Source organism: Mirounga leonina, unplaced genomic scaffold (assembly GCF_011800145.1).
Source record: "Mirounga leonina isolate KUSES-001 unplaced genomic scaffold, KU_Mleo_1.0 Mir_128, whole genome shotgun sequence".
Classification (NCBI taxonomy): Eukaryota; Metazoa; Chordata; class Mammalia; order Carnivora; family Phocidae; genus Mirounga; species Mirounga leonina.
This window is the reverse complement of record NW_023270320.1, coordinates 15842039-15914127: the sequence shown is the minus strand read 5'-3', so window position 1 is coordinate 15914127 and position 72089 is coordinate 15842039. Positions and strand designations below refer to the sequence as shown.

General features: G+C 39.8%; 2 protein-coding genes across 2 annotated transcripts; both read left to right on the top strand.

Moving 5' to 3' along the window:
• The first annotated feature begins 18518 nt into the window (after nucleotides 1-18518).
• On the top strand, nucleotides 18519-57435 carry LONRF1 (LON peptidase N-terminal domain and ring finger 1). Its single transcript, XM_035004117.1, has 12 exons — nucleotides 18519-19304; nucleotides 31686-31804; nucleotides 32779-32901; nucleotides 42458-42607; nucleotides 43474-43714; nucleotides 43812-43908; nucleotides 45160-45274; nucleotides 48152-48273; nucleotides 50485-50643; nucleotides 50746-50908; nucleotides 53651-53803; nucleotides 56114-57435. The coding sequence occupies exons 1-12, from the start codon at nucleotides 18590-18592 to the stop codon at nucleotides 56270-56272; spliced, it is 2316 nt and encodes a 771-aa protein (XP_034860008.1). The 5' UTR covers nucleotides 18519-18589; the 3' UTR covers nucleotides 56273-57435.
• A 12908-nt stretch (nucleotides 57436-70343) lies between these two features.
• LOC118009856 (dihydrofolate reductase-like) lies at nucleotides 70344-71959 on the top strand. Its single transcript, XM_035003865.1, has one exon. It carries the CDS (start codon nucleotides 70635-70637, stop codon nucleotides 71208-71210), a length of 576 nt encoding a protein of 191 aa, XP_034859756.1. The 5' UTR covers nucleotides 70344-70634; the 3' UTR covers nucleotides 71211-71959.
• The last annotated feature ends 130 nt before the right edge of the window (nucleotides 71960-72089 follow it).

Genomic DNA, 72089 nt, shown 5'->3' with positions numbered 1-72089 from the left:
AAATATATAGGTCTTGTATAACTGTTACCTTTATACCCTTTGAACAACTTCCCATTTCCCCCCACCTCCCTCTCCAAGAAGCCACATGTTTAAGAGGGCAGAACTTGTGGCAACTTGGATCCTTGAGTCACTGTGTGGAGCAGACCTTGCCCCACCTCCTCATCACCATCCTGCAACTCAATTTGGACTACTGTGTGAGGGAGGAAAATACTTCTACTGCATTCACTGAAATGTTAGGGTTTATTTGTTTCAGCAGTGAGTGTACTTAAACCAATATACACTGTCTTTCTTCTACCCCTTCCCATCACAGTTATTTTCGGAAAGTGGCTGGATCTGGATAGACATAGAGAGACATAGAGAAGAGGGTGGGAATTTTGTAGGGAGGATGACGGTGCGTAGGCTACCTCTCAAACCCTAAACCCGAGAAGAGGGACACAAAATCCTGTTTTCTAGTGTGTACAGCCCGAGCATTTCGAGTTATGCACCATGATGAGGTATTTTCTTATACTGTACATGGTTTTTGCTCTTTGAAAGAAAGATTGAAGATGCAGAGAGGCAAAGCGTGCCTTGGTACATCTTCTCAACACAACTTTATTTTCACTATTGGTCATGGGAATTCTGTCCTCATTCCATGTGTGTTTTCTGCAAGTCCTTGGTTTTGACAATTCAAGTATTAAAAAAAATTGTTTTGCTGTTGAAACAGATACCTCTTGGAGTATGTGGCCTATTCCAGAGATGTGCCCTTTCTTCAGGAACCTCCTACTTGATCTCCAGAGGTCATGCTCATCAGCCAGGGAAGAATTAGATGTTTCAAATAAGATGAAAGGAAGGACAATATTGACCTTTGATGGGAAGACAATAATCAATAATTTAGGAACATGTTTTGAATCAGTGAAATATTGTTTAGAGTGCTTTTATCATCTGATATTTAAATAACAGCAATAGTAACACATTATATATGATGAATGTTAGATTATAGGTCATAGCTTTATCATAAATGATCTCTTTGGTCAAAAAACACCCCCTAAAAATTAGGAAAAAATACAAGGGAAAGCAAATTAAGGAGTAGCAGAGTAGAAAAAAAAATCAAAGAAAAAAATAGATGCATATAATGAAACAAACAATTACCAGTGGATATACTTTGCATCTTATTTTACCTGAAATGTACCCCTGAAAAATATAATCTCCTTTGTGTTTTAAAGGCAAATTATATTTTTAGATACATTAGGAGAAAGTACTCAAATAGTTCCCCATTTATTCTGTTTCTACTTTCCCCCTTCAACCCATCATCTATACCACAATCAGGGTCAATCCCCAGTTCAAAACCTTTCCATGACTTTCCTTTCAGTTGGAATAAAATCCAAATCCTTTTTACCTGAGTGATCTGGATTCTGACTCCTCTCCAACTTCTTCTCGTTCCACATTTTTCTCCACCCCTAAATTTCTTCGGCCACACTGGCCTTTCTTTAGTTGCTCAAATACATTGAATTCTTTCCCACTTTAGATCCTTTGCCCATGCTGATCCCTCAACCATGCACAGGTCTGAAAGCTAAACATATCTCATGTTAACATACCTCCTGATGTTAGGCCTTCTCTGAGCCCCTGTATGGAAATGAGGTTCTCACTGCTAGATAGTCAGGTCTAGCAACATATCTTTCAGAGCACCGTGCCACACTCGCTTGGTCAGTGTGCTAGACTGTCCTGCTAGAGGAGAAGTACCATGTGGGCAATGAAGGGAACTGAGGGCCATGGCCAGTGGCAGTCAGTACTTTCACACTGTTGTATTGTCATCCAGAGAACTCTTTTTCTTAATCTCACAGATGTGCTCAATAATATTTACGGAAAGAAGAGATGAGAGGTCCCTGGTCCCTTTTGTTAAGTGAAGGATCCTTCGCAATGTAAAAAAAAAAAAAACAACAACCTCCGAATTTAACTACTAGAGAAGTTCAGGCTTTAATATGCCGATTTTCATAAAAAAACACCTATCAGGTAACCGAAGCATACAGAAGAGCTCTAGAAATACTTGTAGGCATGAGCTGCAAGAATCAAGGGTTGCTCGTAGCGCTGAGTGAAAAGGCTGAGAAAAAAACATGTGACTAGGAAATTAGGTAAATTAGTAGATAAATAATGTAGAAATAGCATGTACATCTAAACTCTCTTTGGTCTCTAGATACAGGGAGATCGTTTACAAACGGATGCTTCTTTAGAGGCTGACTCTCCTTCTAACGTGGGCTCTCAGAGGAGTGCGTGGCCATTTGATTACATAAACAAATAATTGGAAGTGTTTTTACTCTAAGACAAAAAACAACCCAAGAGATGACTTGTCTCTGGGAAGAGTCATTTAGGTTTGATTCCTATGAGAGGCTTGCAGAGCTGCGAGATCGTTAATTGACTTGAAACTCTTGCTGCCAGATGAAATCCTGGTGTGTGTTCACAGCGCTCAGAGAATTCAGCTAGGAGTTTTGGAACTGGGAAAGGAGGGAGACATACATGCATCTGAAAGAAATTCTTTTTTGAGGTAACAAAGAGGAGTCAAAGCTAATTAGAGACCACAGAGTAGACGTGTACAAATAATTACATATTTATAAGGTGTACATAAATACTAATAATTAAAGTAAGTGCTGAAGTGGTGAGGGGGCCTAACCTCTTCTGGTTGGAGGATGGTGTCTCCAAAACAGTGATTTCATGTCCCTGTAAACACTCTTCTGAGGGAACACAATTAGCATAGCTGTTGCTCAAATTACATAAGTTCCAAGTGAATCCTTCAGACCTAACATTAAGCTCCATAAATGCCATTATAAACCATTATGTCGAAAACACGTCATAACAATGAATTTTTAACAAGAGACCCTCACGAAGGTCACTACCCATTCAGCCAGGTCAGGTTTTTTTTTTTTTTTTGGAAGCCTCAATGGATTTTATAATTGCTTAAGTCAAGCCCTAACTAATCAATGGAAATTAAAGACAGGCTACCACCCACCCAAGAGAAGCAGTCAAAGGAAATTAACTGAGTCCACATCTCCAGGAGGTGTGTTCTCCAGGTGGAGAGTTTCTCATTACTAGATACCGTCAGAAGGCAGCTCTGTCCTGAAGTGCTGAGCTCCGCAGAACTCTTCTGTTCCCATCACTTAGCATAACATCATCTGGCTCCTGCTCTGGGTATTGATGTTATGTAAACATGCTTACGTAAGGGAAGGAGAAATAAACATGCAACCAGTATGCAGTGCTGGCTGCCGATCAATGCCAGAGCGTGCCTTTTTTGAATCGTGCTTTATGTAACACACAAAACACGACTTCGACAAATCTGTACAGTAAGGTGCAAGCTGTGGAGCAAATGACATCAAAATACACAGTGTGGTTATGTGGATTTGTGTCTATTTCATCTTAACTGGATTGTCGACCCTGACATAGATGCTTATGGGACACCTGGTTGATTTCTTGCTCTGACACAAAACTGTATTTGTAGTAAAGCCATGACCTATCTCTTTATTAGCATTGTACGTGGAGTTGATTGTCCTAGATAGCCCCCCTGCTTCTAGTTCCTTCTCCCCAGAAGTGCCCAGACACATCCTGGTTGCCGTGAAGAACCTTGGCTCTGGGTTTGAATCTAGACTCCGCCTCTTATTAGCTGTGCAACTCTGAATAAATGACTCAATGCAGTTTCCTCCTTGGTAAAATGTGGATAGTAGTTCCTATCTCAAAAAATGGGTAAGCGGATTAAAGGAGATAATGTAGCCGTGGGTGGCACATAGGAGCTAATAAATGGTAGCTACTTTGAGTGTAGAACACCCAGGGGCATTTGATGATGTGCAAACCAGCGTTTATGGTCCACTTCAGGGGAGCGCTGTGAGGGAACTCTCACAAACATGAGCGGAGGCAGCCCCTCAACCCCAGTGCTGCCTATGGTAAGTCAAAGGCCGCTTCTGTTACTTGCTGGCCTCACCTCAGTTTATGCAACATCTTTATGCAGCCTGAGGGGGCCTTCACTGCCTGGCCACCAGAACTCCCGGGTGGAAACCATCCCTGGGCAGAAATCGCGAAGGGTCCCCGTGCCCCTGCTGGGCACGTGCAGTTGGGGCAGAACCTGGACTTGATGACACACACCCGCTCCTCCCTTCTTTCCCCCTCACACCACCTTCTGGAGCCCTGATGGCCGCTGTGCTGGCGGCCCTTGGGAGCCTAGCTCTTATTTGTGGTTAACGAAGCAACAGGTGTTAATCATATTCCTAACCGACACGTAAATTGGAGGGAGGCCCTGTTTCTTGTACGGGCTTTAGTTTGCTTCCTGAGAAATGATGACTCCCTGCTTTACCCCACATTGACTCATTTCTGGGCTCAGTGTGGCCATGATAAGTGGTGGCCCTTGCAGACACGGTGTAACTGGCCAAGCATTTCGATCGTTACCACCAGTCTATCACAAGCACAGGCTAGAAGGGAAACAAAGTATCCGAGGAGATCACTTTTTCTGACCATCTTGTTATTGGTTAAAAAAAAAAAAAAAAAGCCTTCTAAAATTACGCACAGGCCTGTTTTATTTAAACATACAGAAATTTATTTTATTTTAACAAAGATCCTATTCAGTGGATAAAACTTGTTTTAATCACCTCCAATCTTCCTGTTGGTGAGGGAGGGATTCCTGCCCTAAGGTTATAGGGATGGCCAAATCGATGACACCTACGCTAGAAGAGGAGACCCACAGAAGCTCATGAGTCACATAGACCTCCAGGCCAGAGGAGGACACTGATGTCACGCAGGGCCACACAAGAACAGAATGAACAACTAAGGGCTGGGGCAAACTGCCTTTGTAGTGTCAAGATAGGGAGGTGGCATCTGGCGCCCTCGGTGGCTTGTTTAAGGAATTCTGCTAGCTACCAGGGGACTGAAACCCATTCCTCCAGGATAAGTAGGAACAACCTCTGGTTTCCTTGATAAGGAGGGTTATCTGGCGAGGGACCTCATCCATGAGGTCCACTAGGATATTCAAGGCCCCCTGCAGTTTCCCCAGATGTCGAGGTGGTCCATAATACAGGGCCTTACTTTTAGGCCTTATACCAGGCATGTCAACACTGTGAACCTCTCATTCTGTTGTTGTAGAAACCAGAGCAAATGGATTTCCCAACGGTGACTATCATTTGCTAAAGGACCCTATTTTTTCCTACATATGACACAAGACTGTGACAAGGTAATATTGTAAGAAAGAAGCAATCACTTGGTATCTTGGGCAATAAGACATTTTATTTCCTTTCCTTAAATGTGTATGTCGTTTCTCCTTCGATCTAGTCCCCAGTCATTAAGAGGGGAGACAGAAGTTTATGTTTCCCAATTTGGGTACCTTCTCGAAAGCAGAAGGATGTGTCATTTTCTTTTGTACTCTATAGCCACTGCTTCATGACCTCCCCGCCCCAACCCACTGTTGAAAAACAGGTGTCTTTTCCTACATATTTCATGGCACATTTGTATTTATATTTTTGGCAACATTATAAAGCCTTGGAAGCTCAGTGCATGCCCTCTACTTTGCAAAGGTAATTATCAGAAGGATAAGAACAAAGAGGGCTATTGTCTGTCTTCTCCACCCCATCCTCTGTCTCTTAGATTATGCAGCACTCATCCATACAATACAGCCGCTTTGGGGCGCCTGGGTGGCTCAGTTGGTTAAGTGACTGCCTTCCGCTCAGGTCATGATCCTGGAGTCCCGGGATCGAGTCCCGCATCGAGCTCCCTGCTCGGCGGGGAGTCTGCTTCTCCCTCTGACCCTCCCCACTCTCATGTGCTCTCTCTCATTCTCTCTCTCTCAAATAAATAAATAAAATCTTAAAAAAAAAAAAAATTAGGTAGACTGTGTATAGCATTATAAAAAACAGATCTTTTAAAAATCCAAAGGTTTAACCGATAGACACCTAAAACAGTGCCTGGCATACAGTAAGCTCTTATTCTAACATTTGTTAATAAGGTGAATGTCTACAGTAGGTATGATTAAAATGAACCAGCACAGAGTTCAAAAAGATGAACACACCTACATGAAAAACCTACAGGGCCTACTTGCTCTCAAGGTCAATTCTTTTTTTTTTTTTTTTTTAAATTTTTATTTATTTATTTGACAGAGAGAGACACAGCGAGAGAGGGAACACAAGCAGGGGGAGTGGGAGAGGGAGAAGCAGGCTTCCCGCGGAGCAGAGAGCCCGATGCGGGGCTCGATCCCAGGACCCTGGGACCATGACCTGAGCCGAAGGCAGACGCTTAATGACTGAGCCACCCAGGCGCCCCTCAAGGTCAATTCTTAAATTGGACTATGTACCAGGGTTTTTCAAAGTGAAGATCCTGGGTCACCTCCATCAGAACCACTTAAGATGGTCCTATCCCAGTTTGTCTAAGGCCAAGAATCAGCATTTTGGAGAGTACCCTTGCTGATGCTTCAGTCCACTGCAGTTTGAGAATCACTGGGCTACATAATTAAATAGGTGCATTTTATTTATTTTATTTTTTTTAAAGATTATTTATTCATTTGTCAGAGAGAGAGAGAGAGAGAGAGCACAGCAGAGGGAGAAGCAGGCTCCCTGCTGATCATGGAGCCCTATGAGGGACTCGATCCCAGAACCCTGGGATCATGACCTGAGCCGAAGGCAGACGCTTAACCGACTGAGCCACCCAGGTGTCCCTAATAGGTGCATTTTAGAGAAAAGGAAGGCCCTATAGGTTTTTTTTCTGTTTGTGTTCCTTGAATATTCATATGTTGAAATCCTGCCCCACAAAGTGATGGTATTAGGAGGTGGGGTCTTTGGGAGGTGATTAGGCCCTAAAGGTGGTTTCCTCATGAGTGTAATTAGTGCCCTTATAAGAGGCCCCAGAGCAAACGCTTGTCCCTTCTGCCATGGGAGATTCTAGTCAGAACACAGCCATAAGTGAGGAAGTGGGCTTTCATCAGTCAGTGAATCTGCTGGCACCATAATCTTGGCTTTCCAAGCCCCCAGAACTGTGAGAAACAAATGTTTATTTATAATGCACCCAGTGTATGAATTTTTGTTACAGCAGTAACAAGAAGGTAAGAGACTCCTCTTCTGACCAGCATAGGCCCACTGAGTCACAGTTTCGCTCTCAGTGTGAATACAGGTGTTTTCGGATTCTTCCATCACCTACCAGACTTTTCTACCAACACACGTATGTGAATTTCATGATGAAAAGAGATGTGCCTTTGAATTGTGCTTTATGGTGTTTTGTTTTTCTTAATTCCTAGAATGTATTTTATTCATTTTTTAAAGTTATTTACTTAAATCTAAGGCAAGCTAAACTGGAAATACCTAGATCTCCATGCTCTTAACTCCTTTTCTGATAGGCTTCAAAATTACTCTGTCCTTGGTCTCAGATATGGTCCCAGTGATCCCTAGCCCCAGTCACACTGAGATGACTGCATGGTGGCCCCCATGCCAACTCCTCCACCATCTTGGATTTGATGTTCGCCTCTCTACTCTGTGCAGTTAGACAGGCTTTGAAGTTTGTGAAGACCACTTTCCGCTTAAAGACCCTGAACTAGTGGTAGTTCAGCTCCTCTCAATTTTGGGATAACCTAGACTCCTTTGTGGTAGGGCTGAGACTGTTGTTTTCATGGGGGAGGAGTTGTGTCCTCAGCCTCCTGGGCAGCTGGGGCTTTTTCCTTTTCTTCACCCCTATGTTAGGGAGTTAAGGAGCAGAAGGAGGATGATATTAGGGTTGTCTGTCTTCCCCAGTCCTATGGTGTTGGAATGGACTTCTGGTGGAATTCTGGCCTTTTGCTTTCACTCCCTCTGGGCTTCAGCCTTGGGCTGGGGGGCTCTCGGGCTTCCATCTGTGTAGCCTACACAGTCCACTGTGTAGCCTTCCCTCTGCAAGACTGAGGCAAGAGGTCTGCTGTGAGGCCTTTAGCTGCTTCTGCAACAGGCTTGCTGGTCGTCTCTGCCCTGCAGTCAGCACACACGTGCTACCCACAGGGGAGGGACCAGCAGCTCTTGCTGACATGCTGCAAGTACGCTCTAGAAGCAAGCACTTCCTCCCACTATGTGAAGACCTCTGAGGCCACAGCATAAGCACCTGTCATGGACATGGGGGCTCTACTTCCCGCTGGATCCATGAAGGCTATTCCCTGCTGGTACTGTATTAATGTGCCAAGTCTGTACTCCGTTGCCTCCCTGTCCACAGGCCCTGCTGTGGTGTCTATCATGACCACTGCTGCCCCTCTGTCAGGCACTGTAGGCACTGTGATTAGGAAAGGGTGTACTTCCATGAGCACAGTTCATAATGAGAGGAGGTGGCCCAAACACCTCACGGACGATGCGGAGGCTCCTGATGTTGACCTGATGGTGATCCCCTTGTCCATGGGGCTCCATAACCACTGAGCTCTGCCTCAAACACAGGCACGTCCCCTGTGGCCTTCGCTGGGATGACCTAGGTACAGCTGTAAGCCTCCATGGTGGTCTTGGGGGTAAAAAAGGTTTTCCTAGTGAAAAAAAAAAAAAAAAGATCTCTTGTACCTGAAGGGGACACAGCTGAAGGTTAAAAATGTGGCCAGTGGCAAGCTTCAGGTGGGGCTGTTGTTTCTCATGACTTGGATGGCTATCTTTACAAACTTCAAGGGAAGCTGCCTGGTTGGCTCCAAGGTCTTAGTAGGCCCGAGGCCTCTTCCCTGGGTATCGTCCACACCTGACATGCTTCTCCTAGCATGCGGCTGGCTGGGCCAGCATCACAGTTCTATCAGGTGTTGCTGGGCTGGTGGATGTGAGGCTCAAGGTCACCACCAGCACATGGTGTACATCAATCACTTTTCTCTTTTGCTGATCTGGATAAAGTCTCTCTCAAAGATCGGTGGGTACTTGAATATAGCACACTCTCCCTTGTACAGATGTCGCTGCAGTGTCCCCGCGGAGGTAATACAAATGCTCACTGCACACTAGTTTCCGCGGTGTAATATGGGAACACAGATTCGCGGCATGGCTATCTTTTACCGAGACAGCTCTCTGGGGCTCCTCCACACCTCCCTCACCACACCTCACAGGCAGGCTCACCAGCGCTCCCCGGGCCTCGGTGACAGGTGGCTGAGCCTGGTCTGCGCTCCGGAGCACTCCGAGGGGAGCAACCAGGAAGGTGCGGGGGCGCTGAGTACCCACCACTCAGCCTTTTGCAGCCTGCCGGGGACAAGCCTGACATACTCTCAGAGGGCAGGAGCCGCGGGTCGCGCTAGGGAGGGGCCTCCCCCAGCCGCCCCCTCGGTCCCCACCGCTACTGCTTTTCATCCCTCAACCTGAGCCAATCGCAAACGCCCGCCAGCCTCCTGAGCCTTCCATGCGACCAACCCCGGGGCCACCTTTAACCCTCTCTTGCCCATTGTGACCTACCGACAACGTCACACCACCCTTTGTCCTCGTTCTGCAACGGCAGGCCCCTCGGGCTAGGGACTCCACCCCTCAAACTCAGAGACCCCGCCCAGGCCCGGGCGGAAGCACAGCGCGCATGCGTAGACACCGCCTCCACGGGGACTGCAAAACCTCGGCGGGAGGGGGATGGGGGGCTTCTAATGACAAAATTAAAGATTTTACACGTGGGCCTGCATCGTTTTCCACTGGAAAATTATCAAAAGGCAGGGGATGTATTTGTTCAAAAATTACAGTCTCTCTGAGCTGGAAGGAACTTTAGAAATTGTGTGTTACAACCTCCTCATTATACACAGAGTTGGAGAAACTTTTCCCATAGGTACCCAGAATCCAGGAGGCTTACCCTCTGGGTGAGATGCTTTTTGGCATAACTGCGTGCAACACAGTGTCCTTCAACTGACACCATCTCTGCATTTGCACACTTTTCTTACACATATAAGTAGCTCTTTTTGTTTCCAGATAAACACAAAACAAGTTTGATTTATCATATAAAAAAATCCAAAATATTCTTTGAAGCAAGCTGTTTTAACAGAGACACAGTTGACCCTTGAACACCATGAGAGGGGTAGGGGTGGGTAGGAGCGCTGACCCCTGCCTGGTCAAAAATCTGAGTATAACTTTTGACTGCCCCAAAACTTAACTATTGAGAGCCTACTAATAACATAAACATTCTATTAACACATGTGTTATATGTTATTTGTATTATATACTGTATTCTTACAATAAAGCAAGTAGAGAAAAGAAAATGTTAAGAAAATTATAAGGAAGGGCGCCTGGGTGGCTCAGTTGGTTAAGCAACTGCCTTCGGCTCAGGTCATGATCCTGGAGTCCTGGGATCGAGTCCCACATCGGGCTCCCTGCTCAGCTGGGGGTCTGCTTCTCCCTCTGACCCTCTTCCCTCTCATGCTCTCTGTCTCTCATTCTCTCTCTCAAATAAATAAATAAAATCTTTTTAAAAAAAAGAAAATTATAAGGAAGAGAAAATATATTTATAAGACTGTACTGTTGCTATGGAAAAAGAACCTTCCTGTATGTGGACCTTCACAGTCCAAACCTGTGTTGTTTAAGGGTCAAATGTAGATGAAAGCTTAGTATTCGCAGCTAATGCGAGCTGTATTTGAGCTATCTAGCTATATTTGGAGTCAAATAACTTGGCTACATCAAATTTAGGAGAAACAAAAATGGAGCTGTTCTATTACTCAAAATGCCCCTTCTGCTCAGAAAGGTTTGATCTAAATCTGGAGAAGCACTGGCTATGGGATAGGCCTTAATTCTTTCAGGCCTGAGTTGATGTAATAGGGGAGAATGATACAGTGATACTGGGATAAATAAATCCTCTAAAGTCAAAGGCACCCATAGCGAAGTCACCCTGGTAATAAATGGGTTTGCAGGAATGTTTGGTTCCCTCCACACTGGATGAGAAGTGTCGTCACTTAACAAATGACTCAGAGTCAGAGATGTCAAGTCCTGAATTCTTACAAAGATCGGGGTCAGAATCAGATTAAATTAGTGGCCAGGATTCTGGGAGTTCATATGAACCAGCCTGTTTGTTAAGGGGGAGAAGGGGTCATCATAAACCGATACACATACCAGAACATATTCCTATGCTTCACATTTTACTTACAGCTCCGATCGAGACATTTTTGATGGCAAGGCATTTTATTCGAAGTTATTATGTGTTTGTGATTTGGTTTCATAAGGGAGCTAATGGGATGAATTAAGACATGACATAAGAATGTAGGAACTATCTTATAGGGTGAGATCCCTGGACCATCCAGCTCAGTGTTCTGTTATTGACAGAAACACCAAAGGATGGATCACGGGAAAGCATCACTGTCTTTCTTGACTAACCTAAAACTGCGGTTGGGCCTGACTTCCCTTAGTAGTATTTTGATGTATCCATCATTTTTAAACTTGTTCAAAACGGTTTATTTTTATGATAATTAGTTTTCCGTCCTGGATGACAGAGTCTGTGTTGTTTACTTAATTTATTTTGCTAAATCTGAAAGAATGTCCCTTCATCTAGCTATTTCAGAATCGGAAAAGGGATAGAAAAAGATCCTTCTCTCCTGTCCAAGGCCCTAAGCCAGCCTGGCTTATAGCACGCACTGGACACTGAATAAAGATGGCCTGTAGCACATATCCACCTGATACATTCTATATCTTCCTCTTCCTCTGGTTTTCTCTTAACTTTCAACCTCTAACCTGGTTGCTCATTCCACCATTATCTCCTTGCCCTGACTCTCGCATCTGTACATTTTCATCTCCTGGTTGTGAACTCTTCCATTACCTGTAGTCAACATCTCTCCTTTTTTGAGAACTTGTGGACCATCTTGGGACACAGGTCATCTGGCCTAATCTACTCACAGCCTACTTAACATGCTGGATCTCCTTCACCAACTCAAATGCCTATCCCATCCAAATAACTTACTCTAGTCTTTCAGAGGAAACTATACACATGTTCACTTTATACACATCACTCATTCTTCCGTGAGTTGCAGTCTTAAATTTTTACAATTCAGTAACTCTGATTCTAAAAAAGTCACACAGCAGCTGAAAATGAGCCAGGCAAAGGTGCATCGGATGCCTTTATCCTCAGAGCCAGGTGATAGCCTGATCAAGTTGTATAACCTTGGGAGTGTACAAATGAAATGAAACTGCACAGAGCGGGGCAGAGGTGGGGGTTCCTCTGTAGTTGATGGGCACAATGAGTTTCTGAGCTTGCCAGGACATACATGAATTTTCCAAAAGTACATTTACTCGGTGCTAGGATTCGTGATTCCTTTTCAAGTAAGCTGACACTGCAACTTTATTTCTACTTATCTTTCTTAAATATAATTATTATTTTGTTAGATCTGGCAGAGGAAACCGTGTTACAGGTTCCATGCCACATCCTTAATTCCATAAACTTCACTCTCCCCTCTAGCAGTGGCACAATGACTGTAGCCATCACAAGAAGAAGGTGGGCAGCAAAGCACACATATTCCCGTGTGTATCACCAAAACCCCTTCCTTATTCTGCCATTCAACAATTTGTTGTTGTTGTTGTTGTTTTATCGAGGACCTATTACATGTTCTAAGCACTGAAAATCCAACAGTAAATAAAGCTGTTTATTATATACATAAATAATATCTCGATCATTCAGCCCTTTGTGCTTGTCCCCCTGTCCCTAAAGTTTCCCTTGTGGAATTTGTAAGTAAAATAAACATACAGTATATTAGGGATAAACTCTAAAGATATAAACACAGGGCAGAGAGATTGGGAGACCAGAAAAGTCATCACGGAGAGGGTGCCTTTTGCACAAATGTTTCAAGGAAAAGAGAAAAAGCAGCCTTGAGCGTATCTATTAGAAGAGCATCCCAGGCCAGGAGAACAGAAAGGGCTAAGGCCCTGAGGAGGCCAGTGAGTCCAGGGAGGAGTGAGAATGGAGAGACCAGCAGGAGATGAGATCAGAAAGGCTGGTGGGTAGGCTAGATCAAGGCCTGACTTCTGAGTCACTCATTAGGACTTTAGATTTGCTTCGGAGCTCAAATGAGGAGTGAATTCTGTGTTTCGAGGAGCATACTGTTTATGTTTTAAGGTGATTGCCCTGCTTGTTGTGCTGATAAGAGAACAAAGGGGTTTGGAACCAGTTAGAGGGCTGTGGCGGTAATCCAGGTGTGAGATGCCGCTGGTGACTTGGACCAGGGTGGGGGCAGAGAGAGATGGGGTCACATTCTGGGTACATTCTGAAGGTAGAACCAAAAGGATTTGCTAGCCTTGTGTATGCGAGAGAAATATGAGAGAAAGAGAGAAGCTGGGGATGGCTCTAAGATTTTTTGACCCATGTAGGCATCCCACCAAGTCTTCTCAAATCTTCGAAGGCTTTCTACTCTTCCAGTTTCACAGGCGTTTCTAAATGGTAATAGTAATAATCATGCTAGATTCTATCCAAATTATTAGTGCTTTATAATTTTCAAATTATTAAAGCTTCATTTGCTATGTTAGGTGGTTTTACAGTTGACCCTTGAACAATGCAGAGGATAGAGGAACTGACCCCCGCAGTCGAAAACCCATGTATAACTTTCGACTCCCCCAAAACTTGGCTGCTGATAGCCTACTGTTGACCGAAACCTTACCAATAACACAAACATTTGATTAACATATATATAGTATGTTATATGTATTTATACTGTATTCTCACAATAAAGTAAGCTAGAGCAAATATTATTAAGAAAAAATACATTTACAGTACTGTCCTATATTTATCAGAAGAAATCCACATATAAGTGGACCTGCACAGTTCAAACTTTTTCAACTATATATTTCTTTGTTTTTCTGATGTGCATAAACGTATATAGTGTTGCTGAGTATAATTTTCTTTATATGTTTCCACTTGCAAAATTCTTATCTAAAGAATACCAAAACTGGGGCGCCTGGGTGGCTCAGTCGGTTAAGCGACTGCCTTCGGCTCAGGTCATGATCCTGGAGTCCCGGGATCGAGTCCCGCATCAGGCTCCCTGCTCGGCGGGGAGTCTGCTTCTCCCTCTGACCCTCCTCCCTCTCATGCTCTCTCTATCTCATTCTCTCTGTCTCAAATAAATAAATAAAATCTTTAAAAAAAATAAAAATAAAAATAAAAATAAAAAAAGAATACCAAAACTGATTGTGTTATTTTAGGAGGAGAAATGTTGGTGGCTTGGGCCAGGGTGACTGTGGGATTGTGGAGGAGGGGAGGAAGGGGGTGAAAGGTCAGGGGCGGAGGGAGCAGTGAGAATGGGTCAGATTCTCCATATATTCTGAAGGCAGAACCAGAAAGATCTTTTGGCAGACTAGGTGAGAAGTATAAGAGAAAGAGAGGAGAGATGAAGAAAAATAAACTGTCCTATTGTGTTAGTGGTAAATGTATTTTCATCAGTAACAAGAATGAAGAATATTAGGTGATATTAATTTGTCAGTGACTTATTCAACAAAGATTGTCTAGTGTCTTTTCAGTGCCCTAGGTGCTGGAGACACGTCGGTGACCAGGATGGGCAGAAATCCCAGCTCTTCGGGAGCTTGCATTCTTGAGGGTGGAGACAAATTATATATATAATATATGAGATGATGATAAGTGCTAAATGCATGGGGGTAGGGTGCAGACAAGGAAGGAAGACAGAGAGTACCAGAGGAATCCATATGTGGTTAATTCTTAAAGCTTGTTAAATAATATATGGGATTTATTCCTGTGTCTATTTCTTTCTCACAGCTTAATACTGGGAAATATATTCATTTTATCAATTTGACTACCAATAAAATAGAATATGGGTTACATACCTAGTATTTCTAGATTTTTTAGAGTATTGGAAAGAAGAATTAAGAATGGCGCCCATGGTAAGTGTAGTGCCCCCTGAACACACTGACAGTGTTCGCCATGAAGACAACAGAATATTTTAATAATGAGTAGTAAACTGTACTTGCTTAGACAGTAGTCGCTGCAGACAATTGGGTTTAGATATCTATTTAGCATCACCTCTATTTAACCTACTCAGGTTGTCCTCATTAGGGCTTTTCACTTAGAACACCATTATAGCAATCATATACTGTATTTTTAGCATCTTATATAAACTTCCCTACAAATGCCCAAGTTATATAACCCCCCCCCCCCGACTTTTCTCCAGCCTCTCACAGAATTACAGTAGGGGTGAGGAAGTGTGTGTGGTGGGAGATCCCTGGTCTGTGACTGGAAATGTTCACATCCCAGAGATCGGTCTCCCCTCCCCTGGACGGGCCTGGGTGTGCATCCGCAAAGTGTGCTTCCTGATACCCCCTTCTTCTATTCTCAGCCTTGCCTCTGCGAAAATGTAACAGGTGTCACGTTGCTGTGTTCCTGAGCTTGGAAGACTCTCTGCCTCCTCTCAGTTGTGTTCAAACAAACCCCTAGGGCTCAGCTCCAGAAGCAGAGGCACCTGAGAGATGGTTCCAGTTCCCTCATTTTACAGATGGCAAATGAGGCTCAAGGCGGCCAGATGACTTCCTTCCAGATAGAGAGCACAAAAATGGGCAGCCCCAGGTCCCCAGATTGCCCCTCTGGTATGACTTCCGTTAAACTAGGAGTTTCTCAGATCTTAGTGTTCTCACACACATAAAATGAGGGCTATGAGAGGTGGTCTCTGAAGACCCTTCCATCTGTGCATTATGTTCAGATATGCTATTGGGTGTGTACTGATTATATTGGACTTTAGAGTTTACTGTTTTCCATGCAGTGACTAGAATGTTACCAACTGCAATAAATCAGGAAGAGGACATAATTTTGCTTGGCTCTTTAAAGCTTAAATTTGGTCTTTCTTTTTTAATGGTAAGAATGTGAAGAAACAAATGGTAAATTCACCCACGGCAAAAAAAAAAAAAAGGCTCAAATACACATCTTCAGCTGACTCGTGTCCAGGAAAAGCACTATGTTACGTTTTTCTTAAATAGGAGTTTACCTAACTATATCAGGAAAAGTCTCCTTCTGGTGTGGCGGGGGGGAGCGGGGGGAGGAAGGGAATGATGGTGATAAGCATTTTCCAAATTAGGAAACAGATATGCTTTTCTTCTTACTCTCTTACATAACTGATCTATTTTAGAAGACAACACTAAAAAACTGAAATGAAATACAAATCTCATGATTTTACTACTTTACGCTCGCAGGAAAAGAGGGGAGAGCTTCACCCCAGGGCGCTCCTTCCGGCCAGGGGGCTATTTCATGGGTTCCCTCTCCTCCTCTGCAGCCTGCCTGGCGAGCCAGAGACCCAAGTCCGAATTTTGGAAAATGAATGAATGAATACTAATTTTTCTCTCCTCTTAAAGGCAGTCACATCAAAGTGCATACATATCCTCTTTTGGTGGCACAGAATGATGGAAGAGTGACTTGTCTACAGCCCAGGATCGTTTTGCCCCGGACTTCCTGTTTCAGAGGGAAATTGTGCAGCGCACAAAGGCCAGAGAGGCGGTACAGTCTCTTACATAAATAAGTTACATAAATGAGAACCAGTTATGTAAATGTATAAACCAGCAAACATGAATTATAACCATTCACAAATGCCAAGGAGATCACGGCAAGATTCCTCCCACGGTCCCATTTTTTTTTTCCCCTCTTACATTATTGTAATTGTACCATTTTATTTCACACCAGAATCAGATGTGGTCATGTCACATTTATTAGGGAAAGAAACTCCAAATGACAGATTCACACTATTTTCTGAACCATACATTTTACTTTGGGGGGGGGATTCCATAATAAAACCTGATTCGAACTATATCTGAAAGAACTATAAGCAGATTTATCAATTTATACTTCATGTATAATCATGAACACGTGTATTAAGTAGTTACCACTGTACATGTTTGTCAGTGGCTGTTAAGGACAGGAATGTATCACAAAAAGTCAATGTCCATCTACATATGGATATTTGTTTTACCACTTACTGTTTCAAGTCTCGAATGAGTATGTGGGCATCGGACTAAAGTCATTCTTATTAATATTGAGGGAAGGTAGTAATATGGGGGGGTGAGGATTAAATTCAGGGTTATGCTTATGAATTAATCCTAACATTCCCCACCTCAAATGATTAGGAGTTGCTCCTTGTTTCTTGGCTACAGTTTGTTTCAGGTGTAATGGGAATGGTAAATGAACCAGTTTGCCGGGGCACCCTGTCGGAGTGGGAACTCAGTTTTTCCTCAGCAAGCTTTTTCCTTGTTCCTTTTGGGGCAATATATCTACATCTTTTCTGAAGTTACAAAATTTGTTCATTGTGTAGTAAAAACATATGTAACTCAAAGCAGTTTTGAGCCTAACTGCCTGTTCCATATAAAGAAGGATGTTAATTAAACGTTAGCCAATTTCAGGCATAGCATGCTCAGGTTAACATTCCATTTACCAACTTCATTTTGAAAATCTCCTGCAATATATTTCTAAGATCTAACATAGTAACCTAACAGTGAAATGAAAGGAGGGAGCAGAGCCTCTGTATATTATTAGCTGTGTGATTTGGGGCAGGTAACCTTCCCTCTCTGGGTCACTGTTTCTAACCATCTGAAAAAGGACTAAAAGTTCTAAGTCACTTCAGCATTAACAATCTAGAAGCCTATAATCAAATCTATATTTCCAGCTGAGAGCTTTAACCTCTGACATCAAGTTTAAAGGAAATATAGTCCATTATATAAAACCCAGATCATTTTTTTTTCTTCTGTTGGCAATACTGCAGACCCTGCTTGGGTTGTAGGGTTACTGTGACTGACTATGAAAACTATTCATCTTGGTGATTTCTCTTTAAAAACGTCAAATATAGGCCTTAGCCAGCTGTGGAGCATTGAATGAGATGTGAAGAGGACCGTCTGACACCTTGGGAACCTGTGGGCTTTCTTCCTGAATGTGGGGGTGAGTTTTAAACTGGAAAGGCAGCAGTAACTTGCCACCCTGGAAAACTGTTTTACCCTCTGGAGGGAGTCTGCTCAGGAATGTGGGTGGGGTTATTTTGTTTCTAAAGTTGACCTAGCCTAGACTTGAGGAGTCACTAAGTCACCCGACTGACTTCGCGCATTCTCAGGTCCTCTGCCTCTACATGTCCGTCTGTAACTTGGGTGTAAAGAAAAGGCAGACGTGCACCTGACATCTACACGGGGAAGCTCCCACCCGCCAGGGAGGGAGGGCGGGTGCCCACTCAGGACGCCGGGTATGTCGGGGGAGTGCAGGCGATCTGGGCTTTAGTCCCGGGAGGCTAGCCGCCGGCACAAAAGCACCCACCAAGCAGGCATTAGGAGAGACGCCTTGCCAGGTGAGGGTAGGCTTCCAGAGGAAAGGCGAAGAGGCTGGAGGCCTGGGCTCCTAGAGGCTTTGTTCAATTACACGCCAGGCCCCTATTTCGGGAGAAGCCAATTAGATCCCCGCTGGGGGATCATCTGACCTCGGGTTCCTCCCCAGAAGGGGTTTCGGAAGGGGCGGGGCCAGGCGGTAGGCTCCTCCGGGACCCGGGGCGCAGGCCGTGCGGGGGAGTCCCGGGCGCTTCAGCGAAGCTCCGCCCCGCCCCGCGCCCGCCAGGCCCCGCCCCCGGGGCTTCCCGGGCGCGCGCCGCCCCGCTGTGTCCGCGCGCCACGCCCCCCAGCTCGCGGGCCGCGTGCGGAGCCGCGCGCCCCGGAGGCTCCGCGACCGTGGCGGCGGGCGGCGGCGGAGGAGCAGCCCTCCGCGGGCCATGTCTTCTCCGGACGTGGCGAGGAGCTCCTCAGGAGGGAGCCGGGAGATGGCCCCCACGCCGCGGAGCCGGGGCCGGTTTTGGGAAGTGGGCGGCGGCAGCGGCGACCGGCTGGAGCGCGCGGCGGCGGAGTCGGAGCGCTGGGAGCTGCTGCTCCACCGCGGCGAGCTGCTGGCGCTGGGCGGCCACCTGAAGGGAGCGCTGGAGGCGTACGCGGCGGCGCTGCGCCGCGGGGCCCCGGTCAGGCCCGAGTGCCTCGGCACCCTGGTGGACTGCCTGGTGCTCAACTACCGGCTCCGCCACGGGCTGGGCTGGAGCGCGACCCTGGCAGCGGGCGCGGACCCCGGTGAGGGCGGGCTGCTCAGCTGCCTGGGCTGCCGGGGCTTCCTGAGCGAGCCGGTGACCGTGCCCTGTGGCCACAGCTACTGCCGTCGCTGCCTGCGGAGAGAGCTCCGTGCCCGCTGCCGCCTCTGCCGGGACCGGCTGCCGCCCGCCGCCGCCACTGATGCTGAGGGCACCACTCCGCGGCCGCCGCCTCTGGCCGCCGCCATCGCCGCCTCGGGCTTCAGAACCAGCGTCGTCCTCAACCACCTGGCCGAGAAGTGGTTCCCGGGCCAGCGGGAGCGAGCCCGCGCGGCCGGCCGGCTCGGGGAACTGCTGCACCAGGGGCGCTACCGGGAGGCCCTGGCCGCCGCCTGCGAGGCGCTGCGAGCAGGTGACCGCGCGGGGATGCGGCGTGGGCCCGGGCGACCCCACCCTCCTTTTCCCGACGGGCCGGCTACCCGGAGCTCGTCTGCACCCCAGGGGGCCTTTTCTGCCTCCCCGAGGCCGCCTCGCTCCCGCTTGTAGGGTTTCGGGGTCCTGGAGGGTGTGGGAGGGGGCGGCGCCCCGGGGTGCTTCGGTCACAATGGGGATCGCCTTCGGAGCCGACTGTGACGCGGCGCGGGGAGGGGCGCCCAAGCTCGGGGTTCCCTCAGCCGCGGCCCTGCGGGCAGGAGGGAGCGTCCCGAGCGGAGCGGGTGGTCGGGGCCAGGCCGCCGGAGCGCGGGATGGGGTGGAAGTTGGGCAAGCCGGAGCGGTCGCTCGCTTCCTGCCGCGCTCTTTCCTGTAATTGGCCGGCCAGGCCGGGCCGGGCCGAGTCCGCCGCGGGCAAACGACAGCCGGGGCGGGGAGAGGATCTCTCCAGCCGAGGCTAGGCGTGCAACGTTTACCGTCGTACCCCACAAAAGTCACTGGGGCAATTGGAAGCCGCGGGAGGGCAGAATTGCATAAGCTGGGTGGGGGGGGGGGGTTGTGTAACGGGTGACGTCCGGTGGGCGTGGCGGGAGCTCCGCGCCCGCACCCAGCTCCGGGAGGCCCCGCCGGCCACTGGGCTTGGGGCGGGTGTCGGAGCTACCCGGGGGTGTCCAGGCTTACCTGAAAATGTCTGCAGCACTGGTTCCTCTTGATGGTTTACCTGTCTGTTCCCAGACCGTACTTATTTCGTAAACACACGTGTGCTTGCTTTCCGAATACCCCTAGTTCACGGTCAAGATGAAGAGGTAGTCTCAGATGAGTTCTTTGACACGTTTGTTTGCCTTTCCACTCTTGATCAGGCTGTGGGGAAAAGCCTTTAGATCTTTTGTCTGTTTCTTCGGAAGCAGCTTCGGCTTCCTAGCCTAGGTTAGCACTCTTAAGGTGGTTTTAGGGGACACAGCCAGACTTACCTAGGGAAAATGAAGAGTTCTTTAAATCGGTGGTTCCCCCACCCCGGGGGGATTTTACCCCCCAGAGGACATTATCTAGAGCAGTATCTGGTAATCCCTGGGGACCTTTTTGGTTGCCACCCCTTGTGGGAGTAGTGCTGGTACATCTCATGGGTAGAGGCTAGGGATGCTGCTGAACATCGGAGAGTGCGCCGGACAGCCTCCCACACAGTTATCAGGCCCAAAATGCCAATAGTGTCATTGTTAAATCCTGTGTTAAATAAAGCATATTTCAAGATTGGAGTCTTTATTGGCATAAGTAATGCCGGCGGGAATAATGCCAGAGAAAGACATCTAAAATATAAATCGGTATTAGGTAAATTGATTAACTGTAACTGAAACTCTTTTTGTGGGTCTTTTATCCTAAGTGCTTAGTCATTTTGAACTAGTGATAGTGTATTATTTAATACCTTTAGAGTTCAAAACATAAACTTGGCATATTTTCATACCTTTAAGTATCTTTATGGGAAGTGTAGGCAGTTATAAAAGGGAGTAGAATGGTAGACCCTGAACAAAAGAGAACTAGTTGGAATACGAAATTCTGATACAGACAGCTCCGCCTTTCTGGGTAAATAAAGTTTGAGGAAGTGCAGACCATCTAGGCCATGGTCCTCATTTAAAAAATGAAGCAGAAGCTAGGGCAGTGACATGACTTGCCTACAGTCACACAGGTAGCTGGTTGTAGAGGCAACATTACATCCTCCATTTCTCCTAAATGTTGCACTGGGGTTGGTCCTGGCTTTATAGCTCATCCATTGAAAATGCTTGACAGATTTCCAGGGAAGTTTTCTTTGTCGCTAGTATTAAATAAAGGCTGAAACTTATTGATAGCACTATGCAGTATTAAATGCTGCACTCCGTAAGAATTAAATTAGGCACTTAATAAGAATTCAGGTCTTAATCTACAGAACAGTGAGCACATTTACTAATTTAAGGTCTGGCTTAATGTTCTATAACCAGTAATCTTTTAATTAAGGAAGATTTGGGGCCTTGGATTGAGGATATTATTTTTAACAAAAAAACCTGTATCTACTTGCCTTTTTTAAAGACAATCTGCATAGTCAGCACATGGGAATTTTGCCTATTCAGCTACTTATATCTTACTTTTGTGGGACTAGAACTCAAGTCATCTTTCACCTCATTAGCCTATTTTTCCCTCTTCTGAGGTCTTTCAAAAATCATTAATTCCATTCTCAAAAATGTGTCTGAATGTTAGTAACAAGGATAACTTTTTTCATCCCATAAATTTTTAGTGCAACATAGGAGGGAAAAAAAAATCTTAGAGTTAACAAATTATAGTTGGTAAAGTACAGATATGAAGTGTTCTAACAATTTATAGGGGTAAATAAAAACGTTTAGTAGAGTTATAAATCTGTAGCTAGGCTTTAACTTTTTCAGAGTCAGCTAGTTAACTAGATAGGCATTTGAAATGTGTTTAAGATTGTACAGTTGGAGTTACTTATGATACTTTTCATTGTTGATAATGAAAAAAGACCTTCACTACAATTTCTTTGTAGAATTCTTATCATGAAAAACTAAATACTATTAACTAGAAAAAGATAATCTAGTCTGCAGTTAGCCCACACCCATCCAAATTTATCCCTGTTGACAAGAAAGGAAACCTTGAAAACCTTTTCCAAAATCAGAAGTTTCCCACTGAGATTACATAAGTTTCTGTCGAATTGAAATATATTTAGATAACATTTAATCTATTGATCTTTTGGTATTAACTCAGATGTTTCATAACTTGCTGTCCCTTTAGTTCAGGGCTATTATGTAAAAGTCTTTTCTGTGTTAGATCTTTATACTTAAGAGCCTGTTGAAATGATCCCACTTTGCTATGCTATTTTCCTTTTATTTTTAATGAATTTTTACACTGACTTGCCTCCTCCCCATATACACCCCTCCCTCCCAAAAGAAGACAAAAGAACATTGTACTTTACAGTTTGAACTGGTTTAAAAAAAATAAAATAAAGGTCATAAGGGGGAGAACAGTTTATTTAAAATACTTGTAAATTTTTGTCTTTAGTATTAATCATATAGTTCTTGCCTATTATCAAGCATTTAAAAAAATGTTTATATATCCTTTGATCCTCACAAAGAATCCTGTGGAGTACCCTTACCTGGGAAGGAAATTGAGGCAGTTGGCAGTGGAGGGGCTGTGTGGCCTAGTGGTAAAAGCTGTGAACCTTGGCAGCTCTTGGCCTGGGCTTGAGTCCCAGCACAGCCCTCCACTTACTCTCTGACCTTGGGCCTGTTGTCTAACCTTTTTGTTTTGGTTTCCTTATTTGAAAAGCGAGAATAGTATCTCGTGGATAGATGGTAACTCATAGATAGATAACAGTAGTAACAACTACCTAGGGCTGTTAGGAGAATTGAGATGTAAAATGCTTTGAATGGTGCCTGACAGAATAAATGCCTAACAAATATTAAAAAAATTTTAGGGGTGCCTGGGTGGCTCAGTCGGTTGAGCATCTGCCTTCTGCTCAGGCCTTGAGCTCAGGGTCCTGTGATCCAGCCCCGAATTGGGGAATTGGGAATCTGCTTCTCCCTTTGCCCTTCTTCCTCCCCCTGCTCGTGCTCTCTCTCAGTCTCTTGCTCTTTCTCTCAGATAAAATCTTTAAAAAAATATTTTTTAAATGTAAGAGTTGTGCTACAACTAGAAGATGATTTAGCTAAAATTTAAATTTTATGATGTCAAGTCCTGTCCTTTTCTCTCTCCCACATTAATAATGTTACCAGAGTGAGGGTTAAATCCTGATTCTAGCCTATATATGTGAATTAGTAGTAACATTTTAGCATCCATCAATAAAATACAGATCCTGAAAGGCTTTAGTTATAAAAAGATGAGTCAAATTATAGGTAAATCTGAATACACTTGAAGAAAATGTAAAGGTGTTTAATATCTTAACTAGGTTAATGTGAAGAGATTTAAATTTGTTTAATCAGTAAATTTCATACGGCCTAACTTAATCTGTAAAACACTTGAAACAGTTAACATTGACACTTAATATGGTGTTTAATAGTTCACAAAATATTTTCCTTTCCATTATCTTAACTGATCCTTACAAAAGATCATGTGAGGTAGGGCAACTTTAGCATTCCTAACTCACAGATTGAAGAAGAGAGCTCCAAGAATTTTAAGTGCCTTCCTTAAGGCAAGTAAATAACCAAGTTAGAACTGAAAGCAGAAGCACCAGGTATGTGGATATTGCTTCTGAGACTCAAATTGATTTTAAAAATTAGCATATAAATCATAAATCTCACATATTCTTATTCAGCAGGTATTTACTGAGTTCTTACTACATACATGGCATGTTTTAGGTGCTGGAAATACAGAAGTGGACAAAATAAAGACCCTGTCCTTATAGAGTTTGTATTTTTTTTTATTTCTTTTAAAATTGCAGCAAATTGGCATTTATTGAAGAGAAAAGGGGCTTATTGCTTAATTGACCTCTAACAAATGGAGCCTGTATGCAGTAAATGTCTAATTCACCTTTTCTTTAATTCAGAAGTCATTTTAAGGATTTTTGCAATGCATCAGGGTCACTACAAAGATTAGTTACAATGGCATATTCTTATTGATATAGAAGATGGGAAAACGGGTTATGTAAATATTAAGTGCTCTGTTTTAAATAATTTCCATGTTTTTTTAATCTGTTCTTTATGCATCAAACAACGCAAAATTTACCAAAACTCTGTTATCCTAGATTTTTAGTTATTTATATATTAACCTTTGGTGTATTCAGAATTGGTTTTTCTATTTAGTGGAATATTTCTAAGAGGCTTAGATACATTCAAGTGAAAATTTAAATGAATTTATATAGTATTCTGTGCCTTGCATTGTAAAGATATTTTTCAAAATTGTTACGATGTTTAACTGTAGAAGGTGAATGACAGACTCTAAAATGTAAGACAAAAGCTTCTGTTCACATTCCCACCCCACCCCTTGTAGGATGCTATCAGTCTTTTTTTTTTTTTTCCTTTCCCCTCCTTTTATCCAATCTGCACTACCAATCCCTAAAGATGTTTCTCACCTGGCAAAGGTTTATTTGGGTAAAAGAAAAAGTACTATTTCTTTTTTTTTTTTTTTTAAAGATTTTATTTATTTATTTGTTAGAGAGAGCACAAGGAGGGGGAGCGGCAGGCTCCCCGGCGAGCAAGGAGTCCGATGTGGGACTTGATCCCAGGACCCTGGGATCATGACCTGAGTCGAAGGCAGACGCTTAACGACTGAGCCACCCGGGTTCCCGAAAAAGTACTATTTCTAATAACCTTGTATCGAGAGCTAATCTCATTGCTATTCAGCTTATTTTGAAATATTTTGTAATATTAACGATACCTATTATTTATTGAGTATTTGTGTGCCAGGCATTGTGTTAACTGTCAACACGCATTGTCTGTGTAGTCTTCACAATAGTCTTAAGATGTAGGTGTTACCAGCATTGTATAGGTGAGGATACTGAGATTTAGAGAGTAAGGTAAACTGTCCAAACTGGGATATAAACCCAGATGTTCTAAATCCAATGGTTATGATCTTAAGTATGCCAAACTACTATTCCTGGACTTTATTAATCCATCACTAATAACTTGTCAATTGGCAGCTTTTAATTTAATGATTTATTTTAGAGAGAGAGCATGAGGTGGGAGGAAGGGGCAGAAACAAAGGGAGAGGGTGAGAGAGAATCCCAAGCAGACTCCTCGCTGAGCACAGAGCCTGGGTGGGGGCTTGATTTCAGGACCCTGAGATCATGATCCGAAATCAAGGGAGTCAGCCGCTTAACCCACTGAGCCACCCGGGCGGCTTTTGGTTTAACTATGATAACCAAGCCCTACCATACTGAGCTTGAAAAAGTAATAGAAGCAAAGAAATTTGGCATTTTGGTTAGCCACTGAGATTGTTGAAATAGGTCAACATATAAATCTAAGAAAAAGACACTCAGAAGAACGAGTAAAAGATTATGAACGTGGAATGTTTATTCTTATGCATAAACAATCTAGCCAATAGATAGTTTTAAAGGTTAGACTTCCTGAAGAAATGTACATTAAAACAATGACTTTTTAAATTTTTCTAGGACAAAATTACACAGCTTGTGGGAGTGTACCATAAGTTTTTTTTTGTTTTTTTTTAATTTTATTATGTTAATCACCATACATCATTAGTTGTTTTTTTTTTTTTTGATGTAGTGTTCCATGATTCATTGTTTGCATATAACACCCAGTGCTCCATGCAGTATGTGCCCTCCTTAATACCCATCACCAGGCTAACCCATCACCCCACCCCCCTCCCCTCTAGAACCCTCAGTTTGTTTCTCAGAGCCCATAGTCTCTCATGGTTCATCTCCCCCTTCGATTCCCCCCCCTTCATTTTTCCCTTCCTGCTATCTTCTTCTTCTTCTTCTTCTTTTTTTTTTTTTAACATATAATGTATGATTTGTTTCAGAGGTACAGGTCTGTGATTCAACAGTCTTACACAATTCACAGTGCTCACCTTAGCACATACCCTCCCCAATGTCTATCACCCAGCCACCCCATCCCTCCCACCCCCTACCACTCCAGCAAGCCTCAGTTTGTTTCCTGAGATTAAGAATTCCTCATATCAGTGAGGTCATATGATACATGTCTTTCTCTGTTTGACTTATTTCACTCAGCATAATACCCTCCAGTCCCATCCACGTCGTTGCAAACGGCAAGATTTCATTCCTTTTGATGGCTGCATAATATTCCATTGTGTATATACACCACATCATCTTTTTCCATTCATCTGTCGATGGACATCTTGGTTCTTTCCACAGTTTGGCTATTGTGGACATTGCTGCTATAAACATCGGGGTGCACATATACCTTCGGACCCCTACATTTGTATCTTTGGGGTAAATACCCAGTAGTGAAATTGCTGGATCGTATGGTAGCTCTATTTTCAACTTTTTGAGGAACCTCCATACTGTATTCCAGAGTGGCTGCACCAGCTTGCATTCCCACCAACAGTGTAGGAGGGTTCCCCTTTCTCCACATCCCAGCCAACATTTGTCGTTTCCTGACTTGTTAATTTTAGCCATTCTGACTGGTGTGAGGTGGTATCTCACTGAGGTTTTGATTTGGATTTCCCTGATGCTGAGCAGTGTTGAGCACTTTTTCATGTGTCTGTTGGCCATTTGGAGGTCTTCTTTAGAAAAATGTCTGTTCATGTCTTCTGCCCATTTCTTGATTGGATCATTTGTTCTTTGGGTGTTGAGTTTAAGAAGTTCTTCATAGATTTTGGATACTAGCCCTTTATCTGATATGTCATTTGCAAATATCTTCTCCCATTCTGTCAGTTGTCTTTTGGTTTTGTTGACTGTTTCTTTTGCTGTGTACAATAAGTTTTTATAAAAGATCTAGCAAAATGTATTGAAACTTTGTATAATTTTCTACACAGCCATTCAACTTTATAGACAGTGACTAAGGAAATAAACAGATATGTAAAGGCATACAGGGAGATGTTCATTGTAGTACCCTTTTTTTTTTTTAAAAAAAAAGATTTATTTATTTTAGAGAGAGAGCACACAAATGGGGAGGGGCAGAGGGAGAGAATTTCAAGCACAGTCCCCGCTGAGTGTGCAGCCCAAGCCTGGGCTTCATCCCAGGACCCTGAAATCATGACCTGAGCGGAAATTAAGAGTCTGACGATCAACCAACTGAGCCACCCAGGGGTCCCTGTAGTACTTTTTATATTAGCAAACATTGGAAGTAAAAACTGCTGAGTGGTGTATTTTTAAGTAGATTGTGAATATGGAAGGATATTTTGCAACCATTAAAAACCATGTGGATTTAATTACATTGACCAAAAAGAAGTTTATAAACTATCTATAGGGTAGAGTTCATAAAACTATAAAATGAAAAATGTAACCTACACCCGTAGGAAAAATGTATAGGTTATATGCCAACACTGGTTATTTCTTTATGGTGGGAAAAAGATGTTTCTTAATATTGTAGGTTTTTCAAGTTTTATACATAAACATAACTTTTATAATCTGAAAGTTTCTTGAAGATGAACTAAGGAAACCACCTTAGGATTGGAACAAAGATGAGTAATTGGGATTCTGGAGAACTCTCCTCAGCCCATGAAATGCCTTGGCAGCTTAAGACCTGGTTTCCTCAAAATGTGAAGCAGAATTTTATCTCAGTTTTTATTTGTCTGACAACTGGCAATATTACTGGGTCTAAGAGAAGAGAAAATGGGAGCATGAATTGAGCATAGGGGACAGATTTTAATGAATTTCTCCTTGCTCACCAAACATGTAGCAAAGCCAGGATTTGAAGACACAAAGACAGGAAATAATGGAAGGAGCTCAAAAACAGATTTTAGACTGAAGGCACTGCACATCCAGTGAATGAACACAATCATAATAGCCAACATTTACAATGTACCAAGCCCTGTTCTGAGCTGTTTGCATATATTACTCTTGAGTAATCCTGTGAGGTAAATACTGTTATTTGCAGAGGTGAACAGCAAGGACTGTGGAGCCAGACCACCCGAGGGAGAATCTTGAATCCATCACTTCCTAGGTTTTGGATATTGGGCAAGCTACTTAAACTCTCTGTGCTCAGCCTCCTTATCTGGGAAGCTGTGGACAGTGCTAGACCCACGTAGGATTGTTCTGAAGGTTGCAAATCATAATAAGTGGTGTTTCTTAAATAGAAATAAATTTTAGGAAACACCCTCAATTTTGTAGCTGAGGAAACAGGTACAGAGGTGTTTGGCCTTTTGGCCCCAGGCACAGTAAGTAAGTGGAGGGGCCAGAAGTTGAACCCAGGCAGTGTGACCTCAGAGTTCCTGCTCTTGATCCTTAATGATGTGCCAAGTGAGGGTAGTCTCAGAAGAAAGCATCTTGAGAAGAGATTGGTGAGCTGAGTCCTGTTGGATGAGAAATAGTTCCCCAGACCAAGGGGAGGTGGGGTATTGAAGTAGAGCTCTGACAAAGAGGGAGTTCTGTGAGCAAAGGAAGGAGGCATGAAATAGAATGGTAGACGAGGGGCGGGGTGAGGTTAGGTATTACTGGAGCCTAAAGTGGGAGGTTGATAATGATAGGAAGTGAGGCTGGAGAGAGGGTCAGGAGCCAGGTGTATGGGAATTTGTATGTTGTGCTAAAATACCTATCTGATCTTCTGGATGGTGAGGATATAGGTAGGGTAAGACAGGAGGCAGGGAGAGCAGTTAGCAAGCTATTGAAAAAATCTTAGAAATTTGGATCTGGACCCTTTAACTAAGGCTGTTAGCAGTTAAGATTGGAAAAGAGCAGGGACAGATTTGAGAAATATAGGAAGTAAAATTGACGAAGTTGGAGATTGAATTTGGGAAGTCAGGGGTGTTACTAGTAGAGAATACAATAAAAAGACTTTTTTTTTTTAAGATTTTATTCATTTGTCAGGGAGAGTACAAGCAGGGGGAGGGGCAGAGGGAGAGGGAGAAGCGGGGGGCTCCATCCCAGGATCCTGGGATCATGACCTGAGCCAAAGGCAGACAGTTAACCTACTGAGCCACCCAGGCACCCCAAGATTTTTTTTTTTGTAATGGAAATGTACTGAGTTTGAGGAAATTATAGCAGGCAGTTATAAATTTGGTGAATCTGAAGGCAGGTTGAAAAGCTCAGAACTGAAGAGAAAGATCTGGGAGTTAAATCATGCTTTTAGTACAATTAGCCCAAACCACATCTTTGTATTTCTTCACTTTTTCAACACATTGGGTCTGTAATGTGCCAGGCACTAGGGTACCCACAGTAATGGCCTGATAGCATGCTTAGTGACGTGACTTGTTCACTCCAGGGTCCTCAAGGCCACGTAGAGAACATACTGGAAACATTTGTTGACTATTCAAACTTGAGTTACACACTTGGGCTGATAGTTGTTTTTTGGGTTTTGTTTTTTTGGGGGTAGGGGGGTGGTTTACAATTGCCTTTTGCAGAAGTTTACATGGAGGGCAGACACTGTATGCTTTGACGATTCAACGGTCTTAAATAGTTCATTTGGCTCTTTTTTAGAATTAAGGGTTTAAAATAAGTGGGTGGGGTGACCCTAATCTCTTAAGAAGCTTTAGGAATTTTCAACTCGCTTGAAGAGGTTTTCTTTTCCCCCTTATAAAGTCATTTCCATTAACATTTGAAGTTCTTAATAAAAATGTTACCTATGAAGAATTGGGGAGCAAGACTTTTAAAATCTAGCCCTCTTGTAATTTTATGTGTACCTTTTCTCTTCTAATATATACTAACTTCTTAGGCCCACCTTTAGGGAATCTCAAGAGCCTGAGTGTTTTTGTGTTGAGAGGAGAGGGGAAACAGTGTGTTTTCACTTTGGTCAGAGTGGAGAAGTGTGATACGTTGTCTGGGTGTTGTCAGTGACATTGGTGTTCTCGTATACTGGCTTCAGTGTTAACCCAAAGAACCTCTAATGAGTAGTGAAAGCATTGATAAAAGGGTTTGATAGTCAAAAGTTTTGAACGTGCAAGGCATCAAGTGTGATGCAATGGGAACCTGCTGTAAAAGAAAAAATTTGAAATGAAAAAAAGCCCCTAAGGGAACCAAGAATGGAAAGGGCTGCTTGCTGCAACAGTGAACTCCCTCTCTCTGAGATGCAAAGCAGGGGGGCTCAAGGATGCTGTTGGAAGCACCCCAGCTCTGGGTGAGCAGTCCTTAATTGGTCAGTGTTTTTTGATGCTTTTGCATTGACTACTCATTCTTGGCCTATTTTGGCACGCACTGCTCTCAATTTTCTGAACTTCAGTTGTTTTCGTCAAATCAAGATTACACGATCCAATTTCACAATAAAATAAAATTTTCTAATTGGATTGTAAGCTCCTCAAAGACAGAGATAAAATAAAATCTTTTGAACACCTACAGGTCAAGTTTTGTGTCAGGACTCTTCATTCTTGATTGATGAATCATATTGAACTTTCAGTTTCCATGTGTTTTTTTGTTTTTGTTTTTTTGGTTTTTTTAAAGATTTTATTTATTTATTTGAGAGAGAGAGAATGAGAGAGAGCACATGAGAGGGGGGAGGGTCAGAGGGAGAAGCAGACTCCCTGCCGAGCAGGGAGCCCGATGCGGGACTCGATCCCGGGACTCCAGGATCATGACCTGAGCCAAAGGCAGTCGCCCAACCAACTGAGCCACCCAGGCACCCAGTTTCCATGTGTTTTTATTCAGAGATAATGGTTTCCAATTATATTACTTTAAGAAACAAAAGACAAAATATTCTAGATGTCTTTTTTATTTAGGAAGCATGAAATATTTTCTTGAAATATTTCATTCTTCTTTTGAACATTTTCATTGGTATAAGTTCGAAGGAAAAATATGGTTCCAATTCTTAAGCATCAGCTGCAAAAGGCCAGTCTCATTGTTCAGAGTTATCTGTAGGAAAGCCATCATTTAAAAAGTAGTAAACCGGGGAGCTACTGAGGAGTTTTATTATAGTTTTTTTTTTTTTAAATGAGGCATTATGGGTCTTTATACCCTTTTCACAATGAATGCTTTATTTCATAAGCATATATTTTTGAAGGCTTCAAAGATTAATAGCTTTAAAAGAAGAGTCAGATTAATTTGTCTGTAGATGTGCTGAAAATTAGTTTTTGGCTTAGGCTTCAGATTTAGAATCTACGTACCTGTAACAATTGATGGTAGTATTACAGGTGATACCAGCTAACAAATTCTGAATGCCATTGGATACTAATTTGGTTTCTCAAGTGCAGATGTAGAGGATGGTAGTCAAATTATCAACAAAACTTTTTCTCAGAAACATTCGAAATTAAATCTGTTTGGGGATGATCCAATACCATTTGTGCTAATGGCAGGAATTAAAATTTTGACCTCTTAAATTGTCAACCCATTTCCTCCAGAATCAGGACCTTTGTATACCCTCCTAAGTTTGAGCCTTGGTCAGTCTTTGTTAGTGTGGAAATTCATTGTGCACTAGTTGCATGTATGGTTGTTCGTAAGTGAGGATTTAGAAATTAAGGTATGCAAAAAATCAAGATTTACCATAAAGAAGCAAATCTTCTAAACATCTAAGACCTGCTTTTCAAATCTGTATAGAATGCCCTCCCTATTTTAAGAAAACACTTGTTTTCTTAGAGGTGATTATTCATATTACAGAATATGTCCAGTACTTAAAAACCATCATTTCCTGTGCTAAAATTATCCACATATAGTCTTACGATAAAACTTCTAGATAAAATTCAACATGTAAGTGGGTTGCCCCTATACTCTACTTTGGTGGTTATTAGCTGGAATCACAAAGTCAGCTCCTAATCTAGTATGTATTTTGTGGGTTGGACAATAATATTTTAAAAATAAACCTTTATAAAATATTTGTTTCAGAGCCCAGTGATGTGACTCTAAAAATTTACCGAGCGGAATCATATGCTGGTCTCCAGGAGTTTAAAGCAGCCATAGAAGATTTAAATGCGGTTCTCTTTCAACTGCCAAATTGGCCTGAGGTAAAGTTACTGTTTTACATTTACCTACATTTAAAAATTTCACCTGTAGGGGACATGCATTTCAGTTATGGTTATAAGTTTTAACAAAATAGATTTCTTGACTCTTTAAAATATATAGAGTTCTAGAAATCTAGGGTTAGTATTTTGAGTGGATGGCTATCTAACAATTTTTAAATCATAAGAAGCCTTTGTTTCCTAACTAAAGAACAATCTGAATTTAAGGCACAGAGAGAAAAAAAAAATAAGAGACCTGAGTATGCAAAATTTCCTCAAAGAGATACAACTAGTCCCACTGGATCCAAACTGAAAATTGATGGAGGAGGTATACTGATGGAAAGAGAGGAGGTCCTTCAGAAGCTGGAAAATGGGGACTAGATGAGGCAGTGATTTAATACAGTAAATGGGGACAAGGGAGGTTGCCTTGCCCATGCGCTTTTAAAAAAGACTTGAGGCAAATATATGTAATCAGTTTACTAATTTTTTATTAAGTTGCCAAGGCAAATCAGTTCATGTCCCATATATGTTCTTTAAGCTCAAAGTTACTATTTTGCATGACTTTTTCCCCATTTGAAACCATGCCTTTGAGGACAATATAGTAAGGATGCTCTAAAAATTATAAATTAATATGAAAAATGATACAAAATCCCATGCTGACTTGACTGGTTAGTACAAGGCAAATGCATATTAAGAATAAGACGGAAAATGATCTGTATGGACAATTTTAAAACTGTTAAAAAAGAAAGACTCTGGATTTAATACTGAAGTGATATAATTAGAGATAAGGTTTTGAGTCATTTTTCCATAAGTGCTTCTCCAGGGAAGTGTGTAAATATACCTTTGAAATGCCTTAGGCTTCTCAGAGTCATTCAGAGTTTCAAAATGCACATTTCTAAGCAAACCATTTTTTTTCTTGATACTGATTTTTCAAAAATAATTCTATCAGTAAAAGTTGTGTATTTGTGCTTTCATTGAAGGTCTACTTCAGGAAAGGAAAAGTACTCCAGGATGCTGGTTTTTTAGGTGATGCCTTACAGCTGTTTCTTCAGTGCTTAGCCCTTGATGAGGATTTTGCGCCTGCAAAGCTAGAAGTAGAAAAGGTAATCGGTTTACCAATTATAATAGTTGAAGGCAGGTCTAAGACACAGGTCTTTTTAAAAATGCTAATTAGAAACTTGGGGTAAGAGCATAAGGAGTCCAGTGAGTCAAATTTAGTAGCAATTTGACAAGTGGGTTTTTGGGGTCATATACTTAGCGTATAGAGTTTTTACTGAAAGCAAAAGAGTTCATTTGCAGATATTTAAATGTGTTATTTTTGCTTAAATTTAGGTGTTTCCTACTAGTTTGTTTGGAGCCAAACTAATCATCCTTAATTGTTACCATGATATTCCTGCTCAGAAATTTTTTTTTTAATTAAAGCAAAACTGGTATATAACATTATATAAGTTTCCACTTATAACATTATAAGAGATCCCCACTAAAAGGCTATTTGCCATCCGTCACCGTACAGGTGCTCTCTTCCCCCGTTTCACCCAACCCCCTTCCTCTTTGCTAACCACCAATCTGTTCTGTGAGTTTTTGTTTTGTTTGTTCATTTCTTTTTTGTTTTTGTTTTAGATTCCACGTATGAATGAAATCATACCATGTTTATCTTTTTCCATCTGATTTATTTCACTTAGCATAATACCTTCCTGGTCCATTCATGTTGTCACAAATAGCAAGATAACTTTTTTTTTCCTGGGCTAAGTGGTGGTCCATTGTGTATGTATACCATATCTTTATTCATTCAACCATAGATGGACATTTAGGTTGTTTCCATTTCTCAGCTATTGTAAATAATGCTGCACTGAACATAGAAATGCACACGTCTTTTCAAGAAATCAGTGTATTTGCATTCTGAAGATAAATACCCAGAAGTGGAATAGCTGCACAATATAGCTCTATTCTTAATTTGTTGAGGAATCTCCATACCGTTTTCCATAGTGGCTTTACCAAGAACAGTACAGGGTCCACTTTTCTCCACATCCTCTCCAAGCCTTGTCATTTCTTGTCTTTTTGATAATAGCCGTTCTAACCATTGTGAGATGATACCTCATTGTGTTTTAGATTTGTATTTCCCTGATTAGTGATGTTGAGCATCCTGTTATGTTACTGTTGGCCATCAGTATGTCTTCTTTGGAAAAAATGTCTATTCAGATCCTCTACCCCTTTTTTTAACTAGGTTTTTTTTTGTTGTTGTTGAGTTGTAGGAGTTCTTTATATATCTTGGATATTAATCCCTTACCAGGTACATGATTTGCAAAAATCTCCCGTTCAATAGGTTGCCTTTTTGTTTTGGTGATGATTTCTTTTGCTGTGCAGAAGCTTTTTAGTTTGATGCAATCCCATTTGTTTATTATTGCTCTTTTCCTTGCCTTTGGAGTCAGATTCACAAAAATACTGCTAAAACCCATATTTAGGAGCTTACCACCTATGTTTTCTTCTAGGAATTTTATGGTTTCAGGTCTTATATTCAAGTCTTTAATCCATTTGAGTTCATTTCTGTGTATGGTGAAAGATACTGGTCTAGTTTTATTTTTTTGCATGTGGCTATCCAGCTTTCCCAGCACCATTTATTGAAGAGACTTATTTCTCCATTGTATGTTCTTGGCTCCTTTGTTGTAAATTCATTGTCTATGTATATGTAGGTTTAATTCTGGGCTTACAATTCTGGTTCATTGATGCATGTGTGCATTTTTATGCCATTATCATACTGTTTTGATTACTATAGCTTTGTTCTGTAGTTTGAAATCAGCATTGTTCTCCTTTCTCAAGATTGCTTTGGGTATTTGGGATTTTTTGTGATTTTCTACAATTTTAGAATTATTTGGTCTAGTTCTATGGAAAAATACCATTGGGGTTTTGATAGGGATTACATTGAATCTGTAGATTGCTTTGGGGAGTATGGACATTTTAACAATAGTAGTTCCTCCACTCTGTGAGCATCCCTGGAATAAATCCCATTTGATCATCATGTATGAACTTTTGCTATATTTTTAAATTTGGTTTTCTAATAATTTGTTGAGGATTTTTGCATTAATGTTAGTCACTGATAATGGCCTGTAATTTTCTTTTTCTGTGGTTTCTTGTCGGCTTGCTGGCCTCAAAATGATTTTGGGAGTGTTCCTTCTTCAATTTTTTGGAAGAGTTGAGAAGGAGAGGTATTAAATCTTTGAATGTTTAATAGAATTCACTAGTAAGCCATCTGGTCCTGGACTTCCATTTGTTGGGAGGTTTTTGATTACTGATTCAGTCTTCTCACTAGTAATTGATCTATTCAGGTTTTCTGTTTCTTCATGATTCAGTCTTAGAGGACTGTATGTTCCTATGAATTTATTTCTTGTAGGTTGTCCAGTTTGTTGGCATATAATTGTAGTAGTGTCTTATAATCCTTTATATTTTGGTGGTGTCAGTCATAACATTTCATTTCTGATTTTATCAGAGCTCTCTTTTTTTTTTATTTGACAGGGTTTTTTTTTTTTTTTTTTTTTAGTATAATTGACATACAGTGTTGTATTAGTTTCACATGTACACTATAGTAGTGATTCAACAGTTCTATACATTACTCAGTGCTTACCATTTTACATGTATTCTTAATCCCTTCATCTATTTCACCCATCCTCCCACCCACTTCCCCTCTGGCAGTAATTCATTCTCTATATTTAAGAGTCTGTTTTTGTTTCTTTTTTTCTTTGTTCATTTGTTTTGTTCTTTAAATTCCACATATGAGTGAAATCGTATGGTATTTATCTTTCTGTGACTGACTTATTTCATTTAGCATTAGATCCTCTAGATCCGTCCATGTTGTTACAAATGGCAAGATTTCATTCTTTTTTATGGCCGAGTAATATTCCATTGTGTATATACACCTCTTCTTTATCCATTCGTCTGTTGCTTCCATAGTTTGGCTATTGTGAATATTGCTGCAATAAACATAACGTGCATATATCTTTTCGAATTAGTGTTTTTTTGTTTTCTTTGGGTAAATACCCAGTAGTGGAATTACTGGATCATATGGTATTTCTCTTTTTAGTTTTTTGAGGGAACTCTACAACGTTTTTCACAGTGGCTGCACCAGTTTGCATTCCTCCCATAGTGCATAAGTGTTTCTTTTTCTTCACATCCTGGTCAACACCTTTTATTTCTTATGTTTTTGATTTTAGCCATTTGACAGGTGTGAGGTGATATCTCATTGTGGTTTTGATTTGCATTTCCCTGATGATTAGTGATGTTGAGCACCTTTTCATGAATCTGTTGGCCATCTCTATGTCTTCTTTGGAGAAAGGTCTATATATGTGCTGTGCCCATTTTATTTGGATTATTTTTGGGGGGTGGTGAGTTGTATAAGTTCTTTATATATTTTGGATATTAACCTCTTGTTGGTGTATTATTTGCAAATATCTTCTCCCACTCAGCAGGATGTCTTTTGTTTTGTTGGTGGTTTCTTTCACTGTGCAGAAGGTTCTTATTTTGATGTAGTCCTAATAGTTTATTTTTGCTTTTGTTTCCCTTGCCTCAGGAGACCTACCTAGAAAAATGTTGCTATGACCAGTGTCAAAGACATCATTGCCAGTGCTGTCTTTTAGGATTTTTACAGTTTTAGGTCTCACATTTAGGTTTTTAATCCATTTTGGAATTTAATTTTATGTATGGTGTAAGAAAGGGTGGGGGGGAAGTGGTCCAGTTTCATTCTTTTGCACATAGCTGACTAGTTTTCCCAGTACCATTTGTTGAAGAGACTTTCCTATTGGATATTCTTTCCTGCTTTGTTGAAGAGTGATTGACCATATAATCATGAGTTTCTTTCTGGGTTTTCTATTACGCTCCATTAATCTATGTGTCTGTTTTTGTACCAGTACTATACTGTTTTGATTACTACAACATTGTAATATATTTGGAAGTCTGGGATTGTAATGCCTCTAGCTTTGCTTTTCTTTTTCAAAATTGCTTTGGCTGTTTGGGGTCTTTTGTGGTTCCACGCAGATTTTAGGATTGTTTCCAGTTCTGTGAAAAATGGTGTTAGTATCTTGATAGGGATTGCATTAAGTCTGTAGATTGTTTTGGATAGTACAGACATTTTAACGTTTGTTCTGCCAGTCAAAGAGCATGGAATGTCTTTCCATTTCTTTGTGTCATCTTTAGTTTCATAGTTTTATAGTTTTCACAATACAGGTCTTTCACCTCTTTGGTTAGGTTTATTCCTGGTACCTTATTGTTTTTGGTGCAGTTGTAAATGGGATTGTTTTCCTAATTTCCTTCTGCTGCTTCATTATTAGTGTATAGAAGTACAACAGATTGCTACACATTGGTTTTGTATCTTGCAACTTTATTGAATTCATTTATCAGTTCTAGTAGTTTTTTGGTGGAGTCTATGGTTTTCTATACAGAGTATTAAGTCCTGCAAATAATGAATTTTAATTCCTCCTTACCAATTTGGATGCTTTTGGCTAGGACTTCTAGGACTAAGTTGCATAAAAGTAGTGAGAGTAGACATTCTTGTCTTGTTCCTGATCTTAGGTGGAAAGCTCTCAGTTTTTCACGACTGAGTATGATGTTGCCTATGGGTTTTTCATATATGGCCTTTATTATGTTGAGGTATGTTCCCTCTAAACCTACTTTAAGAGGTTTTATCATGAATAGATGTTCTACCTTGTCAAATGCTTTTTCTGCCTCTATTGAAATGATCATATGGTTTTTATCCTTTCTCCTATTGATGTGATATATCACATTGATTGATTTGTAAGTATTGAACCACCCTTGCATCCAAGAAATCAATCCCATTTGGTCATGATGAATGATTTTTTTTAACATGCTGTTGGATCCTGTTTGCTAGTATTTTGTTGAGGATTTTTGCATCTGTGTTCATCAGAGATACTGGCCTATAATTTTCTTTTTTTGTATTGTCTTCATCTGGTTTTGGTGTCAGGATAATGCTGACTTCATAGAATGAATTTGGAATCTGTCCTTCCTTTCGGTTTTTTGGAATAGTTGAGAATAGATATTAACGCTTAGTTAAATGTTTGGTTAGAATTCCTCTATGGAGCCATCTGCTCCTGGACTTTCGTTTGTTGGGAGGTTTTTAATTACTGATTCAATTCATTGCTAGGAATTGGTCTGTCCAAATTTTCTATTTCTCTCTAATGCAAGAGCCCTTGTTTTTCTTTTTAGTCTTGACATTTGTCAGTTTTATTAATGTGTTCAATGACCCAGCTCTTAGTTCTTTGATCTTCCCTCTTTTTGTCTGTATTTCATTTATTTCTGCTGTGATCTTTATTATTTCCTTTCTTCTAGGACGTTGGGCTTTGTTTTTTCTTTTTTCTAGTTTCTTTAGGTGTAAAGTTAGATTGTTTGAGATTTTTTTTATTTCTTGAGGTAGACCCCTTAGAACATCTTTTCCTGCATCCCAAAGATTTTAGTACATTGTACTTCTGTTCTCATTTGTCTCTAGCTATTTTTTTTTTTAATTTCTTATTTGATTTATTTGATGGCCCATTTGTTGTTCAGTAGCATGTTGTTTAATCTCTACTTTTGGGGTTTTTTTTTCTTCTCCTTGTAAGTAATCGTTAGTTTCATACCATTGTGGTTGGAGAAGATGCTTGATATGATTTCAGTATTCTTTAACGTGAGGCTTGTTTTGTGGCCTAACGTGCTCTATTCTGGAAAATGTTCCATGTGCACCTGAAATGTTTGGTTGCAATTTGGATGCAGTGTTCTGTATATATCTGTTAAGTTTATCTGGTCTACTGTGTCGTTTAAGTCCAATGGTTCCTTGTTAATTTTCTGTCAGGATGATCTATCCATTGATGTAAATGGAGTGGTAAAGTCCTTCATTATTATTGTACTACTGTCAGTTTTTCCCTTTAGGTACATTTTATTTGCTTTATATATCTTGGTGCTCCTATGTTGGGTGTATATATATTTATAAATATTATGTTTTCTTGTTGGATCTTGTTTTTCATTATGTAATGCCCTTCTCTATTACTGAAGTCCTTGTTTTAAAGTCTATTTTGTCTGTTATGCATATAGCAATACCAGCTTTCTTTTCATTTCCATTTGCTTGGAACATCTTTTTCCATCCATTAACTTTCAGAGTGTGTGTGTCCTTACTTGTGAAGTGAGTCTCTAGTAGGCAGCATATAGATGGATCTTATTTTCTTATCTGTTCAGCCACCCTGTGTCTTTTGATTGGAGAGTGTGGTCTATTTGCATTTAGAGTAAATCTTGATAGGTATGCATATATTGCCATTTTGTTAATTATTTTTTGTCTATTTTCATCATTCCTCTCTCTTCCTTTCTTCTCTTTCTCTATTAGCTTGTGGTTTTATGGCTTTCTTTAGTGTTATGCTTAGATTATTTTCTCATTTTGCATATTTACTGTCAGTTTTTGCTTTGTGGTCACCATAAGGTTCACATATAACTTCCTTTGTATGTAATGGTCTGTTTGAGTTGATAACAACTTAAATTTGAACACATTCCAAAACTTTACATTTTTTTCTACCCCCCCTCACCTTTTATATTTTAAATGTCACCTTGGACATCTCTTTATTTTATGCATCTCTTAACCAATTATTGTAGTTTTAGTTAATTTTACAATTTTTGTCTTTTAACTTTCATACTTGCTTTATAAGTGTTTGATCTACTTACCTTTACTGTATGTTTTCCACTGAGATGTTTACTTTGATATATTTTCTTATTAATTAGTTCCACTTCTCAGTTCAGAGAAGTCCCTTTAATATGTCTTGTAGGGCCAGTGTAGTGCTGATGTATTCCATTAGACTTTGCTTGTCTAGAACACTCTTAATCTTTTTTTCAGTTCTGAATGACAGTCTTGCTGGGTAGAGAATTCTTGGATGGAAATTTTTTCCTTTCAGCCCTTTGAATAGGTCATGCCACTTTCTTCTGGCCTGCAAAGTTTCTGGTGATAAATCTGATGGCCTATGGGGTTTCCATTTCATATAGTAAGTTTTTTCTTTTGCTGCTTTTAGGATTCTGTCTTGAAATTTTTCTCTTTCCATTATAATGTGTGTTGGTGTGGATCTCTTTGGATTCATCTTCTCTGGAACTCTGTGCATCCTGGACCTGGAAATTCTGTTTTCTTCCCTAGGTTAGGGAAGTTTTCTGGCCCTTTTTGTTCTCACTTTGGGACCCCAACTCAGGAATTTTTATTGGCCTGCATTTTGCTTTTAAGTTCCAGTCTAAGTTTTGCTTATTTTCATGGTTGGTCATAGTATTGCCCCAAGTTGTTCTGCCTTAATTTTCTCAATAATCCATATATCACTTTCCAGAGTTTGTTTTGTAGTGTGTTAGTAGGTGTTAAAGAAAAAAGGGAGGAGTTCTCTGTCTAAATGACTTTGGGGAACATTGGATTAAACCAAGTTAAACAGGTTTCTTCAGAAGTTCTCAGAGGTTTTGCTATGCTAACATGAGAGTAGCATTCAGCTTTTGTCAAACATATTCGCAGAACATCTGGAAAGACTAGAGTCTTTGAAAAAATTTTTTGGAAAATCTACCCTGATATAATTGCAGTGCCGTCATGATGCTGTCCTCAATATCCAAAAAACATGACTTATTTATCACCTTTATAGTGTTTTTTATATTGTGGCTTTTTGTCAGACTCACCTTGGGTGCTTGGTAAGTGTAAAGATTCCTAGACTTCACCACAGACTGTTGGAATTAGAATCTCTGGAATTTGGCCTAGTTTTACAAGCACCCAGGGAGATTCTTGTGCACTTTGAAGTATGAGAACTTTGAAAATTTTCTCAGATCCCCAGTGCCTCATCAATACAGCTAACATCAGTATATCCTCCATGAGATTTGTTTGCATATACATTCTAGCCCATTGATTTAACAAAAAATTGTTCACTATTGTGTGTATTCTGTTTTATATTTCTTAGTGGTATCTCCCTGGAGACATGGCAGACTTTTTAAGGGCTTATAATTTTGCATTTTCTGTGCTACTAAATATCCTTATATTTCTGTAAATATTTAAAAATTGACCTTTAATAAGGTTAGGTGAATGTAAAACAGCTGATGCTTTAAAGTATTTTTCTCCCAATATGCTGTTTGTAAATTGTGGTATATTTTACATATAATGCGTGGATTTTACAGTCCAGTGTTTTGGAAATTATACATCCATGTAACAGCACCCCAGTCAAGATGTAGAATATTTCCATCATGCTAGAAAGGTCAGTCATCCCCTTTTCAGCAAATCCCCTATATCCCTCCCAGAGGCAACTACTGTTTAGATTTTTATTACCATAGAGTAGTTTTGCCTATTCTAGAACTTCATGCAAGTGAAATCCCACAACATGTACTCTTGTATCTGGCTTTTTTTTTTTGCAGAACATAATAGTTTTGAGATACATCCAGAAAGTCTTTATTTTATTGTTCACTGAGCATTCCATTGTAGAAACATACCACAATTTATGGTATTAGTTAGTAGTGATTTTCATTTGGGTCATTACCAGTTGCTGCTGTGAACTAACATTCTTGTACAAGTCATTTTGTGGACATGTTTTCCTATCTCTTTGGTAAATACCTACTGGATCTGCTGGGTTCTAGAGTACTTGAGTGTTCAGTACTTCTTTTTTTTAAACCAGGAGAAATGTAAAAACACACAAATTTTAAAATGTTCATTAAAGGGGGTGTTGCTTGAGCTCCTACCAGATACGCACTTTTATTTACATTGAATATATCTCCTTTTTATTTACATTGTAATGATTCACGAGTAATCTCGTTTTTGTGAGTTTGAGAGATAGTACAACTGAAAAACCAAACTTCTGAATTTAGACTTTAAGAAATGCTCTGCTGTTCATTTAATACAGCTTATTTGACAATCAAAACCATTTGAGTCCGTCTCATTTCCTTCTAGCCAGGTTCTTCCCCTAACTTAACCTACTGTGTTTTTTTGGTTGTTGTTGTTGTTATTGGTTTTTTTTTTTTGAGAGTTTAGATGTGTAGGTGTATTCCTGATAGAAGCACCCAGAAATTGTAATACAGTAGCTGCCTTCCAAGTTAATCCCTGCTATATGGGACAGCTGCCATACGGTGCTCCCATCCCAGAGCTGGGCAGTGGTAGCTGCCCATGCAGGTTCCTTGTTCAGTGAGAAGCTAAATTCAGTATAAACAGGTGGAATTTTAAGAGTTTTGTAGTTAGACAAGTTCTTTAGTTCACTTAAACACTCTAAGTCCAGCCTTAGAGTATACTTTGTGGCAGGGGGGAGAACTGTGAACCATTTTGACAGGATAGGACTCACTAAAGTTCAGAGGTAAATATTTTCTACTTTTCTTAAGAGCTCTTCTTTTTACAGTCCTTCATTAAAAGGTCAGTTTTTATCTTGGGTACCTTCTTGGGCTAGTCATCTAGCTGCTCTGATGCCTGCCTTTTGAATTAGTTCTTTGAGGTGATCTGACCCCCATTTAAGGCACACCTTGGTATTATAAGACTTTTGGGATGATTTGGCAGTTCTGCTTATTACTTAATGTCTTCTTCCTCTGCTCATTAAAAACAATGCTATGAATTTTCTAAAATTTCATAAATATTAGATAACTTTATATTAAATTATCAATCACCAAATATTTATATTTTCCACTACTTTTATAATATTTCTCTTACAGATTTTATGTGATTTATTATCACCTGAGAACTTAAAAGAAGGCCTGAAGGACTCTTCCTGGAGCTCTTTGCCATGTAGTAAAAACAAACATTTTGGTTTTCCTTCAGTAACGGAAGAGTCTCACTCTGCCAGTGAGCTTAGTCCAGAGCAGGTAAGGGGTGAGAAAAGATTTTCATGGGTTTAGTGCATCTGTTTCTTTACACATTAAGATTTTCACTTTCTTCGTTTGGAGTACTAGAATCTATTTAGGCACTTTTTTTTTTTGCTAGTGATTTTTTTTTTTATTATGTTATGTTAATCACCATACATTACATCATTAGTTTTTGATGTAGTGTTCCATGATTCATTGTTTGCATATAACACCCAGTGATCCATGCAGAACGTGCCCTCTTTAACACCCATCACCAGGCTAACCCATTCCCCCACCCCCCTCCCCTCTAGAACCCTCGGTTTGTTTTTCAGAGTCCATAGTCTCTCATGGTTCGTCTCTCCCTCTGATTTCCCCCCCTTCATTCTTCCCCTCCTGCTATCTTCTTTTTTTTTTTTTTTTAACATATAATGTATTATTTGTTTCAGAGGTACAGGTCTGTGATTCAGCAGTCTTATACCTATTAAGCATTGTCTTAATTAGATTTTGTCTGTAGCCTTTTATTTTACACTAAACTTTTATGTAAAATATTTGTTCATTAATCACAAGTTTAGTTCACCCTGCATATCAGAAAACTTTGTCTTGTGGAAAATGTAGAACACGGTATTTATTTTAGTTGCCTCAGGGTTGGAACAAGTATATTAGCATAACTGCATAAACCTCATTGTAACATATCAAGTTGACCTCTAGGGCTACATAATTACTGGCAAAAGTCATTTATTTATCAGGGTTTTAGAATTAAAAGTTGGTGTTCTCAATTGAACAGTAAAATGAACCTTATGAGACATTGGAATTTCAGTTGATTCTTGGTGAGAGCAATAAAGAATTGTGAAGAAATACAGTTACCCTTGTTTATTATATTTTTGTAGAACGAAGAAGTACCAGAGGTCACGTCGGAGCTTATCAGAGGAAGCCTAAACCGTGCTTGGTCAGCACAGGCTATACATTCAACAGAAATGCCTGCCAGAGAGGACTGTTTAAAAAGAGTGTCCTCAGAACCTTTACTCTCTGTTCAAGAAAAAGGTGCTCTGCTGAAAAGAAAGTTGTCTCTTTTAGACCAGGATGTGATTGTAGATGAAGACGGAAGAAATAAGCTTAAAAAACAAGGAGGTAAAAATGTCACTACAGTCATAGAGAACACATTTACTTGTTTAGAATGGTCTTTAAACTTTTTCCTAAAGATAGTCCTGTCTTTTTGTTTTAATAGAAACTCGCAATGAAGTCTGTACATTTTCATTAACTTCTGGTCACATCCCAGAAGAATTAATTGATGTCTCAGATTTTGAGTGTTCTCTCTGCATGAGGTAAGTACATAAAGTTTTATAAATGATGAATATTTTATATTAATTAAAATACAGAGTAGATAAAGGTAATCTACTCTAATAGGTGTTGTACAGTGACAGAATACTGGACTAAATCAAAAGATAGAAATACCTTGCACACCTTGGACAAATAACTTAATCTCTGAACACTACTTGGATTTTTCCTACTTAGAAAGTGGGGTCAGTATTTGCATAGCCTATGTTGCAGATGGTGTAAGAATCACGTGACTTAAATATAAAAAAGTGTCTAGGAAATTGGGAAGTACTATAGAAGTTACACATATTATTGAAATATAGATATATCCATGGTTTCAGATTTGGGTCAAAATTCTAACAACATGTTGTGTGTATATGATTCTGTCTTGTTTTTGTATCTTAACTATAAAATCCTTTTTAAGTAGAATTGGATAAAGATTTCCATTATGCAGAATGCTTGTAATTCTAGAAGACTAATAGCTTTGTAAGAACATTTTCCACTTACGTTGTTGTGGAGTCAAAGGAACAGTGCATGGAGAGTCAGGAGACCTGGTGCGGGCCACATCAGGCTGGTAGGAATTAGCTGAGTTCCAAGCAGGTCCCCTACCTCTGAGCCTTGGCTTCTTCATCTGGGAGGTGAGGGCAGGAGGCCAGATGACTTCTCAAGTACCTATATATCTAACAATACTTCTAGGAAATTCAGAAGTATCATGTTTCAGGAAAGAATTAGAATAGAAGTAAAATCAGTTTTTTCTATATTGTTTATTACATATGGTGTTAAGCCTAATATTTAAGATTCAACTGTAAGGTTTATTGGGTTATTCTTTTTAATGAATTTTCCATAATAAGGCTTTTATAAGCATATTAAGAAGCCATTTTAAAGTGATGATAAAATAAGAATCTTTACAACTAATAATTATGAATATTTTACGTTATTTCTTTTGCACATAGTCTTTGAAATCTGGTATTTTACATTTATTGTACTTCTCAGTTTGGACCAGCCACATTTCCAGTGCTCAGTAGCCCCATGTGGTGAGTGGCTGTTCCATTAGTCAGTATAGCTTTAGGCCCTTGGCAGGGCACCCCTGTTGATGAAAACTTTTAAAAGGTTCAGGAGGGTAAAATTATATTTATCACTGCCCCTTCTTCCTCTCCTGCCCACTAGACCCTCCTTCCAAATAATGGTTCCATTATTTGTTCACTTTTTCCAATGGATAGTTTAACATGAAAACTAATAGGTATTTTGGTTGATTTCAGGTTGTTTTTTGAGCCAGTAACAACCCCTTGTGGACACTCATTCTGTAAGAATTGCCTTGAGCGTTGTTTAGATCATACACCATATTGTCCTCTTTGCAAAGAAAGCTTAAAAGAGGTAAACATTTGTATATTTATCTGTTTATTGTTCTTAAGCTTGGCAACATTGATTTCTATTTGGCCACAGAAACAGTGATTATCATGTTCAGAATAAGTTACATTATGTATGCTGCGTGACCAAGAAGGATAACGTTTCATTACCCAAATGCTAGTGGGGGAGAAATGTGAATTTAGAGAGCATAGGGGAAAGTAGGGCGGTCCTGGAGGCCAAGGCCCATGTACTTATTTTTTAACAAGGTGGGGGATGGCCAAGTACCTGGTCTAGAATTGGTTCCATTTTAATGATGACAGTTTTGGGGAAACCCAACTGCCCTGTCTCCCACCCTTAATAATAGGCTAGATTTCAGCCTTAGGCCTACCCCCTTAAGGTATGGACCAATTCTGTCCAGTAGAATTTTTTGCATTGATGGAAATGCTCTATATCTGTGCTGTCCAACATGGTAGCCACGAGCCACATGTGGTAATGAAGTACTTGAAATGTGGCTAGTGTGACTGAGGAACTGTATTTTAATTAATTCTCATGTAAGTGGTCACATGTGACTGGTGGCTACTCTTTGGGCAGCCCAGCTCTAGAAAGTGGTATACTGGACAGAAGAGAGGGAGGCACAGCTTCCCACACTCCTTGTATAGTCAATGGTCAATGCTAGTCACCTGTGTTAGGGAAATAGCTAGATGTCAGGTGCATATCTTCTGTAACCAATGGGAAGAAAGCATTCTCCCAGTCCTGCTTGGGTGACTAGAGCCCCCATAAGGTGAGGTAAGCTCCAACTGCAAGGATAGCACTGATCAGGGAGAGTGATCCGGTCTCTGTGGGTGACAGGATTGCTTAAAGAAAAAAGTGCCTTCCAAATATGAATGAAAAATTGATAAGACATTTTGCAATTGAATGTACATAGTTATTTCCTATGTAGAAAATGCAGCTCTGAATAGATACCATAATAGCATGTGTATTATTACATTTGATACGGGTCTTACATAACGAGCCGGTATGTAAGACATAAAACCATATACAGAATTTTCACAAAGAGTTTGTTAGTTACATTTCAGCTGATATACTTTCAGGTGAAGTACTCTAATTATGCTGTTTTTCCTCTGTTTTCAGGTTTTTAGATACTCTGTAGTGTATTTATTACGGTTTTTCTCAAGTTAATTAGATACGTGGCTTTACATGTAGAGATAGCTCACCTTAAAAAAAATGTCTGGAGTTTGAAGGAAAACAAAATAAGCATATTATTTAAAAATACAATTAACATCCTGTTTGAAAATAACTTTATCCTGTGTCCTAAAGATACCCTGTATAATAGGTAAAATCTAATATATATTTTAAAGAACAAATCGATATGCTATATAGTTTTACCCTTTTCCCACTTGTCATTTTCTTTTGCTCATTTTTTTCATTTGAATGTATTTTAAAGATAGGATTTTTATAGCAGAATAGTTCATTGGTTTAGCATTTCCCTAATGTTGAGTATGTTAAGTGGTTTTTTTTTTTTTTTTTTTTAATACTATGCTTTGCATCTTTGTTTCCTTAAGATAAAACTTCTGGAAGGTTGAATTACTGATCAAAAGTCATATATTCATAAGACTCAAAACCAATTGCTGTGTTGCCTAGGTCCCCCAGAAATGTTGTACAGATTTAGATTCCTCTCGGTAATGTAAGAGAGGTGGTATTTCCCCAAATTTAGTACATGAGTATTATACTATATATTGTTATATAGAATATGTAGCCCCATGGTTTTCAAAATGTGTTCCCCTTCACCTGGGAACTTGTTAGAAATACAAATTCTCAGACCCTACTCCAGAGCCACTAAATCAGAAGCTCTGGGCTAGGGCTCAGCAATCTGCATTTTAACAAGCCCTGATTGATGCTAAAGTTTGACAACCACTCCTGTTTCCCGTTTCCCAACCCCTCACATTCCCTCCTCCTCCTCCTCTGTTCTTCATAGGATAATGACAAACCCTTATTTTTGCTGCATCTGCAGATTAAAAGTATGGCTTCTCTTTATCTTGTGATTGTCTCCCAAGAGTTGTTCCTCGCTAGTTTTATGAAATTTATATTGGTCATTTTATTGTTCCAAAATTCTGTACACACACTTTGACCTGGTCCCCAGCCGTAGGCAGTTTTTAACTTATCTGCAGAAATAGAACGTCTCCCTGTCCATGTAATATAACACAGTGCAGGGTGTGATAACTGCCTTTTATGTGGTAAAGGCGGTAAAAGTGGGCTTTGTGGGAGACAGAAAAATAGTTAAGGCAGACTTTGTGGAAAAGGTAAAGTTGGAGCCAGACCTTGCAGGATAGGCAGGCTTCTCGGAGGGAGAGGGATGGCTGTTAGCAGTTTTTCCGAGTGTTGAGTCGTACAAATGTACCATTTTATATAGAGTGGGGGGCTGAGTGATAGCAGGTGACAGTGGAAGGAAAATCTGAAAGAAAAATGATCTGGAAACTCTGCCACTGAAATCGGGAACCAAAGAGGGAATAGTTTTGCTTTTCTTAAGGCAAGGGCCTTATTTTCTCTATTCCTTAGCTGATTTTTGTTTCTCAGGTAAAAATGCCAGTTTGAAGTAGCCAGGAGCTGTGTGAGGAGCGGGTAGGGCAGGCCTGACTGCTAAGAAAGGATCTGTGGCCACAGCCAGACCAGGGTCTTGTGCACAGGGCGCAGTTTCTGCTGCAGCCGTGTAGCCTGAATGGTCTTGGACACAGCTTGGGCAGGTGGACCTGTTTAGCGCCATCCAGTGTCCTCTTCCTTCCCCCTCACCCGTTCATTCAGAATCGACTGTGTAAATATGTAATTAAGGCTTTATTCAGTTCAACTGTTTTGCCTGTTTTATACTGTAGGAAAAGCACTGGAATGTAAAATAATATTGTCTTTTAGTATCTAGCAGATAGGAGGTACTGTGTCACACAGCTGTTGGAAGAATTGATAGTGAAGTATCTGCCTGATGAGCTGTCTGAGAGAAAAAAAATATATGATGAAGAAACTGCTGAGCTCTCACAGTAAGTTTCTTCTCATAAAGTTAATGTAATCCCCGCCCTTTGACCCAGTAAGGAGAGACTTCCTCCCGGCAAGCTGGATCCTGTCTGGAGTTCAACCCAGTCTAGCCAAAGGCGTCTTTTTTAAACAAATCCTGGTCAGCTAACCCCGTCTCCTCCACAGACAGAAGTCTTTAAAAGTTTCTTTGGTAACTTCCAGATCTTCCACTGGAGGTTGTCGACTCAACTCTTTGCCCCAAGCAGGTTTTTAGGCAGAGGGGGGGATTTCCTACCGTGACTTCAGGCACTGGAACTGGGAATGGAGCCCTCAGGTACCTTTGTTCCCCTGAAGGCAGGGCAAGAAGAGGGTTGAGGAGAAATGGCCTGATTCTTAGAGGCCGGGAAGGGGGTGGGACCTTGAGGCCTGAGACTGAAATTGGAGAGAGTGATTTAGGGGCTAACTTCTCAGTTAGTGAAGATTACTGACGGGTAGCAGATTAAGTTAGTGTCAGGAGGGAACTTGGGGATAGAGTAGTACAGCTGGTACCCCTATGAAGAGGGAGCGCACAAAGCCTAGTCGGGGCTGGGTAGATTGGACCTGCTTGTGTTCTGTATTCTTTCTTCCTTGTCCTCTTCTGTTCTTTTCCCTTCGTGTCTTTCCCTCTTGCTCCGGTCACATGAGTCTCTTTAAATTTCTCTCCTAGGTACTTAACTCTTTTTCTTTCACTCTGAAGAACAGAATTGCAATTTTCACATGCTGTTTTTCCTTCATACCCTTTTGTTTCCATTATGTCTCAAAATACATTTTTTCTTACTTTCTAAGAAAAAATTGTGCTTGCAAACTTAGTATGTGTCCGCCGACTCTCTTCACTGGGCCAGTGGCCTTCCATAGACGAACGATTTCCAATCTTCTCTTTACCGAAATGGATACTGATTTGTCTTCCATGGGTTTTATTGTATGATTTTAGGATAGAAAATATTCTGATATGAGGATTATGAACCTTTTTGATCAACAGTGCAAAAAGCTGGATGTAAGAAAGCCTCAGATAGACTTTTGAAATCTTAAATATAGTGACAAAACCAGACTCTGCAGAAGAGTGGAATCTTCCAATGAGAGATGAAGTAGTCACGGGAGGGGGTGCTGAGTGTGATGCAGGGAAATTGGAGGGAGTCTTGCTGCTTACTAACAGGCTGTTTTTTTAAAGAGGTAGCTCATCCCCTGGTACTTAAAAGTTTTCCTAATTAATAGGTATACTGTTTGTCAACATAAGAGCTGAAAGAAAACCAAATAGAGTGCTCAGTGATGGTAGAATACACATTTTTAAAAGAGGAACTAGCACTTGTATTACGGAATATTACTTATACATCATTATGTCTTTTTGAAAAAAACCTAGAAAATACTGTAAATGAGCCTGTAGGGGGAGGGGAGGAGGGAGGTCACAATCTATAAATACATTTTAAACAAAAATGGGATCATTTTATTCATATTAGTCTATAATCTCCTTATTTTGTTCCAAGTCAACACGTACAGATCTTTTAATGAAAACACAGTGTTTCATTTTGTGGTTATGTCTATTTTACTAGTCCCCTCTTCTGAGTTTTGGTTACTGTATACAATGTTACAATAAACAGTCTTAAAGTGCTTATAAAATTATTTCTAGAAGTTTTTAAAGTTTTCGACGCATGCAGCCAGATTCTCAAACCACTCTCCACACTGCCAGTTTTCCCCACAACCTTGCCAGAACTGGGCGTTGCCTTTATCCTTCTTATTTCCTGCCAATCTGGCAGTGATCATTAGTTACTGAATTATCTGTTTTTGATAGTGCATTAAAATATTTTCAAATGCACTAAGAATCTTAAGGATTTGCTTTTTGTCTATTGTGGGAGCTCATTTTTCCTTCTCTAAGAGTATTTTATGGATAAAAGATTGTTAGGTTACATATATTTTAAACAGATTTTTAATACAAAATACTAATTTTTTATTTGTAAAGATAATTTTGTTCTATATAATAACCTGGTATCTTAAATTCAGATTTACTTTTATAAAAGGATCACAGATTTTTAGTATTAATATTGCATCTGTGTGAGCTTAATGAAGGAGATGCTGATTTTTGTTCTTGGCAAAAATAAAAATCACCTCATTTAGAGCTCATTTTTTATATTAATTTATAACGTTGCAAGCTTCACTCATTTTCATGTTCTGATGTGTGATAATGAAACTTTTTTCTTCTTCAGCTTGACCAAGAATGTTCCAATATTTGTTTGCACTATGGCCTACCCCACTGTGCCTTGCCCTCTTCACGTATTTGAGCCAAGATACAGACTGATGATACGAAGAAGTATACAAACTGGAACTAAACAGTTTGGGATGTGTGTCAGCGATACACAAAATAGGTATGCTTTTTTTGTACATAAATATTTTTGTTTATATTTGAATATTGAGAACTTGCACACTTGTTGTTTGAACTTTGATATTAATCAGAATTTCTCTTTTAGTTTTGCAGATTATGGTTGTATGTTACAAATTAGGAATGTACATTTCTTACCTGATGGAAGGTCTGTGGTTGATACAGTTGGAGGAAAGCGGTTTAGGGTTTTAAAAAGAGGAATGAAAGATGGATATTGCACTGCAGACATTGAATATCTGGAAGATGTGAAGGTATGAAAAAATGCTTTTTTAGCACACCTCGGTATACTCTGCCCTAGGCATTGTACAGGCATATAGGCTGGTATTTTTCCAGGCACATAAAACAGTTCTTCCTATCAGAGATCCTCATTGATACTTAAACAGATCAGCTCCGAGTTACCTTTTGCTTATCTTGCTCTTACTCACTGAGAGTTCCAGGCAAACTTGGGTGTCCGGCACGTAGATCTTCATTTCTCCAGGCTCTACCCCCAGCATGGTCCCAGGTGGACGTGGACATGGTGGGCACTTAACAGCAGTTGATTGAACTTTCAACCCATCTAAGAATCCCTGCCCTTTTTAATTGAATTCAGTAGCCAGAAGTGATGTAATCAGCAGATTGAAATGGGACATAAATGTAAACACAAAATCTTTAAACACTGTTCTGGATGTGTGTGACATAACCTTAATGATAAAAGAGACACAGTTGGGTGATGTGTTCAAAGTCTAGGACATCACTGAGAAAGTACCATCACTATACTTGTTGGTGATAGCTTACCTGGGGAGGTTTGTTGTGATAACCTTCTTGGACAGGGTTAATGTGGCCCTCTGATGTTTCCAGTATCTAATTCACCATCTGCAATTAGTTTAGGTACCAAATTAAAGGCAGTTTCATTTGGAAGGACATTCTAAAACTATTGATCTTAAGCTCTCACTGTTCATAGACTTATCTGGGCCCTTCATTTTAAACGTTTATTGAATGCTCGCATTAGGCACTTCTACAAACATAAGCTCATTGAATTTTCAAAACTCAGCTAGCAGATGAGGAAGGTAAAGTGTTAATTTGCCTAAGATCCTATAGGTAGAGTAATAAAAATTGACTTGAGCGCTCTAGCTCCCAAGTGCTGTGCTTTATCATTATGCTCTCTTGCCTCTCTGGTAAACTCAGTCTGATATCGCCTGTCCTATCTTACTATTAAGATGCTATGGGGACACTTTTCTTTTGGCCTATGGCACAAAGTATTGTGTGAGTTGAAATTCTGAGCTGATTGATATTTTCTGTGCCTCCAGAATGCTTGGTTAATGGGATCATGCACTAAAGGCGATATTCTTTGTAAAAGTAATGCCCCATTTTAGCTTTTTGTAAGTTTACATCTTCACATTTGGATTTGATGACAAAATCCCTTGAGTATATGGCTAACCCTATGACTATATATAAATATGGGACAACAGAATAGCATATTGAAAGCATTATGGATTTGATGTTTGAAAACAGTTCTCTGTAGTCTTAGGAATGTCTAATAATTTTTCATTTTTTTTGTTATTTATTTTTTTATTCTTATGTTAATCCCCATACATTACATCATTAGTTTTAGATGAAGTGTTCCATGATTCATTGTTTGTGCACAACACCCAGTGCTCCATGCAGAATGTGTAATTTTTCATCTTAATGCCTCATCTATATAATGATTTCTTGTCTCTTCTGGAAAAGCTTCTCAATTCTCTTTTTTTTCCTTAGTGTAGTATTTCTGTTTTCTGTGACTTCTATTGAAGTCTTAAAGTTCTGCTTGCTTTTAGCCAGCTCCATTTACATCTCAGGCATTTAGCCTTTTTGTCATTTCTTGTTTTCTGCAGCCCCTGGTTTGTTTGCTTGAATTTTGGAAGGGTGCAAAGTAGCAGTTTTCTTTTTTAATAGTTTTTAACAAGTCACAAGGTTATTTCTAGCTCCTGTCAAGACTAGTGTGTGTTAGCAGGGGACTGAATCTTACATAGTCATTCCAAGACCAGAATTCAACTGTATGGTTCCTCTACCTTTTTATTAACATAATTTACCAGTTTAATCATTTTTAAGTCTATAGTTCAGTGGCATTAAGTACATTCACATTGTGCAAAAAGCAGGTGCTTTTTAGTTGTATTTTTCATTTCAAATCTTTCACAAATAAAAAGTATGTTTTCAGAGTCCCTTTGTTGTTTTTATAGTGAGTCATTATAAAAGTATGAAAGGCTGAGTCAGGCCTGGTATTTGTTCAGATGAGTTAATGTATGTGAAATTCAGCGCTCCCTGGCACAGAGCAAGTGGGATAGAAATGTGTGCTAAAGAAATCAATGCAAGATGGAGGAGTTAATGCTCTATTTTCTCTCCTGTGTTCTGTGAGGCTACTCCTTCTGGATCTTAGGCTTCAAGGCTGATGCATTTAATTTTGTGTTTGCAATAGTCTGCAGGGTGCAGGGAGGGATGATGGAGGCAGCCCCAGGCTTAGCCTTCACAGCAAGCACTTCATTGTGGCATAATCTATTCTCTCTTTTGATATACTGGTTTTAGTTTCTTGTTTTAATCCAGTTCCCCGGTACAAGGTGTCATTATGCTTCTTTCTGCCATGTTATCTCTGTCTTAAACTCCGCCCCCCCAGTCTTCCCTTTTATTGCAGCAACTGTATTCCTTCTTGTTCTGCCATTTTCAAAAGCCATTAATCCATAAAGACAAAAAGGAATTCCAAATTCTTGTAGACCTCACTCTCAGGAGTACCACTGCCAGCTGGGGGCTGTTGGGAGGGTTCTGCAGTATTGCCTTGCTTCCTCGACAAGGCGGCCTGGCGCTCAGCAGGTGCTGCCTTCGTCTGGCCACGGGCACTAGGTGAGGCAGAAACGCATAATGTGTATTGTGTAATACTCTGATCCAGCACTGAAATAGGTATTGCCTATTTTTAAATTTTTACTGTTTTTAGGGATAATGGACAGAACACTAGACACAAGTCTTATTGACTGTTGTGTTTCTAGGTTGAGAATGAAGAGGAGATCAAGAATCTCAGACAGCTTCATGATTTGGTATACTCACAAGCCTGCAGCTGGTTTCAGAATTTAAGAGACAGATTTCGAAGCCAAATTCTTCAGCACTTTGGCTCAATGCCCGGGAGGGAGGAAAACCTTCAGGTATGATGGCTTTGATATTGTTTCCAAAAGTCTCACTTTTTTTTTTTTAAATAAACTCAAATTAGTGGATTTTTAAGGTTTTTTTTCCCTTTTGCACAGCATTTCCTTAGTCCCTGCTGTCTTTAAAATCATGACCATATTCTCCAGACCAGTGGTATCCACTACAATTTGTGTAGGAATGGGCAAGGACAGAGTTGTCAGCTGAGGTAGCTGTGAGCGCACAGAAGGAGAAAGTCCTTCATGGGGGATTTGCTTGAAGGAGGGATAAGGAATGAAAGGTGGAACATTCTAGTAAAATGGCACCCACCTAGTAAATTGTGATTAAGAGACCTAGTTGGCCTTGGAGCCAGTCAGCTGCTCTTTGACAGTTGGGAGAGGTCTTATTTTCTGTACTTTCTAGAAGTCTTCTTTCATCTCCAACTTTTTTCCTTGCTACTTCAATTCATTTGTGTCTCTTCCCATTTAATACTTCACTCCTCAGGAAACTATTGTTTTGATGGTCTTGCTGAAGTACTTAGGGTTTAAGTTTAATGTATAGAAGGCACTTTCTGTGCAGTAGGCACTGTAAGACGCACAAAAAGAAGTATCCCCATTCTGGAAAATCGGATAGATCGATCCATCAAAACACTAACTTTTAGAGCTAAGTGTTTTAATTGGGATAAAATGTTGATGGTCAGATGGTAGTAGATTTCATAATGGAATGGCTGTAAATAAATAGATGAAGATGGACACTGTGCCTCATTCTGGTTTTCAAAGGCTGGCCTAAGTCTGTCTGAATCCCAATTGAATCCTTCAACAGAACTTGAAGTTCTAACATCAGACCATCTCCGAATTGAGTACTCCTTCTGTGTCCCGCATCCTAGCAGTTGCCACACATATGTTTTATCTTGGCTACCTGAATCTGATTAGACGTGATCGAAATAGCCTTTGATAATCATAAAATCGAACAAGTATGTTTTAAATGTAAAAACTCAGCCTTACTTTCACTGAATTATTATTCAGTCCTCTAGCACTGCTCTCTGGTAGTATTGTTGGGAGTCAGGACTTAGGAAAACAAAAGCCCCCACGCTGTATAATCCAGGCTGGGGTTGGGGGTTGGTTACTGTAGGATGTAGAGTTGACACAGCTGTTGGCAGAGCTGGAGGAGTGAAGATCAGGGACATCACTGATGGGAGACGGGGAACCTGCCACCATAGATCTCAGCCTGATACAATGAAGCACCATCTTCTCAAGACCTTTCAGAGAAGTTGCTGTAATTCTTAGGACGACTAGGGGGGTACCCACCAGTATCAGTCTGTAGCAGGTGGTTCTTAAGAATTCTCTAGAAGGTTTCTGCAGATCTTCCAATACCGGCCGAGAACAATGGTTTCTTCTCTTCCAACTTCCACATCTCACCGAAGTATGCCTCTCCTTAGCCAAGTCTAACCCAGAACCCTGTGAGGGAATGGATTCTGGGAAACCTTTCTGACCGCTCTGAAATGCAAGAGGGAGGGGGTAGTGATGCTGAGAACAGATAGTCCACAAATACAGCAACTCTAGTTTGATGCTAGAGGGATCCACCTTGGTGTCAGGAGCTCCTTTTGTCATTCTGAAACCTCGGGTTCCAGTAAAAAGCAATCAAGTGTGAAATTCTTTTGTATAAATTCCAAGTTCTTTCAATAGCCACTAGACAGCCCTTGCAACATCAGAAGGACTTCTTTGCTGGAAATGTTGATTTTTCAAACAAAACTAGAGGCTGAGACCTTTTCTTGTATCTTGCCTAGGATTCCACAGTGCTTTGAAGGCATTTTTAAATATTGATTAGCTTAATGCTTTAAATATGTATTTTAAGAAAGTAGTTCCCAGTTAGGGCAGTTTTGTCCCTGTGGCCCATTGGGGCAGTGTCTTATTCTTTGACAGCTCAGCTACTTTTTCCCTTGCTACGTCACTCCTCATGTAATTGGAGACAACTTTCACTGTCACCGCCGCGAGGTGCTACCAGTGGGATCTTAGTGGATAGAGGTCAGACATCCTGCTGAAGAACGTTCCCACATGTCAGCAGCCCTGAAGTGAGAACCCTGCCGTAAGGCAGCGCGGGTCAGAGGAAAGAGGGCTGGCCATAGAGTCAGGTCTCAGACAATTTACATTTCTGGTGTTCCATTTCCCCATTTTATAGGGGCTTAATAGCCTTCCTTACATGCCTATTAAAAGAATTTGAGATAGGATCGGACACATAGTAAAGCGCTCAATGAAGAGTAGTTTGTTGATTTGTTACTGTTTGTTACATAGATATGTATTTTATTAATACTATCAACTGTTGGTTATTTTTAGGCAACCCCTAATGGACCCGCATGGTGTTGGTGGCTTCTTGCAGTTCTTCCTGTAGATCCCCGATACCAGCTGTCCGTTTTGTCAATGAAGTCTTTGAAAGAACGGTTGACAAAGATACAGCACATACTGACCTATTTTTCTAGAGACCAATCTAAGTAACTAACTGCTTGGATCTTCCTTTAAAGTTACCCTAATCTGGCTGTGTTGACAACCAGATTGTCTGCTGCCTTTTGCACATCCAGTGCTGGTTTGAGAAATATAATGAAACCTTTTTTTTTTTTTTTCTCTTCAACCTCCTGAATCATGTGGTTCTACAAATGAATACCTTCAACTAGGACTTAGACCACTAAGAACTTGCACAGAAAAACACGCACTGAATGTGTGTCAAACCTCTACATTGTGATGAAGTTGCACTATGTACCATATTCTAAAACAAAATGAGAACTGTGTGTATGTGGGGTGTGTGTGTGCGCGCGCGTGTGTGTGCATTTTCTCTGGCTTTAAAATTTTAAAAGAAAAAAAAAAAGCCATAGAGAGCAGACCTTGCTGAGGGTTGGTTATGGCCCAAGTTTACAACAGTAGCAACACAAGTTTTTGCAAGTTGAATTCGCCTCAGATATATCTGTCCTAATGCTTCTATTTGCACAAGTATGTAAACTATGGTATTGAGTATCTCTCTTGGTTGGAAATACTGCTCTTGCTGAACTGTCTTGACCATGGACTATGACACAGTTTCTTATTTATGTAAATACTTGCATCCTAAAGGCCAACAGGCTTTGGATGCAGAACCTAGAGCCAGTTTTCAGGAACAATTGCAAACCTGCCATGGTACTGTGCATCTATTCATAAAACACTTAAAACTGTGAAAATATGGTTTACATTTAATTGTACATAAAGGTAAATGGAGAACTCAATTCAGTACCAGTTAGTTTGTACATTTTAGGGGGCTTTTCACATTAACTGCCCATCTATATAATTTATAGTTTGACATGATGTGTTTGTTTAAAAGAATTACATAGAATAAACCCATTAAGGATCTGGGGGAAGAGAAGAAGCTTAATGTAGAACTAAGCTTTTAAAGTATGTTTTATTTTTTAATTCTGGTCTTGGTGCAAATGTTAGTTATGCCTTATTCATATCACAATTAGATCACCATGCTGTGACATGGTTTATATTCATGCTGCCCTAGATACTTTTGTAATTATTTGTTGCAAACTTGTGACTGTCCCTATTAACTTTCTGTTATGTAAGTACTTTGTAAAAGTTTCTTAAACTTTTGCTTTTGCTTATTTAATTTTGAATAAAAGCTAAATTCATAATAATTTTTTTCTTAAATTTTAGGTCAGTGTCATACTGTTTCGTGACATGAGATCTAAGCTTACAGCTTTCAAAATACTTTTTTTGGTCATTTTTGACCAAACAGTGCAGTGTCTTAAGGTGGCTTTAGGCCTTTAAAGTACTATTTTTCAACATTTAGAAAAGCCATGTCCCTTTAGGATAAAACAAAGTTCTTCATGTTACCCCCCCCCCATTTGAGACTCCTTGATTAAACATCATCAGGTCCCAATTTCCCAGGTAGGATTTTCCAAATATAAGTCATTGAACAGTGAATATTCTTATAAAAAAATATATTCAGAAACGACTGCCTAGTGAACCATCCTTTGCCCCCACAATTACGCTGAGAATTTGTCTAAAGAGTGGGCCATTCCCCAAAAGTACCTTATCAATAGTTCTGAAGTTTTAAACTTTCTTATAATAAACTTTCTTATAATAAATGCCTGTTGAGTAGTGTCCGGGTAGTAATATACATGAAAAGTTTACCTATAGTTCTCAAAATATGTAGGAGAAGGAAGTAGGATTTACGTGGGCTGAATCTACATCTGCGATATGTGCACGCATACACACACGAATGGGCATGAAATTATCTCTATATACAGGTACATACTAACGGGAATTGATGAGTTTTATCATTTGACCCTAATTTTGTGATGAATGTTCCGTTATTATGTCTATAGATTTTCTTGGATCCTTGGACAATTATTTTCCTACTGTACCTTACGAACCATTTATCCAGAAAGGAAAACAAAAATCTGACAGATTCTTACCATTATCACTTTAAATGACTAAGTTCTGTCACTTTTCAACATTTCAAGTCAAAGTAGCTAGTTGCTGCTCTTAATACGCCTGTCTCTACATGTCCGTATCTTCCTGTTCTTCAAGGAACCTGGATGCCTTCATGCAAATAGAACTCTGAACTCCATAGCACTTTCCTTGTACTTTGCTAATGGCACTTACAGGAGGTAGCTGAATCATGCATAAACCCTCTCATGAGTATCATGACTGGTGTCTAGCAGTTTAGACAGATTTAATAGGCTGACCACTGAACTGAAATAAATGCCCATTGAGAGAATGCATAAAGATGGTTAGACTGAGCGATACTTTTGCCTTCTCTTCCCCAAATCCAACAAAATGACAGTAAAGAAAATGAAATCTAATGACATTATGAAACCAAAAATCCATCAATCGACAAATGCTTTTGAGGAATTTCTGAGATAGGGGAACAGAACATGATCTAGATGACTGAGGACAGCACAGCATTGCAGAAGTGGAAGACTATACCCCAAACTAGGGGAGGGTCTTAGAAGACTCAAGAGGATTTCTTGGGGAGCTGATACCTGACAAAGGTAGATCATTTGGCTGAGCAGTAGGTAGCAACAGCAGTTCTCCAGCCAAATCGCAGAATGGGGACATTGAGCCAGAGAAGACCCTTGAAACATTAGCTACAGACCCCCAGTAGGATGAAGGGCTCTCACACTGAGACTGCAGACTCCTGAACCACCTCATGTGGCCGTGTGTTCCCGTGTTCTCCCACAGTCGACAGGACGCAGGCGACCTGTGACTGAACCAGCAATCCCAAAAGAATGAACAGGGATACCAAACGTCAAAGGTAATTTTCTCAGACCTCAAGACAAAAATCATTTTGCTTTCTCAGGGACCAGATTGATCCATTTAAAGGGAAATAACAAGGCAAACTTAATACAGGTAGACTGAGGACAAACAGAATAGTAATAACTCAGTTGTCTGGCATGGATCTGCAATGGAGAGGACTGGCCTAATATGAATTCAATATGAATTTTCTTCATAAACCAATGCTTAAATGCTAACACTTTAAAAATGTTAAGAATTTTTATACCTAAAACGTTTATAACTCAGTTTAATAAATGAGTTGTCTTGCGGACCTGCCTCCAAATAGCTTTCGGCTATTCACCGAAATTAAATGTATGCGTCAGGATTTTTTTGGGGTCATGATTTAGGGTATTGAAAAGAATATAGGCTTACTTCCAAAATGTAGTAAGACCCTATTTAATCCACAGAAAAATCCTGTAAAGTAGGCATTCTCCTTGTACAGATGAGAAAACTGAAAGACTAAGTAGTTAAGTAATTGTCAAAGGATTTACACAGCTAATGTGCAGTGAAACTGACTTTGAACCTAGGCGTCTGGCTCGACCTTACTGCCATATAAAGTTATAAAACATCTCAGAAGGTCGATGTGTAAGGAAGGGTCTGGAAATGATTCACTTGACTTTCGGACACAGCAGGCTTTACACGTGACAGGGAGTGCATTTTACAGCGATGGAATTAGAACTTGCTTTTAAGTACCTCACCCAGATTGTGAGATGGCCAAATCAGGCTGAGTCAGATAATTTTGGGAGTAGTATAAATTGCTGACAATCTTTTTAGAAAGTTACCTTGCAGTGTATGTATCGAGGATCATTAAAATGGTCATATTCTTTGACCCAATCTTATTTTAGAGGAAGTACATTGATTCAAGAAAATAGAATCCACATGAATGATGATATTCTTTTAATGTCTCTAGAGCAGCAAAAACTTAGAAACAACCAATGCCTATTATTGGTAACAAATAGACTGTGTGAAAAAGTACAATTCAAAAGTATAATTATACCACAATTACCATGGTATATTAAAAAGTAGAAAATACTATGTAAAAATGAAATCAATAAATCAACAGGTAATATATTTTTCTTTAGAAATCCTGTACGTCTTTCTTGTAGGGAGGGCAGCCATCTAGAACTAATGTGTTCAATCTACAATACTCTTGGGATTTACTATTTGAAACTCTGACCACACGAACCTTTAAGAACATCATGGTTACACTGATAAGTCTGTTATGTTTCAAGTACACAAAAGCTTGAAGGCTGGAAACTGGAAACAGTAAAGTAGTCAAGAATGATTGTAGAGGTATATACCTTTAAAAAAACTCTCAGGGTATTTGGCGTTATCCTTTCACTGTTCAGTATTAGGAAATGTGAAGCGAAGTAAAGGTGAAAACCTATTTTATTGGTAAAAATGTTAAACCGTGCTAACCAAAGGACTTCCAGGAAAGATGGTGGAGAAGGAGAATGCTCAATGCCCCTCGTCCCACAGATACACCTAGATAACACCCGACCAGTGTAAATAACCCAGAAAATGACCCAAAGACTGGCAGAACAAACTCTCTAAAGCTAAATAGAAAGATGACACATCAAAAACAGTAAGTGGGAGATGAGGTCGGGAACCAAGCTGACCTACAAGGCTGTCCCACAGGAGGGAGGGGGGACCACTGCAAGCTCAGAAAAGGGAGAAGTACAGACTTCACACCAAGCACCCCAGGCATGGGGGGCCCCCACTGGGAAGAGGAATCCCCCTAACATTTGTCTTTGAAAACCAGAGGGGCCTAACATCCCAAGTTCATATAATCAGTGGCATAACACCTGGAACTTTAAAAATGAGCAGACTCCACTCTGGAGAGGGCAGGACTACAATAGGAAACTGAGTCCCCACCCTTAAAGGGACAGCACAACAAACACGCACCTGAGGTACAGCGTAGAAGCAGCAGTTTGAAAGAAGACTGGGGTATACAGGAAGGAAATTTATTTACTACTCTCAGAACATGCACTGGAGGGGCAGGGATCTTTAAGAGACTTCTCCGAGAACAAAAGAACTGTCAGGTGCCATTTCCTTCTCCCGCCCCCCAGCCTAGATACCCAGACACCTGCAGGAACCAGTGCAGCTCCAACACTCTGCCTAGCTCGCTCACAGTGCAACCAGTCCCTCTGTTCTCCTACAGACCCACCTACTTTAACCCACGTCAGCAGCAGACCCCCCAAAATGGTGCCGCAAGCCTGGCAGTGTAAAAGCAGCCCTACAGGGCCGAAACCACTCGGAAGTGACTCAGGCCCTTGGAGGTGGGGAAATAACCACACATCAATTTGACGTTCATCCCAGCAGTACGTTGGGAGCAGACATCTGGTGTGACCGCAGGCCCCACGCACCAACAGCAGCACCCCACAGTCTAGTGCTGCCACAGCCTTGGCAAACATCTGGTCTGACTCAGCACAAGCCCAAGGCCACCCCAAACTGGCACATTAATAGCCCAGGCACCAAATCTTGCCCACAATAGGCAAAGAAAGCCATTGCAGAGGACTGCAGTCAAACGCAGCTCGGGCACAGTAGTAGGGCATGTGCAACACACAGGCATCTGGGGAGCCCCAGGTTCTAGCACATGGGACACCGTCCTGCAGGGCACAAGACCTCTTCTTCCTAAGGCCACTACTTTAAAGAGCAGGAGAGGTAGCTGACTTACTAACACACAGAAACAGACACAGAGAGTTAGACAAAATGGGGAGACGGAAGATTAGGTCCCAAAGCAAAGAACAGGACAAAACCATGAGACCTAAACGAAATGGAGCTAAGTAAAATGTCTGATAATTTAAAATAGTGGTCATAAAGATACTGCCTGGACTTGAGAAAAGAGTGGAGGATCTCAGTGAGATGCTCAACAAAGAGAGAGAAAACAAAAAAGAACCAGTCGGGGATGAAGAACCCAATAACTGAAAGTAAAATACACTAGAGGGAATAGTAATAGACTAGGGGAAGCAGAAGAATAGATCAGCGACCTGGAGGAGAGAGTAATGAAAGGAATCAAGCTGAATAGGACAAAGAAAAAAATTTCACAAGAAAGAAAATGAGAAGAGACGAACGGAACTCAGTGACCCCCACCAAGTGTAATAATATGCACATTATAGGGATTCCAGAAGGAGAAGAGAGAAAAAAGGGAGCTGAAAATTTGAAGAAATAGCTGAAAATTCCCCTAATCTGGAGAAACAGATTTCCAGATCTGGGAGACAGAGACACCCTCCAACAAAATCAATCCAAGGAGGTCCACACAAAGGCACATAGTAATTAAAATGGCAAAAAGTATTGATAAAGAGAATTTTTAAAGTGGCAAGAGAAAAGAAAACTTTAAGGGGTTTCCCTTCTTTGTAACAGTTATCAGAGGCTTTTTCAGTAGAAACTGTGCAAACCAGAAGGGAGTAGCATGTTCAAGGTGCTGAAAGAGAAAAACCTACAGCCAAGAATAGGACATCCAGCAAGGCTATCATTCTGAATAGGATGTGGTTGGAAAAGGAAAGGTTGGAAAAGGAAATAGAAAGAGTTTCCCAGACAAAAAAAAAAAATACTTAAGGAATGCTTCACCACTAAGCCAGCCTTACTAAAAAGTATTAAAGGGCACTCTTCGAGTGGAAAGGAAAAATCAATAAGCAGGAATAAGAAAAGTAGGAAACACAAAAGCAAAAAGTATATCTATAAAAATCAGTCAAGGGTTTCAATAAAAGATGTAAAGTAGGACACTATGTATCTAAAATGGGGGGTGAGGGAGGAGAGGAGTAAAAGCTTAGTGCTTTTAGAATGTGTTCAAACTTAAACAACCACTAACTTAATATAGACTGCTATATGCACAAGATGTTATATATAAACCTAATGGTAACCATTAAATCAAAAAACTGGTAACAGAATTACAAAAAATAAAGAAATGGAATGCAAATATCTCACTAAAGAAAACCAACAAACCATGAAAGAAGAAAGGAACAGAGAACAAAAATAATCATAAAGGAAGTAACAAAATGGCAATAAGAACATACCTATCAATAATTATGTTGCGGGGGGGGGGGCGTGGCTCAATCGGTTAAGTGTCTGACTCTTGATTTCTGCTCAGGTCATGATCTCAGGGTTGTGAGAACAAGCCCCATGTAGGGCTCTGTGGTGGGTGTGGAACCTGCTTAAGATTCTCTCTCCCTCTCCTTCTACCCACCCCCAACCCCCGCCTGCTCCTGTTCTCTCTCTACTAAAAAAAAAAAAATTACCTTGAATGTAAATGATGAACTAAACATTCCGTCAAAAGACACAGGGTGATAGAATGTATGTAAAATCAAAACTCATCTATATGCTGCCTACAAAAAAACTCATTTCAGACCTAAAGACACATGCATATTGAAAGTGAAGGGATGGGAAAGCAATTATTATGCAAATGGAAGTGAAAAGAAAGCTGAGGTAGCAAGACTTCTATGGGACAAAATAGACCTTAAAACAAGTAATGTAATAAGAGACAAAGAAGAACACTATATAATCATGAAGGGAACAATCCAAGAAGAAGATATAACTATTGTAAATATGCACTCAATGTGGGAACACCCAAACATGTAAAACACCTATTAACAATAAAGAAAGTAGTTGATAGTAATATAATAATAGTAAAATGCTTTAACACCCCACTTACATCAATGAATAGATCCTCTAAACAGAAAATCAACAAGGAAACAATGATTTTGAATGACACATTGGACCAGATGAATCTGACATATTCAGAACATTCCATCCTAAAATAGCAGAATACACATTCTTTTCAAGTGCACAGAGAACATTCTTCAGAATAGATCACATATTAGGCTGCAAAACAAGCATCAACAAATTCAAAAACACTGAAGACCTACCACACATCTTTTCCAACCACAATGCTATGAAACTAGAAATAAAACACAAGAAAAAAATTGAATGAACTCAAATACATGTAGGTTAAATAACATGCTACTAAACAATGACCGGGTCAACCAAGAAATCAAAAAAGAATTAAAAAAATACATGGAGACAAATGAAAATGAAAACACAATGGTCCAAAATCTTTGGGATGCAGCAAAAGCTATTCTAAGAGGGAAGTTGATACCAATATGGGCCTACCTCAAGAAGCAAAAAAAATCTCAAACTAAACACCTAAAGGAGCTAGAAGAAGAATGACAAAACCCAAAACCAGTAGAAGGAAATAAAGATTAGATCAGAAATAAGTGAAATAAAAACTAAAAAAATAGAAATTAATGAAACCAGGAACTCGTTCTTTAAAAGAAACAAAATTGATAAACCTTTAGACAGACTCATCAAAGAGAGAGAGAGAGAGGACTCAAATAAAACAAATGAAAGACATAACAACCAACACCACAGAAAGAGAAATAAGGGACTATTATGAAAAATTATATAACAAAATGGACAATCTTGAAGAAATGGATAAATTCCTAGAAACATATAACCCCCCCTAAACTGAAGCAGGAAGAAATAGAAAATTTGAACAGACCAATTACTGGCAATGAAATTGAATCAGTAATCAAAAAACTTCCAACAAAGAAAAGTCCAGGACCATACTGCTTCACAGGCAAATACTGCCAGACAGTTAATGAAGAGTCAATCCCTATTCTTCTCAAACTATTCAAAAAAATAGAAGAAGACAGAAAGCTTCCAAATTCATTCTATGAGGCCAGATTTGCCCTCATACCAAAAGCAGATGAAGACATTACAAAAAAACAAAACAAAAACACCCAGAACAAAAAACAACCAAAACTATAAGCCAATCTCTTTGATGAATGTGGATGCCAAAATCATCAAAAAGAATTAGTAAACCAAATCCAACAATACATTAAAAAAAAATCATTCACTACACCATGACCAAGTGGGATTTACCCCTGGGATGCAAGGTGGTTCAATATTCCCAGATCAATCAACATGATACACCACATCAACAAGAGAAAGGATAAAAAGCATATGTTCATTTCAATGGACACAGAAAAAGCATCTGACAGAGTATAAAGTCCATTCATGATACCTCAGAATAATAAAGTCCATATATAAAAAATCTATAGTTAACATCGTACTCAGTGGTGAAAACTGAGAGCCTTGCCCCTAAGATCAGGAACAGGACAAAGATGTCCACACTCACCACTTTTATTCAACATAATATTAGCAGTCCTAGCCACAGCAATCAGATAAGAAAAAGGAATAAAAGGCATCCAAATTGGTAAAGAAGAAGTACAATTTTCACTATTTGCAGAGGACATGATACTGTACAGAATAACTTAAAGACTCCAACAAAAAACCTACTAAAACTGATAAATGAATTCAGTAAGGTTGCAGGATACAAAATCAATATATAGAAATCCATTGTATTTCTATGAACAAATAATGAATCAGCAGAAAGAGTAATTAAGAAAACAATCCTAATTAGATTAAAAAGAATAAAATATCTAAGAATAAATTTTACTGAAGATGTAAAAGACCTGTACTGTGAAAACTATAAAACATGGATGAAAGAAACTAAAGATGACATAACAAATGGAGATATTTCATGCCCATGGACTGATCTTAAGAACAAATATTGTTGGGGTGCCTGGGTGGCTCAGTCGTTAAGCGTCTGCCTTCGGCTCAGGTCATGATCCCAGGGTCCTGGGATCGAGCCCCGCATCAGGCTCCCTGCTCTGCAGGAAACCTGCTTCTCCCTCTTCTTACTCCCCTGCTTGTGTTCCCTCTCTCACTGTGTCTCTCTCTGTCAAATAAATAAATAAAATCTTTAAAAAAAAAACAAACAAATATTGTTAAAATGTCTATACTACCCAAAGCAATCACAGATTTAATGCAAATCCCTACCAAAATACCAAAAGCATTTTTCACAGAATAATAATCCTAAAATTTGTATGAACCACAAAAGACCCCCAATAGCCAAAGTAGTCTTGAAACAGAAAAACAAAACTGGAGGTATCACAATCCCAGATTTCAAGTTATACTACAAAGCTATAGTAATCAAAACAGTATGGGGCTGGCACAAAAATAGAAATATAGATCAATAGAAAGAAACTGAGAGCCTAGAAATAAACACACACTTTATGGTCAATTAATCTACAACAAGGGGGGAGTCAAGAATATCCAATGGGGAAAAGACCATCTCTTCAACAAATGTTGGGAAAATTGGACAGCTACATGCAAAAGAATGAAACTGGACCACTGTCTTATACCATACACAAAAATAAACTCAAAATGGATTAAAGACCTAAATGTGAGACCTGAAGCCATAACAATCCCAGAAGAGAGAACAGGTTGTAATGTCTCTGACATTGGTCATAACAACATTTTTCTAGGTAGGTCTCCTAAGGCAAGGGAAAGAAAAGCAAAAACAAACTAGTGGAACTACATCAAAATAAAAGCTTTTGCACAGCAAAGGAGACAATCAACAAAATTAAAAGACAATTTCCTGAATGGGAGAAGGTATTTGCAAATGATATATCCGATATGGGGTTAGTATCCAAAATATATAAAGAACATACACAATTCAAGACCCCCCCCAAAAAAACCCAAATAATCCAATTAAAAATCGACAGAAGATATGACTAGCCATTTCTCCAAAGAAGACATCCAGATGGCCAACAGACACATGAAAAAATGCTCAACATCACTCATCATCAGGGAAATGCAAATCAAAACAATGAGATATGACCTCATATCTATCAGAATGGCTAGAATAAAATAACAAGAAACAACAGTGTTGGGGAGGATGTAGAGAAAAAGGAACCCTCATGCACTGTTGATGGGAATGCAAACTGGTGTAGCCACTATGGAAAACAGTATGGGGATTCCCCAAAAAGTAAAAATAGGATTACCATATGATCCAGTAATTCCACTACTGGGTATTTACCCAAAGGATACAAAAATACTAATTTGAAAAGATAGTGTGCACCCCTAAGTTTGTTGTAGCATTATTTACAACAGCCAAAATATGGAAGCAACCCTATTGTCTGTTGATTGATAAATGGATGAAGAAGATTGGCATATATTTACAGTGGAATATTGTTCAACCATGAAAAAGAATGAAATTGTGCCGTTTGTAACAACATGGGTGGAGCTAGAGAGTATAATGCTAAGTGAAATAAGTTAGAGAAAGACAAATGCCATATGATTTCCTTCATATGTGGAATTTAAGAAAAAAAACAAATGAGCAAAGAAAAAAAAGACACAAAAAACAGACTTTTACGTATAGAGAACAAACTAGTGGTTACTAGAAGGGAAATAGTTGGGCGGGGTGGGGGGGGAGGAGATGGATGAAATAAGTGAAGGGTATTAAGAGTACACTTACATGATAAGCACTGAGCTATAGAAATATTGAATCATTATATTTTACACCTGAAACTAATATGACACTGCATTAATTATATTGGAATTTTAAAAATAAATTTAAAAAAATGGTAGTCAGAATTCTTATAATAAGACTTTTTCCTTATGTAATGGGAACAATATAGAAAATAAAGTTAAATGACTTTTTAAGGCTGATACTTTTAAAGCCTATCATCAGCTTCATAGACTATAGTACATTCTCTGTATTTCAAAGGATACCACTTTAAGCAACAATGAGGTTAGTGAGGGAACCAAGTTTAAATCCAGGCCCCCTTACTAACTACCTGTTTGGGCTTGGGTAGGTATTTTCATATATATAAACCTCAGTTTCCTCCTTTTCAAAATAGCGATTAGAGACAATGTATATAAAATATGCAATAGAACAATACTACTCAAATGAGAAATAACCATTATTATTGTAACTATGTATATCACAGTGACCCCCTGAAGATGGACTTCTACAGAATCATTAAACAGGTATACTCAGAGAAGGCAGGAGTACAGAAGTGCCTAAATGGAGAATGTTCTAGGCTATACAACCTGGGATTTTTAAAAACTTTATTTATAAAAAATTTCTGACTTGATATTGTCTAGCATCAGTCTTTGGCCATTCAATTTTATATTCACTGAATAAATTTTTGATTTATCCTTAAAGAACAACAAAAGCAAGAGAGACAGGGAAGATTCAACTCTTGTTTTAGAAGACAAAAGAAAAGTGGGAATTGTCATTGCTTTCACGGGTTAGCTACAGTTCTTTAGTTTGCAGCAATATTGAAGGAGTGAAATTCAGAAGAATAGAGAAATGTGAATCTGGAATTTGGGTTTACTTTCCACTTATGCAATTCAGAAACAACACTGGATGTCTTAGGAATTTATTTTCAGGAAGTAAAGTAGCATTATCAAACACTATTACCTTCCTCAGAGTTAGAACATAAAGTTGAATTCATAACTTTTGACACATGAAAAATCTTGTGTAAATTTTGGTTATATTCAGAAACAGCACTATGTAATTTGGAAAGGTGGCAGGATAATTCATTGATATACTTGTGTTCTCCTTATATACCTACTGCTATTAAAACTATTTCAAGTAGGTCAATTTTTAATTTCTGGCCTCAAGAGATTTAGGTCTGGCATATATACATATATATACACACACACATATATATACATGTGTGTGTTTTGTTGCAAAATATATATAGTGATTAATAAAAGACTTCCAAGTATAAAATAAGTTATATAGCCTTCTTGGAATGATAGTGGAATTAAAGGACAAAAAGATTAAAGAAGAGATTGTATATTTTTTAAAAATGGTTATTGGCAAAAATCAAATTGCTATCATATTTATTCCATTGAATACATTTAAAAATAGTCTTATACTGTTTTATTGTAAAATATTGTTACTATAAGCCGAAAATTGCACTTTTTGTCATTATTTAAATTTATGATAAAACCATATTCCTCAACTTAAAATATGTGAAGAGGAACATTGTTTTTCAAATTTTTTAGGGACTTCATGAGAAAAAATGTTTGAAGACTACTTGGGTAGACTACTTCTTCTCATGATTTTTTCTGATAGTCTCTCATCATTTACCCCCTTCACCACTTCAAGAAAAAAAGTTTCTAAAATTCTGATCCAATCATCCCATTCCCTGGCTTGAAAACCTCTGATGGTCCCTTTCAGAGGAAGGATAACGTCTAACCTCTTTAGCTCTGCCTTCAGCCTACAGTGCTTCCCAGCCTCTTATTTCTTTTTTGTCACATCTTTCCTGACACAGTCTCCAAGAACCCTCCACTAATACCCCTATGCATTGGTTTCTTGCCTTAGAAGCCATATTCCTTTACATTATATAGTGAAACTCTCCTTATCCTGCAAGGCTGAACTAAAAAAAAAAAATCACTCTCCTGTCAAACGCTTAACCTTTCAAGCAGCATGAATGGGCTTTCTGCTTAGCCCTACATTACTTGCTGCCTGTCCTGATTATAAGATCCATCATGTATTGTACTTTTTCCATGTTTTGTATTGTTTACTCAGATTTCATGGAGGATATTCTTATCCCTTAGTGTAGTTTCAACTAGCAGAGATCCAAATTAAAACGAAACAAATAGAACAATGGTATATAACATTTACATCAGGAAAATCTCATATGCTTATGTGCCCTATATTTAAAATAGTTTCTGCATTCTTGGAAATGCCTTTATTGCTGAGTACTCAATGAATAATTACCAAACTTTAATCCACTTGGTTCATTATAAACCAGTGCCACTAAAATTAGTCAAGATACTCCAAGGAAGCAAAAGCAGATCAGATACTTCCAAAAGGCAAAGAAGGAAGGATGAGGGAGAGGGAGGAAGGGAGGAAAAAAGGTGTGTGTGTGGGGGGCTACTGAAGTGAATTTTACTATCAACAACAAATTGAGTATGAAGGTAAAGAAATAATGATGTAGCAGCACACAGTGTAAATCATTGTTGAACTGTAGAACATGCTAGAACATGTCTAAGTAAGGACAAAAAGAAACAAAATGGCAAGGTGAAAGGTTTTAAGAACTCCTTATGCAACCCAGGGAGTGAAAGAAAAACATACCTTTAGTTCCAAGAATATTTCCACATCCGTGGAATTAGAACAGACCTGTGATTTACCTCTTGCACTCAGATGCTCAACCCCCAAACAGGGTAGTAAGTGGCAAGTGAAATAGTTGCAATAGTTGCTATTAACCCAACTCCACGGCAGGATGTGTGTATATACATGCATAACAAGAGAACAAAAATCAGTCTGGCAAGTGATCTAGATTTTTACCTGGAGCCTCCAGGTAAAAATTAAAAACAAAAATTCATTTGAGTCTAATAGTTTGTAAGGCTAGGACTCAAACTTGAACATTACAGTTCAGTTTTCTTAGGTATACAATGGACTCTTCATGTGTAGATGCAGACCTTTTATTTCTAAAAAGTTCTCCTGAATATAATTAAAAAAAATAATTTGCTGATTTTCTTCTGTTGGCTGTTCTTTCCCTATCTTCTATCTCTCTTACTTCCTCTTGTATCCTTCTTACCTCTTTGTTTTCAGTTCCCTAGGCTGTTTTCATTATCCTCCTCAAAGTCTGTCAATATATTCACTTAAATCGTTCTTGAATTTCACGCCAAGCTCGGAGGGGTAATCCCGGTTTGGTGAGCTAGTTGGGAGGTGTTTACAGCTGCTGTCATGATTCCTATCATGGTTCGTAGGCTAAACTGCATCACCGCTGTGTCCCAGAACACGGGCATCGGCAAGAACGGGGACTTGCCCTGGCCCCCGCTCAGGAATGAATTCATGTTTTTCCAAAGAATGACCACAACCTCCTCAGTAGAAGGTAAACAGAATTTGGTGATTATGGGTAGGAAGATATGGTTCTCTATTCCAAAGAAGAATCAACCTTTGAAGGACAGAATTAATTTAGTTCTCAGCAGAGACCTCAAGGAACCTCCACAAGGAGCTCATTTTCTTGCCAAAAGTCTGGATGATGCATTAAAATTTATTGAGCAATCAGAATTAGCAAACAAAGTGGACATGGTTTGGATAGCGGGAGGCAGTTCTGTTCATAAGGAAGCCATGAACAAACCAGGCCATCTTAGACTATTTGTGACAAGGATTATGCAGGAATTTGAAAGTAACGTATTTTTTCAAGAAATTGATTTGGAGAAACATAAACTTCTGCCAGAATATGCAGGTGTTCTTTCTGATGTCCAGGAGGAGAAAGGCATTAAGTACAAATATGAAGTATATGAGAAGAAGGATTAATGTGAAGATGTTTTCTGATTTATTTCAAGTTAGTTACTCCCCCTGCCCTCCAAACAATTATATATTTTAGTATCAGGAAAAAACTTTTGTTGACTTTAGGTCAGTGGATAATTATTTCTAAGGAACGAGATTTTATTAATCTTAATTAAGGTATAGTTAAGATTAATCTTAACTGGACCATATCAGATACCATTTGTGGAACATTTCTTGCTATAACTGTGTGTTCCCTGTCAAGGACCAGCACCTGCCTAGGGTAGCATATCTACCAAGAGCCTAAGTGAGACAATTCCCTGATAGCATAAGTTGAAACCAGGACTTACAAAGATAGGACTAGACAGATTTGTCCAAAGGTCAGAAATGGATTATAAATAGAAGAGCTAGAACTCAGATATTAAAAGAAAATTAGATCAAAATAGGAACTTTGAGTTCTCTATGCATATCACACTGCTGAAAAAAAGTTCTGTTCACTCAGACAGGGAATCTGGTAACTCGAGAACTCAAGAGGCAGGTAGGACGCTACCTTTTTGACGGTTAAAAGAGAAGGTCTGAGACCTAAAAACTCTTGTTTCCAATCTCCAGTGAGATTCCATGGGATGTTACAATGATAGAAGAACAATAGGCTGTTCTAGTAACAAGCATATGGCTAAAATTAGAAATTAAAAAGGTAATGAATTGAAAATGGATAAAGCTAGAAACCAAAATTACAAAGCTGGAAACTAAATTAAACTTCACTGAATTAGAAAATGAAAATTAAAACACATTTACCCGTCGTGTTAGCAAAGATGTGGATTGTTAAGTATCCAAAGAAATAGCATTTTTTGCTTGTAAATTAACACAACCTTTTTAGAGTTTAAGTTAGGAATATCAATTAAAATTCAA

Coding starts and splice junctions, on each gene's coding strand:
- LONRF1 (XM_035004117.1), top strand. CDS start 18,590: ATGTCTTCTCCGGACGTGGCGAGGAGCTCCTCAGGAGGGAGCCGGGAG. Junction 42,608..43,473: donor GTGAGCTTAGTCCAGAGCAG/GTAAGGGGTGAG, acceptor ATATTTTTGTAG/AACGAAGAAGTACCAGAGGT. Junction 53,804..56,113: donor GGAGGGAGGAAAACCTTCAG/GTATGATGGCTT, acceptor GGTTATTTTTAG/GCAACCCCTAATGGACCCGC.
- LOC118009856 (XM_035003865.1), top strand. CDS start 70,635: ATGATTCCTATCATGGTTCGTAGGCTAAACTGCATCACCGCTGTGTCC.